This window comes from Prionailurus bengalensis, chromosome C1 (genome assembly GCF_016509475.1).
Source record: "Prionailurus bengalensis isolate Pbe53 chromosome C1, Fcat_Pben_1.1_paternal_pri, whole genome shotgun sequence".
Lineage (NCBI taxonomy): Eukaryota > Metazoa > Chordata > Mammalia > Carnivora > Felidae > Prionailurus > Prionailurus bengalensis.
Window position 1 is genome coordinate 190,551,166 of NC_057345.1, and position 60,948 is coordinate 190,612,113.

General features: G+C 41.1%; 1 protein-coding gene across 1 annotated transcript; it reads left to right on the plus strand.

Moving 5' to 3' along the window:
* The first annotated feature begins 27,211 nt into the window (after window positions 1-27,211).
* On the plus strand, window positions 27,212-58,040 carry CD28 (CD28 molecule). Its single transcript, XM_043577596.1, has 4 exons — window positions 27,212-27,376; window positions 48,145-48,501; window positions 48,731-48,855; window positions 54,209-58,040. Exons 1-4 carry the CDS (start codon window positions 27,220-27,222, stop codon window positions 54,335-54,337), a joined length of 768 nt encoding a protein of 255 aa, XP_043433531.1. The 5' UTR covers window positions 27,212-27,219; the 3' UTR covers window positions 54,338-58,040.
* Window positions 58,041-60,948: the final 2,908 nt, after the last annotated feature.

Genomic DNA, 60,948 nt, shown 5'->3' on the forward strand with positions numbered 1-60,948 from the left:
CACCACTGACAGCACCACAGCTAAAGCAGTCCACTTCCCCAAGCCCATAAGCCCCGTGTTCACCTTGTCAGCCACAGAGAACAGACAATCAAGGATTGTGTAACAGAAGCAGAGAGTAGAATGGGGGTTACCAGGCTGGGGAGGTGGGGGAAGTGGGGAGATGTTGGTCAAAGGGTCAAAAGTTGCAGTTATGTGGGATGACTAAGTCTAGAGATGCAATGTATAACATTACGACTATAGTTAATAATACTGTATTGGATACTGAAATTTTGCTATGAGAATAGATTTCAGGTGCTCTGGAAACACACAAAGAAGGTGGATGATATGTTAATTAGCTTGACAGAAGCGATAATTTCACTATGTGTATGTATGCCAAATCATTATGCTGTACACCTTAAATGTATACAATTTTTATTTAAAAATGTATATATATAGGATGCACTTCATATGTCCTAAATCATGCAGTTTCAACAGTGCGATAACTTTCCCAAGGAGGTGACAACTGGTTCTTGTGTGTGTGTGTGTGTGTGTGTGTAGAATAGTAGTCTTTAGAGGATAAGCATATGCACAGTATATAAAAAGACATAAAGTATATCTATGATACTAATTCTCATAGGGTAGGGAGTAAATAGAAAAAATGTCTAAAAATGTTCCGTAGGGGGAGGATGATAATGAGAATAAATGGTTGAGAAATTGCCCTTAATGTTATCTTCATGATGTGTAGAGGAGACAATTTACTTCTATGTGAAACTACTTAAAGAATTTGATAGTTATGTTAGCACATTAACTAGAAAACGGCCACGATGGGATGAAGCCCGAATGGTAGCATGTTTAATAAATGATGGAAGAGCCTGAGGCAAACTGATAGGCTTCTCAATAGCCTTATTATAAATCTAACAAACCTGGGCTCGAAAATACTCTGTTTTGGAAATAATGAAGTGGTAGGAAGTAAATCCCCTTTTGCTTATTTATAGAATCTTATGGACAGAATCTATAGTTTCCACATGTACTTGTACAGTAGACATTGTCTTATCTGACCTCCACTAAATTTACTTGCCAGATTAACAGAGGTTCTCCATACTCTCTGTAATAATCTCTGGCTGAGGTCCATGGCCCAGGGTAAAAGGCTACTCACTATTATATCCCACACTTCTGTTCTCCCCAGCTGATTATATGCTCACTAAGAGTCAGCTTGGTTCATTCCCAAACCTGCTAATACCACTTGCGTTTATTACTATATTTAGTTTGTATTTAATGAAATAGCAGGTAAGCCTATGAAAGCAAAAAGAAAGAGGATTATTGTTTGCACAAACACCAAGTTGAATACTTTAGAAAGAGCCAATAAAGGGAGTCTCAAATTTAAATTGAGAACAGTCAAAGTGGTTGTGTGCTTGATCCCAGCCATGTTCAAGTACAAGTACAGAAAATGTAGAGCTTTGGATTGGATTAGACTTGGGGTTTTTCCAGAGGAATATAAAGGAGGGAGAGAAGGCAGGTCTAGGGAGTTAGTGAGTTAGTGAGTATAGGAATGGATCTTGTCTTTAAGCTGGATAAGGAGGAAAATGAGAACACAGAGGGAGGAGAAAAGGATGACAGTCCTGGTCGACTGGAGGGGTTTGAGGTAATGGAATCATCCGAAATATTGGAGATTGTAATTGATTGGAGAATATAATGCTTGAAGTTGAGATCACGAGGGATGCAGTCAATGGTAATGACAAGATAGGATTGGTGGATGAAGTGTTGTAGAGGGCAACTCAATAGGAGTGAATAAAAAGGTTATGGGATATCACATTATATTGGAAGGATGTTGAAATCACCAAGAATGACTTCAGGAATAAGGCTGGGGAGAGACAGTGAAATGGCTCAAGCAATAAAGAAGAAACATGCAATTCAGTAAGCGGCAAATCAATAAGTGCCAGAGGTGCTCAGAGAACAGAGAACACTGTGGTCTGCTGTGCTGGGCAAAGTGTTGTGGAGCAATGGGGTTAACCTGGGTGTTGATGGTTGAAAAGTCAGGTTGGGATAGACAGAGAGGACCGGAAGGTCTTTCAGGTGTGGGTCATAGAATGAGCAAAGGACAAATGGCAGGAAAGAGCCTGGTGTATTTTTGAGGTCAGTGAGTTTACCGGGTGTGGTGGCTTCGGATTCAGAAAGTTTGGAATGCCGGAGTAAGGATTTTTGTTTTTGTGCTTTTTGCTTTTTCTGCAGAAAAGTAATTATTGGTTGGCTATTGTCTTCTCTCTGAGTTCTGATCTTGACTGATGCTATCTTGTGAGCCAGAATTCATTCTTGCATTGAAGTTTAAGGTGGTGAGAAATTGCCTACGCTTGTAAACACAGGTGAATAGGCAAACATATTGAAACATAAAAGGGCAAATGGAAATAAGTTAGAGAGTTAGAAAACAAAAATTGAGCCTATGCCCAAGTTTACGTAGAGGCTACATTTGCAGAAGCTTGTGCCTTGTAAACCTCAGATTCTTTATCTTTGAACCCTGATCTTAGAGTTCTTTATCTTACAATGTCACTTCTTCACTTTTGTGATTTTTTTCCATAGAACTAAAAGTAAACTAAGTTAATTCTACCACCCCCACTTCCCTTTGACTTTCCATTCACTATTTTTATGAAGCACAATAACAATCTACTGATTTGAGAGGAGATATTATACCATACAGAGAATGTGTATGTGGAGACCGTCTGACCAGGGTCTTCTCTTCCTTTAGCTAGAACAACATTTAAAGCTAAGTTATCAGAAAGTTTCTAGGTGATATAAAATCAGAATAAGGTAATTTTTTTTAGTGACATCAGGCTATGCAATGCCCAGTGATTTCTGTTACTCTTCATCACTTATTCCAATCGGGGTCCTGGGGGCAAAGAGATCGTGTACTCAAAGGTTTCGTTGAAGAGACTTTAACGAAGGGATTCTTTACAGGGGTGCAGGCAGCGTAAAGGGTACTAACAAAGATGATGAGGCACCCAGGGAACTAGCAATGTTGGGGTTCTGTTACTGTTCCTAGGCCTGAAGGGACACAGAGAGCAAGTGGTATTAGAGAACCCAGCACAAGTGTAGCCACAGGAAGGGTGGCCAACAAGAGCTGTGGCCACAAGCAGAGGATTGCAGCCCCTGCCCAAACGTCACCAGTTGGGGAAAGAGCAGACAGAATAAACACTCTGGTCTCACTTTCCGCACCCTCAGGCTTCTCCAATATCTGGAATCCAAGTGGAATCCAGAAGGCAAGGGAGTTCAGATGATGCAGCCAAAGTGGCTAGCCTCTCAAGGTCCAGCAAAGAAGAGAAAAGTCAAGACTAGATCTGGAGAGGAAAAAAGAAGAACAACCAGCACTCTACTCTTTCAACTCTTCAATTCCCCAGAGTTTCATGTGTTTTCAGTTTCTCCCAAGAGCAACACTTTAAGATTCTGAAAAATTAGGGGCACCTGAGTGGCTTAGTCGGTTGAGCATCGGGCTCTTGACTTCAGCTCAGGTCATGATCTCACAGTTTGTGAATTCGAGCCCCGCATTGGGCTCTGCGCTGACAGTGCAGAGCCTGCTTGGGATTCTCTCTCCCTCTCTTTCTGTCCCGTCCCTGCTTGCATACTTTCTGTAAATAAATAAACTAAAAAAAAAGATTCTGAAAATTAAAAATATGAAAAAATTATTTTTGTCATTAAACTAGGTTTAGGGTTTTAAAGAGGGATCAGTAAATAGAACATATTAGGAAATAGTCCAAGTGAATGGCAGGTGGAAGCCAAAATACCATGTTTGTGATTGCTTAAGTTATGTTGGAGGGAACAGCTTAGTGTGAGGACCCGTGAATCTACCAAGTGAGCCCAAAATTCATTGGTCTTCTCTGGCACCAAACCCTGTGGGGGAAAACCTGTTTCTGGAGGAAAGCAGAGAATGCCAGCTTCCTGTGGGCAATCTGCCTCCCTTTCCCAAAGGAAGAAGAGGAGGAAAGAGTAGGTCTACCCACCAGGGCAGCTGGAGGCTTCAAGTCCAGCATGTGCCTCTTGAGGCCAGCTCCTTCTCAAGAGGAAGATGGATGAGACTAGGCTGCACATGCCTACTTATTGTCCCCAAGTTTACCAGGCAAAGAATTTTCTCCACTGCCTGCCTGGGTGAGTTAAGAATGTTGGAGGGAACTGCCTTTTGTTGACCACATTTTCTCATTAACCAGTTCATTCAACTTACACACAACTTTCAGGAACTGGGCACCCTAGAGATGCTGAGAATGCAAAGATGAATAGGGTGTGATTTATCCCTGGGTGGCAATCAGAAGAGCAGCTAGCAGTTATTGAAGATGTACCTTAAGGCGGGATGTGTTTTTCGTTCATTTGTCGTGAAAGATTCATGGCCATCGTATCAGACTGATACCATTGCTAAATTTATTTTATAGATGAAGAAACGGAGGCATGGCAAGTTTCAGGGACTTGTTCCAAGTCACAGAAATTAGTAGAAGAGCTGGGATTCAAATATAGGCCATTTGGTCCCAGAGCTAGTGTTCTTAACCCCTTTCCATGTCACAGGCCAGTGCTGGAGACAGGCCTGTGCACAACTAGTCACAGTGTCACGAATGAGGTAAGTGCTACTGGAGGGATGTACAATGTGCTAAGAGAGCAGAGGAAGGAGTGACTAAACAGGTCTGAGTGCATGACACCTGTGCAGTTTCCCTTGTCCATTGCCAGAAATTGACATAGTGGAGTCTTTTTAGGGCATGCTTTATTATTACTATCCATGGATTCAGATACAGAGCTCAATTTATGTTGTCCTTCTGCTTCTCCCAAGCACAACAGCACTTAAAATAATTTCTTCCTGACATCTTGGATCCCTTCCAAGGTTCTGTTCCAACTTTTGGACAAGGCAGAAACAGGAAGAGGATGTCCTAATGTTCCCTGACTAGAGATTTGAGTTGGAATTTGGAATAGTTTTGTGATTAAAATCATTGCTAAGACTCTATTGTCCTGCACTATACATGTGTGTGTATGTATACACACACATAGTTTATATATAAACTATATATAGTTTATAAATCACTAAAATCTTCTGTAAGTTTGAATTTCTATACCTTTGTGTGTATCAACTATATTATATACAGTTTATAAATCACTAAAATCTTCTGTAAGATTGAATTTCTATACCTTTATACTTTATAAGTCTTATGTTACATGATGATAATTTTTTTTTTATAAGGTGGGATTTTCTCACCTCAAACACTTTTTTTGGCTATGACTTTATCATAAGTTAGTAGTAACATATCACAAACTCTCCTAACAACACAAAACAAATTCACTTTTCTATATCATCACTCTAGGTAGGAATTATTTCAATTTGGCCCCTTTTAATGAATCATTTCACAGATTACCTTTAAGATATTGAACATCCATATCTTTGGTTTTTTAATCATTTGATACTAGAGTAAATATCATTAAGTTTATATGACCAGACCGCACACTATAAACTGGTGCTGTTGTCTGCCTCTAAGAGACGGACCATTCATGTCAGGATATTAAGTACATCCTGCATTTTGGTGTAAACACCAGGTGGGATTCTAATCCATTCAGCACAGAGCCCCTCACTCTTTCCTTCTTGATGAATGAAAATCTCTGGGAAGTCCCTGCTCAGGAATTCTCTATACCTTTTGAAGTCCATAATCTCACTCCAAAATGACTCAAGAAGAGGGCTGGGTCAATTCCTCCCAAGCCTCCTTTATTCACAGCCTATTTCTTGGGGCAACCTCAGAAACTCACAGAAAAAAGCCCAGGTTAACACGTATCCCTTCTTGTACTAGGTTACTCTTTCAGGGTTGCAAGGTAGGAGAAATCCTCCCTCCTGTCCAAAGTTAAAATCGCCTGGGAGCTTTGTGCCCCTGACTCATTCCTACCTTGTTTTCCTTCTAGGGCCGTCGAGAAGCCATTGTGAGACAAAGTGATCCTCACAACCATGGGATAACCTTTGGGTAAAAGTAGTCTTTGGTTTATAGAATAAATGATGACAATACTCAGAACCAACTAGAGCAGAGGAGTTTCCCAGGTGGGGGTACAGCCCTGCTTTCTGATCTGGCCGGATATCACCACACAAAGCGCACAGGTGCTGGGGCTCTACTCTCATGGCCTTTCCTTCCTTACTACTGGTGTACCATGCTGGCATGGGTGGTCTGACAAATGGGCCAGTTCTGGAGGGGGGGGGCACAGTACAGTAGCTTTGCAGAAAAAGAGGCTGTGTCTTCTGAGGATTTAACCATCACCAAAGGAGTAATATGAAAATTGACAATTGTAGAAAACCACAGGATGCCTGTTGGTATTGATTCTTCCCTTCCCCCCCCCCCCCCCCCATAGTAACAGAATCCCTAACACTGGGATTCTGGGAACAGCCTTGAAAGCTCTGCTGCTCATATGACTAAGTTTTGGCCAATGGGATATAAGTGGAAGTGGTGTTATTTCTGGGTTATGCCCATTATGGGGAGGGGCAGGCCCTCTCTTTCTTCGACCTACTTTTTGGTTGGCTGGGATGTTGGTGTGAAGGTATCCATCCTGGACCACGTGGGTTCAAGGATGCAGAACTACACAATAGAAGGCATCTGGGCCTCTGAGCTTTGAGCTGCCATACCAGTCCTGGACTGCTTACTCCCAGACCATTAGCTGAGAGAGGAAAAACCATCGATTGTGTTTAAACCACTATTATTTTGTGTCTCTGTCAAAGCAGTCAAGACTTGATCCTAAATCAGTGTGACTTTGGATTTCAGTAGAATAGAGTCAGTTTTAGTTGAGAACATTGCTTTGTTATTGCAATTCATCTGTTTCAACAGGTAGTGTGACTCCTCTCAGAGCTCTATAGCTTTCATGTAGGGTGTTGCCTTTTGGGGTGTACATAGAAAAAGAAAGCCCTGTGAAATTGGGCCTCTGCTAAAATAGAGATCTGGAATTTTTATTTAGACTCAGAACTCCTGCCCAGAACTGTCACTTACTCCAAACGCTGCCATATTTCTCTGGCACTCCCCATGATTGATGTCTATAAGAGCAGGAGTACTTTCTCAGACACAACTATAGTGTTTAAATTTGTTGCTAGGACATCCATGGAATTTCCATATTCTATCCCAGGAAAGAAATCTAATTTTTCTTTGATGCTACATTCTTCTTTAGCCAGAAATACAAGGCAACCGCTGTTTGCCGTAGTGTTTTGGCAGAACTCTGAAGCGTGGCCTGGATCTGGGAACCCACGATCCAAGAATAAGGCACCATTTACGTACAAAATTATTGAATTTGGGTAGAAACTAGGCTCAGCTATGCTTGTGAAGCCACTGTCTTGCAGGGTCAAAAAGAGCTTATTTTTCAAGTAAGTGTGTTTCACTGTTTACTGGCGACTACCAAAATAATTATTTCCTGTGTGGGTCACTGGGAGTGAGGTAATTCCAAAGAAAATGTTCCATTGTGCTTACTGGGCTGGGCAGTGCTACAACTCCAGACATTCCCTTAAAGCAGCAGTAACCATGTTGAATGATAAAGTCTTGTTCATATACCCCTAGGAGGGAGATTCATTTTCTAATTAATATTTGCAGGACCTTGAAAGAGATGGCAAGTATAAATGTACACACACACACACACACACACACACAAGAACATATCTCTGGTGCCCTTATGCTGATTCATTTAAGTAGTTTTATAGATGTTTTACAAAGAGAATGTCTATAAGAACCAAGATAATGCTCTCTACTCCTTTCTTTTTTTAAAATTTATTTTTTATTTTTGAGGGAGAGAGCATAAGTAGGGGAGGGGAAGAGAGAGGGACAGAGGATCGATCCCAAGTAGGCTCCACTGATAGCAGAGAGCCTGACACGGGGCTTGAACCTGTGAACCATGAGATCATGACCTGAGCCGAAGTCAGATGCTCAACTGACAGAGCCACCCATGTGGCCCATCTGCTCCTTTCTATGTAAAAGTTGAAACTTACTTTGTAAAGTAGTTAATGGTTTACCTGTCTTGAGGGCATGCTTCATTTGCCTGTGTCTTCCTAGCCCACATTAACAGGCCCATCACTGAGTGCAATGCTCATTAGTCATCTGTGGATGAATGTATGGCTTGTAAAGGAAGTGAATTTCAGGGAGGGGACTACTATTCTAAAACTGATGTCCCTGGAACTATGACACGGAGATAAGAGAGTTTTTCAGAAGGAGTTCCTGGCCAGCTAGAATTGGCGTATTCCTAAGGCACCAAAATCTATGGTTCCAGAGATTAAACAATTCTGTACTTCCTACTACCATATTCCCTGGGTTGAGAGAAGTAAGGCACGGAATTATCCACACCAGTTGTTAGATACTGGCATAGCAGGTACAGTGAACTGTGGCAGCCAGATCAATAGGTGATAGACAATCGAACTAGGCTGGATGGACTACTACTAAATTTTTTGTTGAGTTCCTATTATGTGCTGAGATACAGAGGTGAAGAAGCCAGATGTCGTCCTTGCCCTTAAGAAGTTTAGCTTCTAGGGGCGCCTGGGTGGCGCAGTCGGTTAAGCGTCCGACTTCAGCCAGGTCACGATCTCGCGGTCTGTGAGTTCGAGCCCCGCGTTGGGCTCTGGGCTGATGGCCTGGAGCCTGTTTCCGATTCTGTGTCTCCCTCTCTCTCTGCCCCTCGCCCGTTCATGCTCTGTATCTCTCTGTCCCAAAAATAAATAAACGTTGAAAAAAAAAATTAAAAAAAAAGAAGTTTAGCTTCTAATGGAAGAGATGGACCAAAGTACAAATATATAAAATAACTATAAACTGTGGGCATTTAAAAAAGTAAGCTGGATATTGAGGTAGGGAATAAAAGAAGTACCTAATTTATTTATTAAAAAAATTTTTTTTTCAACGTTTTTATTTATTTTTGGGACAGAGAGAGACAGAGCATGAATGGGGGAGGGGCAGAGAGAGGGGGAGACACAGAATCGGAAACAGGCTCCAGGCTCCGAGCCATCAGCCCAGAGCCTGACGCGGGGCTCGAACTCACGGACCGCGAGATCATGACCTGGCTGAAGTCGGATGCTTAACCGACTGTGCCACCCAGGCGCCCCAAGAAGTACCTAATTTAAATATGGCAGCCAGAAATGACTGTCAGGAGGAGAAGCAAGCCTCCAGAAGAGCCAAGGGGAAGAAGATTCCAGGAGAAAGCTCAAGTGAAGTCCTGCTGCCTAGAAGAAACTGGTGTTTCAGAGGATTAAAAACAACACTCATGGATCTGCAGCAGAGGGAGGGAGGGAGGGAGTGTGCTCTAACTGACAGAAATTCTCCAAGAATTTTTTGATTTACTGTGAAGGACAGACTATCAAAATGGAAGATGTGGAGTGCTTGCAGTGGTCAGGGGGCTTGATGTTATGCAGAGCAGGAGGTCTGAGCCTGAGTGTGGTCCTTTCACTGTATATTGAAAGTCTCAGCACTGTATGTCTCACCCTGTTGAGGGACAGTGAATAGAATGGAATGTTGGAATTCATCTAAAATGCAGGAGAAAAACAAGCATAGGTGGAATGGTCGAGCTTGTGATTCTGGCCCAGTATCAGGCCCACATGAGAAAACCATGGTTGGGAGTGGCCATCTGTGCCTGGTCAGGCATGGAATTGGAGGCTGAAGAGCATACTGATACTGAGCTCTCTAATGTTATTCACACTTTCTGCTCCTTGACCTTTCAGGATATAAGACATCTGGGATGTGTCCTTTATGAATGTCATTAAGATGCTGCCAGATTCCAGCTGAGGCTGAAGAGCGTGTGTGTGTGTGTGTGTGTGTGTGTGTGAACACTGTGTGCACCCCACAGTTGGTGGATGGGCTGCTGATGGCAGCCAGATGCACTGGTTTGTTCTGGGATTGTTAACCAGGAGTCTGATGTAATCTCGGGCAGGAGAGAAATTACATCTTCGTTTTCACTAACCCCTGAAACTTAGCATTGCAACAATATACTTAGGCCACAAATCACAGTAATTTTAGCAGTGCTCATGTCTTTGTCATCAGTAGAAATCACATGATTATGAGAGGGGTTTTTAGGCTTTCGGACCACCAATGGGTCCTTGACACAAAAAAGTTAAGAACTGTCAGATGTCATGGACACAGTCTCGACAGTTGGATGTAATAGGAATGTTGGGGACAGAATGTCCACACGTCCTCTTGCAAATCAAGCCATGTGAAGTAAGTACTGAGGCAAGACTTACTCATCAACCCCATGTTTGTGCAAATGCATACATATTTTTATTCAGCTTGTGGATCAATTCAGAGACTGAGTTTCTGAGAAATAAAAAGAGAGGGATTGATCAAGGGAGACTTAGAGAGAGAGAAAGAGAGAGAGGAGGGAAAGTGCCCACAATCTTGGGTACAAAGACTGCATTTCCATCAACGTTTCTTTAAAAAAATTTTTTTTTCAACGTTTATTTATTTTTGGGACAGAGAGAGACAGAGCATGAACGGGGGAGGGGCAGAGAGAGAGGGAGACACAGAATCGGAAACAGGCTCCAGGCTCTGAGCCATTAGCCCAGAGCCTGATGCGGGGCTCGAACTCCCGGACCGCGAGATCGTGACCTGGCTGAAGTCGGACGCTTAACCGACTGCGCCACCCAGGCGCCCCGCCATCAACGTTTCTTAAGTAGACGGCTGGAAAAAAGCAGACATAATCTTGCGACTCCGACCTCCGGGAGGAAGGCCATTCAGTCAGCCTGAGTCTTCCCCATTTCCTCGGGCTGTAGACCCAGGGTCCTCAGAGGTGACACCGCAAGAGTGCACAATGCAGATTGTTAGCCAGTCTGCCACTTCCCCCGGCTTAGCCACCCAACAGGTGCTATTTTTAGGAAGTCTAATTTCTCAGCAGGGACGTAACACCAAAAGCCCTGAGAAGTCAGCCTGGTTTCCCAAAAGTCTGAGGTGGCACCCAGAGAGAAGAAATCCTTTCATGCCCCTCTGCTGAAATTAAAATATTTCTATTTCTGCACCCTGAGGCGATGGAGACAAAAAGGAAAAGGAGATGTTTGTTCACTTTTTCAGAGATTTCAGAAACCGGATTTAAAGCTTACGAGGCCATTCACTCGCTCCCAGCCTCCGCCCTCCACCCCACAAACTGAATGATGGTTTCTGAACGTGCCTCTTCTGTGGATTCGTGGTCTAGTGGAAGCTCTTTCTAAAGGGATGGTTTAATGAGATGATGGTTTAATTGAGAAGAGCAAGGAATCAGAGAATTCAACTCTCCCAGGATCGGTCTCAGAGCAGCAACAGAGCGGTTCGGTTCTTTTCTGCTACTAGTAGTCTTCTCATCTGTAAAATGAACCAGTAGCTAGGGCTGCTCCCCATGGCTTCTATGAGATAATGTGTGTGAATTGAAAGGTGCCTGGTCAATGGTCATTAATCTGGAACTGCTTTCACTTCCGTTTCCCTAGATGAATGTGCCAATCTCAAAGAAGTGCCCTCCTTTTTAATTAATGCTAGGTATTAGATTATGATCTAGGCCTATTTCCTATCACCTCTTTCCTTTTCGCCCTACAAATTATCCCATCTTACCTCTTCAGTCTTTGTGCAGTATCTTCCTTGCTGGGTCATGAAAACATGCTTACCTCTCTGTATCTTGTACCTTAAACAGACCCTCCTCCTGACCTCACATCTCCCTCTGGCTCCTGCTGCCTCCTGTCCGCATGATTGTGAAACGCCCAGAGTCTAAGAGACCCCCAAAAACGAACCACCAGAGTCCAGAGTCAAAGCTAAGCAGCAAGGGTCATTTATTGCAGGTTCGAACCTGGACCTCTGCGCCCCCGTTGCCGGTGACGCCAAGAGGCCCTGAGAGAGGTTTTTACACCCCTTTTATAGACAGGTACAAACAAGTCATGGGGAAATCAGGAATTTTCCACAGTTACAGAGCTGTGATTGGTTGGTGTTTAAAGTTGGACACTTAACAGTATTCGATTGGTTCCTGCCTTTAGGTCAGACCACAACCGGGGGTACGGGTATCACAATGATTGATCAGGAATACACGGATGTGCCAAGCAACAATGATTGATCAGGAGTACACGGATGTGCCAAGTAACAATGGTTGATCAAGAATATACGGATGTGCCAGGCAATAATGATTGATCAGGAATACATGGGCATGCCGAGCAATTGTACAGAAGCGGAACAAGCTGGTTAAGCTTGGTTAGGTTTCAGTTTCCCATAACTTAAGCTTTTAAGTTTCAATTTTCTCAGGCCTCTCATTCCCCCCTTTCTCAAGTACCTGAGGACCCAATCTTGGGTCCTACAGTGTTACCTAATCAAGCTCGCTTTCCATGTCTAGGAGCTGATACTGTGGTCTAAGGACCATAACCTGAATGGTGTTTAGTCTGTCCCTGATAAAGTTTATTATTTTGTTCGGTGTGCGAGATCCTCTTGGAGCTATTTAATTTTGGTCTGAACTATTCCTGATTTATTGGCATAAAAGCAACATTTTTTTTGTAGGGTTAAGCAGATGCCACCTTGTTCTGCGGTTAGCAGATCTAACCCTCTTCTATTTTGTAACACCACTTCTGCTAGGGAATTTAGCTGATCTTGCAGATCCTGGATCGTCCCTGACAAGGCCTCGACATTGTTAATTAGTTGCCGAGAGAGTTGCAGATAGGAGTGTATGGAGACTCCTAATCCTGCTGTCCCGATAGTTAATGCACCTGTAATTCCTAGGCTTGTCAGGAGGGGGATAACAACCACAGCTCGTTTGGATCTGCCAGTTGCAAAGTTTAAACTAGGGATGGGCATGGGGGTTCCAGCAGACGGCGGCTCCAACTGAGCCACGGCAGCCGGCTTGAAGTTGCATATTATTATCACTAGCTATTGCTGCCCTGTTACTCTGTAGGATAGCTGTAAAGTAGGTAGTGGAGTTGTCTGGCCCTATACATTGCTGATAGGAGTCCTAACAAGAGCTATGCATCGACTCCTGGAAAGTAGAGCAAGGGCATTCTGCTGTGGGGGGCAGGGGCCTAGGTTTGTCAACACATAACCACTGCTGTTTTTGGGGTCCTGTGATGTCATAGGTCTGGGTTAAGTGAGCAATTGTGGTCCCACAGTCTTGGGTTTGAGTGTATCTTCGCTGATAGTGACCACCCCTTCCTATAGAGCCGGCTACTAGTCTGTTACCATGTGGTAGGGTAAGGGTTCTAACTATGCCACCTCTGCAATCACAGGGCCTTCCATACAGAGCTCCGTACAATTCCTGTTTGTCAACGGGGGCATTTAGTCCTCCCTCCAGGAGGTTGAGGTTGAGGGCTAGTAGGACAAGGGTTACTATCCTGAACATGTCTAGGGGAGGCACGGCGCAAGGTTAGTTTGAGGGGGTTTTTCTTACTCCGGTCTACAGTCCAAGTAGTATTTTTATCAGTGTGTCCCACGAGGTCAGACAACGGGTCGACAGGCTTCACGTGGGTGTGGTGGATCCAGGTGGGGAGGTTATCTACCTTGATGGCGGTGGGAGTCGTCAGGATGGTTTGGTAAGGTCCTTTTCACCTGGGTCCAAGGTTCTCCTGCTGGTGTCACTTGACGAGGACCCAGTCTCCTGGATGATACTGATGAGGAGTGGGTGGGAGTTCTGCCTCATACAGTTCTTTTAGTTTAGGCCACACGGCCTCATGAACCTGCTGTAGAGCCCTGAGAGAAGACAAGAGGCTGTTATCTTGGTCTAATTGAATGAGGTTTGACTTAAGATTAGGTGTGGTTCTGCCAAACATGATTTTATAGGGTGTAAGGCCCAACTTGTATAGGGAGTTACAAACCCTGTACAGAGCGTAGGGGAGTAACTCTACCCAATTAGCGCCAGTCTCCATAGTCAATTTAATAAGGGTCTCTTTTAATGTTTTATTTATTTTTACTACTTGTCCTGAGCTTTGGGGCCGGTAGGCACAATGTAATTTCTAATCTGCCCCAAGTACGGAAGCCAATCCCTGACTTACCTTAGAGACAAATGCAGGTCCTTTGTCTGACCCTATCATGACTGGAAAACCATACCTGGGCAGGATTTTTTCTAGGATCTTTTTGGCTACTATCTGCGCCATTTTCTTCTTGGTTGGAAAGGCTTCAGTCCATCCTGAAAAAGTGTCTACGAACACTAGTAAGTATTTATAGCCGTATTTGCCGGGCTTTACCTCGGTGAAGTCTACTTCCCAGTGGGCTCCTGGTATGGTTCCTCTTTTTCGGTGGCCTTGGGCTGTGGCGTGTGGGTGCGCGTTCTGGAGTATTTTTGTCAGGATTGCATGGCCCAGTTTTTCGGGAAGGATCAGGCGGTCTCTGGAGTCCCTCCACCATCCTGTAACTTGGGTCATGGGGAGCTTGCGCATCCAGATAAGATCATCTTCTGAGTATTCAGGCTGTGGGGGTAAATCTCAGGGCCCTGGGTCTGGTAGCTGCGCAGGGAGTACTTGAATGGGGTTTTGTGCTACCTGGCGTGCAGTCTGGTCAGTGAGGTTATTTCCTCGAGAGATTGGATCAGTTATTTTTATTTATTTATTTATTTATTTATTTATTTATTTTGGTGACCCAGGCAATGTACTATAGCCAGTTTTTTAGGGGCCCAAATAGCGGCCAATAGGGCCAGAATTTTATCTTTATTTTTGATGTCTTTGCCTTTAGCAGTGAGTAGTCCCCTCTCACGGTATATTGCCCCATGTATATGGGCCGTGGCAAAGGCATACTGGCTGTCTGTATATACAGTCACTTTGTGGTCCCGCCCCATTCTTAATGCTTGGGTCAATGCAATTAGTTCTGCCCTTTGGGCAGAGCCTCTGCCCATATCACTTCAGTCTCAGATATCACTGCTGCCCCCGCGTACCGCATACCTCTGTCCTTGATGGACGAAGCTGCTTCCGTCAGTGAACCAGGTGACCTCAGCATCAGGTAATGGCCGGTCCTGTAGGTCTTTCCTTGTTCCATGGATCTGCGCTAGGATGTCGGCACCGTCATGGAGCGGGGAGTCCAGGTCAGGGTCGGGTAGCAGCGAGGCCGGGTTTAGAGTTCGGGGAGGGGTGTATGTGGTCCGCAAGGGATTTAACAGGAGTCCCTGATAGTGGACCATCCGAGCATTGCTCATCCACCTATTGGGGGGCTGCTTGAGTACTCCTTTGATGGCGTGGGGTGTGGTGACATGTAACTCTTGACCCAGGGACAGCTTATCGGCGTCTTTAACCATTAGGGCTGTAGCCGCTATTATCCGGAGACAAGGGGGCCATCCTGCGGCTACAGGGTCCAGTTTTTTTTTTCTCTTTGAGAGATAGGCCACTGGTCTGGGCCACGGACCTAGATGCTGGGTTAGCACTGCCTTGGCTATGCCTTTATGTTCATCCACATATAAGTGGAAGGGCTTAGAGATATGGGGCAGTCCTAGAGCTGGGGCCGATAGGAGAGCTCTCTTTATCTGTTGGAATGCCTGCTCAGCTTCCGCAGACCATTTAAATGATGGTTGGTTTTTAGAGACTTCGTGTAAAGGGGTTTGGCCATGGCTCTGACCCCGAGCACAGTTGCTTTTTTTTGGAACAGTCACGAATCCAATGTCCTTTTTCTTTACAGTAGGTGCATTGGTCTTTGTCTAGGGGGCGCCTAGGGGGGCGAGTTTTCTGCTTATCCTCTGGAGCATCCCGATTATTATATACCTGCTGAGCAATGCGGAGTAAATCCTGGATCTGTTTTCCTTCTAAATCCTCTAATTTTTGGAGTTTCTTTTTGATATCAGGGGCAGCCTGGTTTACAAACGACATTACAACAGCAGCCTGATTTTCAGGAGCCTCAGGGTCCATGGGAGTGTACTGCCTAAAGGCTTCCATTAATCTCTCTAAAAAGGTGACAGGGCTCTCTGTCTTACCTTGTACTACCGAGTACACCTTGGCCAAATTGGTGGGCTTGCGTGCTGCAGCCCAGAGACCCGCCATTAGAGTCTGGCATAAATGAGCAGTCGTCCCCTACCTTCTGCCATGTTGTAGTCCCAATCAGGCCGAGTCAGGGGAAACGCTGCATTAATGAGGTCACGGTTAACAGTGGGTCGACCATCTTCCTCGGGGACCAGCTTCCGCGCTTCAAGTTGAATTCTCTCCCTTTCTTCCGTGGTGAACAGGATTCGCAAAAGCTGTTGGCAGTCATCCCAGGTAGGCTGGTGGGTGAACGTTATGCTCTCTAGGAGGGCTATAAGATCTCTAGTGTTATCAGAAAACCGAGCATTTTGGGTTTTTTAATTATATAGGTCACTGGTGGAGAAGGACCAATACTGGAGTCGGGGATTGCCTGTTTCATCGGGGGGTCCTATTTCCCGCAGGGGTAGGGCTACAGTGGAGTGGGGGAGGCGAGAGCTTGGCTCACACTGGGTGCGCCCGCGAGTTTGGCCGGCTGGCCCTTCACGGTTGGTTTCATTTTTAATAGGGCTAGGCACGGCTGCTGCCTGTAGCCTCCCTGGTTCTGGCACAGCTGCCGCTTCCCGCCCCCCCGCCCCCCGTTCCCCTTGAGGGGCAACCAGCGGGCAACAGGTGGGGCGGCCGCTTCGGGCAGGGCCTGGGGTGCAAGGGGAGGGGGAAGATAGGGTGGAGGGTTTTACTGGAGTCGGGGATCTAGGGAACCTGGTCTGGGTGGCCCTGACCTTGGCCGCTATAGGCAAACAAAAAGTGCCCTCAGTAGGCCAGCTCACTCCGAAAGTGGGCCACTCAGGCTGGCAAAAAGTGATGAGTCTCGACCGGCGGATGTCCAGGCTTAGGTTATGGCCTCTCTCCCTTCTTCCAGCCTGGACATCCTTGAAATTAGCTAGAAGAAGGGAGAGAGGTGTACTCTGGTTCTGTCCCATAGCCTGGATAGGAAAAGATAAATGGGCCAAGTTAGTTTCTGTTCTGGAAGCGAGTTGGATATACCTGCAGGGGAGAAGAGACAAGTTAAATCGCAAGCGCGGCGGCAAACAGAAAGTGCCTTGGAGAAGAGACCAGATACAGAACGGGTGTCCGTAACCCGAACAGAGTCCTGATGGGCCAAAATAGTGCCCCAGACGGGAGCCAGAGGACGTCTCCTACTGGTCCCGACTGACTTCCCTATAGCGCGTCCACCAGGGCTAGGTCAGTCACTGATACAGATCCCGCGCGGGAGAGCCAGAAACGAACAGACAACAGACAACAGACACAGACACAGACACAGACAGAGCCGGCTTACTTACCGATCGGTCTCAGAAATGACCCGTTGACTTGGGGTCTGGTGGGTTTGGGGGGGGCCTTCCCGGCCAATGCACCAAATGAAACGCCCAGAGTCTAAGAGACCCCCAAAAACGAACCACCAGAGTCCAGAGTCAAAGCTAAGCAGCAAGGGTCATTTATTGCAGGTTCGAACCTGGACCTCTGCGCCCCCGTTGCCGGTGACGCCAAGAGGCCCCGAGAGAGGTTTTTACACCCCTTTTATAGACAGGTACAAACAAGTCATGGGGAAATCAGGAATTTTCCACAGTTACAGAGCTGTGATTGGTTGGTGTTTAAAGTTGGACACTTAACAGTATTCGATTGGTTCCTGCCTTTAGGTCAGACCACAACCGGGGGTACGGGTATCACAATGATTGATCAGGAATACACGGATGTGCCAAGCAACAATGATTGATCAGGAGTACACGGATGTGCCAAGTAACAATGGTTGATCAAGAATATACGGATGTGCCAGGCAATAATGATTGATCAGGAATACATGGGCATGCCGAGCAATTGTACAGAAGCGGAACAAGCTGGTTAAGCTTGGTTAGGTTTCGTTTCCCATAACTTAAGCTTTTAAGTTTCAATTTTCTCAGGCCTCTCAATTGGGACCCATCTGCCTGCAGAGAACAGTGTTCTGCTCTGGCCCCAGTGGTAGCTTAGTGGTAAGGACTCTGCTCCTGTAGGTGGGGTCTCTGGTTTTCTAGCAATGACCTAACTTGGTGGGGTGGGGGGGTGGGTAAGTCTGCCTAATTCTGGGGAGCCTGTTGTGGCTGCCCATCTTAGCCACATTCTCTGGTAGTACTCTTACCAGTGATATTTGCGTCTTCACCAAAGCCTGACTCCTTTGTCTTTTTCAGTCTTACTTGATTTAAAACCGTATTAGCAAGTAGAAGGGAATAATTTGTTAACCTCCTCCAACCCCAACAATGTAAAAATGCCAAGATTTAAGGGACAGATGGGGGAAGAGTAGCCTGCAATCTGATCTGTGTTCATGGCTTTACTATAATCCCAGTCAGGGAGCCACAGAGAGCCATTCCTATCCTTCCCCTGGCCCTTCCCATGCTCCTACTGAAATCCTGGTCACCACCGTGATTCAGGCAGCTGATATCAGTCAGTTGGAACTGATGTAAGAAATTAAACCTATCTGACAGCTTGGATCTAGCATGCTTGTATTCCTAAACCTGTGTCAGCAGCCCAGACCTGCATGCTGACCCATATTGTTCTCAGTGCAAAGAGCAAACTTCTTACCATGGCATGATTGCCCTGAATGCCTGTCACCTCCCTTGCCTTTCCACAGTGTTCTTTCTGCTCCAGCCACACTGAGCTTCTTATGGTTCCTTAAATAAGCCATGAACTTTCAGGGTTTTTCCTAGAAGGAAGTTCCCATTCTTCCCCATTGCTGATTGGGCCAATTTTGCTTATCCTCCAAACTGTAGCATCCCTGCCCAGAGAAGTTTCTCTAAGCAAGTTAGGGGCTTCTTCAGTGTTTCTTCCAGACTTGAGTCTCGCCTGGACTCTCAGCACATAGAACAAGGCCTTCTCTATTGTGGGCACCAAACATGGGTTTATTGGGTGAACACGTGCCTTTTCAAGGTCACTACAGACTTCCTAGTGTTGTTTGTTCTGTTTTGAAGCCCACTAAATAGTTCCCATTTCTCTACAAAAGTCCTATTTGGCATAGCAAAGCTGGATAAACTTCACACAATGAACAGCAGCATGAGAAATCAGAATTGTTTAGGTTCTTGACATGGATGAGATTTCCCTGTGTTTCCAATATTGATTCTGGCCCCTCAATGAAGAGAATGATGAGTTAGCTTTTAGTCACTTCAAATCTGAGCAGCCTAATATATCTATGTATCTATATCATCTATATCTATATCTAATCACCTATCATATAACAGAAACTAAACAAACCAGTTTAGTCTGAAATTTTCCTCAAGACTGTGTATGAAAGACATACACACTATGGTGTAAATGGATGTTTCTGGATGGATTCTTCCTTTTTTTTTTTAAGTTTATTTACTTATTTGTTTTGAGAGAGAGAAAGTGTGAGTTGGGGAGGGGCAGGGAGAGAGAATCCCAAGCAGGCTCTGCACTGAGTGCAGAGCCCGATGTGGGGCTTGAATTCCTGAACCGTGAGATCATGACCCAAGTTGAAGTCGGATGCTTAACTGACCAAGCCACCCAGGTGACATGGACAGATTCATAAATACTACATTTTTCTGGACCTTGCCTCAGACCATAGCCTTGCTCTCAACAATTCTATATATTACTCAGTACTACCAAGAGAAGTGTAGTCACCATCTGTCACCATATAACATTCTTGATCCCTCACTGTTGGGCTTCTTGTTATAGTCTTTTCTTCTCATGTTTCCTTTTTTCCCTTCCATAATTTCTAGGAGAAAACATAAAATCTTCATTTTTATCATCAGTACATATGGAAGGTTAGTAAATGTGTGTGAGTGTATAAGATGAGGGGGTATAGTGACTTAGAAGGGAAAAATCCTGCTTTTTCTAAAACTTGAAGGAAAAAATAGAACTTAAAAACTTGGAGTTCTTTTAGCTTATTTCTATATCTGGCACATAGGAAGTACTTAATAAACATTTGCTACAATTGTTCTTTTAATTTTAATATTATTAGTATAATAGGATCCAGTACTTGAAAGCAGGTTGTTTTTACACCAAAGCATGTGTAGGGAATATACTCTCCTGGCCCTACACTCTCCATAGGAAGTAGAGATTGTATATATTCTCTGGAGTTCATCCAAGCTACTTTTGGGACAAACAGGATCATGTATTTGGAACAGAGGTCAACAGCTGCTACTCCTCTGTGGCATTCCGGAGATGTGGACAGATGTATTCAGATTGACCTTCCCTATTCTGTGAGTGTGGGAACCAGTGGAAAGAGGTAGGGGGAGGGGAGATACTGTAGCAGGGAGGGTGGGAAGGTTCCCTTGGGGCCCAGTAATATGAGAGACCACTGAAAATAATGTTGAAGTGAATAGCTCTATTTCCTGGAGGTTCTGGGCTAAAAACATGTTAGGGGGATGAAGGCCCTTAAATTTTTTCTAAAATGAGGAAAACCAGGCATGACAGTTTTCCCAAGGCCAGGACAAGAGTGCACTTCCTGAAGAGGTCAGAGGTTTCCTCCTTACCATTCCACTGATTGCACAGTAGGGAATAGAAGAGGGTCAAAACAGGTTTAATACAAGATGTGGAGTGAAATACATTCCTTACTTTGCTCTCCCAACCCCAGTCATATTTAATTAACATTCCTGTTACCAGGAAATATCCAAATATCCCAGTGGCTTCAAAAACTTAAACATTCAGCCTGACTCAAGGTCCTTGGTACCTTTGTGTAATGCCAGAAATAAGGCAGACAGCTGGTCTTCTATAAGACTGAAAGAATGTGGCTCCATGAGGCTGTTAGATTTTCTGAATAATAGGATTTGAGAAAAGCACAGTAGACTTCCCTCCTAATAATACCTTTAGGTCCTAAAACCTGTAAATTTACATGGTCGTAATGGGTTAGCCAGAATCTGGTTGTTGGTAATCTTTCTCAATCTTTCATGATGGTGATCGATATTTTCTGTACTCGCCACTCTTCTTTTTCCCCCAGATTACCAAGTGAATGAACCTGTTTTCATGAAAACACCTTTTCCTAAAGCTGAGATTAGCATTGCCTAAGCTCACCATGTATCTTTGCTGATGGGACACAGATTCCTGGTCTCATCAGGATGGATTCCTTTACTGATGATGTCAAAACTCTACACGTATTATTTCTTCCTCTCGACTGGGTCAGCAGAAAAGTAATGAGAACCACACACTCCTGATTGAAGAAAGACTTTGCAAGTCACAGAGAATTGTCACTGAATCTTTTTTTTTTTAGGTATAATTAACATACAATGTTATATTAGTTTCAGGTGTACAATCTACTGATTCAACAATTTTATGTATTAGTTGCTACCAATATAAGTGTAGTCACCATTGTCACCATATAACATCATTATTGTACTATTGACTATATTCTTTATGCTGTGCTTTTCATCTCTGTGACTTGTTTATTTTATAACTGGAAATTTGTACGTCTTAATCTCCTTTATTCATTCATCTCCATTCACCTCCCTTTGGGCAATTACCAGTTTGTTCCTCCTGTTTAAGAGTCTTTTTGTCTGTTTCTTTGCTTCTTTATGAAGTTGGTGCTAAAGGTCAGATGTGCCTATAAAAAGATACATTTCTCTCTAAAATCCTTGCTCCTAAACACTGCACTATCAATTACATATTCAAGCTGCTGTTGACCAGGGTTATGTCTGCTTCTACGATGATGTACGGATCCAGACCAAATGGAGCTTATCCCTGGTTTGCTACTTACTGTGTGATTGTGGGTAAATTACTTAAATTCTCTAAGTTTCTGCTTCCTTATCTATAAAATGGAGATATTAATAGTACCCACCTACTAGGGTTGTTGTGGAGATTAGATGAGATAATGTATGTGTAATGCTTAGCTACTAGCAGGAAGTCTCCAGGAAATGTTAGCTCCAGCTTTTTAAATTTTTTTTATTTTTTTAAATGTTTATTTATTTTTGAAAGAGAGAGAGAGAGAAAGAGAGAGAGAGAGAGAGGGAGAGAGAGAGAAAGCTGGTGAGGGGCATAGAGAGGGAAACAAGGAATCCAAAGCAGGCTCCAGGCTCTGAGCTGTCAACACAGAGCCCGATGCAGGGCTTCAACTCACGGACCATGAGATCATGACCTGAACTGAAGTCAGATGCTCAACTGACTGAGTCACCCAGGCACCCCTGTTAGCTCCAGCTTTTACCACTTGGAGTGGTAGACCTGCTTCTCTAAGTGCTCAAAAGGTTTTTAGGTAGTTGTTTTTGGCTATTTTTTACCATATTTTTCATGTAATCCTTGATAAAACCTCCTAGATGGTTCTTGCAAAAAGATCTTTTTATAATAGCTGTTTACTCAGTGGGATTAGTCAACAAATATTGCAGTTATTTTTTTGTTTTTCCTTTTTTTAGGCGTAATGTTTTTCAAGATTTGGTCCTGCTGGCTTGTGCTTACATGCATGACTTTCTTAATGTCATTGTTGTCTATTTTTTTTAAGTTTTTCATACCAACAGCTGAGGTGATAGTACACAGATCAGAGAGAAAATCTCAGGCTTCATTATTTTCCCACAATCACCATGTGAGCATTTGAACCTCTGTAAGTCAGAGTTTTGGGGAGAATTAGAAACTAAAATGAAAGGCAAGTTTCTTGCTGGAATTTAGATCAAAGAAGATAATATCCTGGTAGGCTTGCTCTATACGAGTTAGAGAGAGCCACAGGGCTTCTCATCATTGTTTGGGTTGACAACTATAATTCTTTATATTCTTCAGTAATACTTTGTAGTTTATACTGGTGTATGTTACTATTAAAGCATTGTGCATCAAGGAGGAATACTATGCTAATTTCTTTTTTAAACATTATTTTTTTAATGTTTTTTTTATTTTTTTATTTTTGAGAGAGAGAGAGACAATGAGAGAGAGAGAGGGAAGGGGAGACAAAGGATCTGAAGCACTGGCCCTACGCTGAGAGCATAGAGCCTGATGTGGGGCTTGGGCTCATGAACCCTGAGATTATGACCTAATCATGACCAAATTGTGACCTGAGCTGGAGTCGGAGGCTTAACGACTGAACCACCCAGGCGCCCCTATGCTAATTTCTAAAATAAGCGTTCTGGTGGCGCTCACGCTATGAAGTAAAATCAATCCACATAAATATACCGAACATACATTCAATGATCTATTTTGGTTGATCCAACAAACATCTATTCAGCCTATTATAAATGTGGTGAAATGGAGATTCATGAAATCTGATTTCTATCCTGATGGTGGGAAGAGTTACACATTATGTGAGATATAAACAGCTTATTGAGTGAGGCATTTTCATCTCCATTTTACACATGAGGAATTCAGACTGTGAATTTCTAGGATCATGTAGCTACAAAGTGGCCCAACTGAGGTATTTGACCCCTAAACTCACAGGACTTCAAATCTTAGCCATTGGAATTCAATGCGTGATTTTCTCCCTATTCCTACCATTTCTCCAATACCAGCTGGATGTCCTACAGTTCAATTCAGTTCTGACACTGTTTAGTTAGTGTCAGATCCTACAAATTAAGGACTCAGTCCCAGGAGACTTCCTTCACTTCAGATGCCAATTCCAAGTCTCAAGTTGTCCATTTGTACTTCTGTCTGGCTTGCCTATAAACTGGGTTTCTACGACTCCTTACTTAGGGTCAATAATTTGCTAGAACAGCTCACAGAACTCAGGAAAACACTCACTTACCAGTTTATTATGTAATAAAGGATATGACAGAGGATGCAAATGAATAGCCAGATGAAGAGATATATAAGGTGAGGCCTGGATTCTAAGTTCTGGAGATTCTGTCTCTGTGGATTTAGGGTGCATCACCCTCCTTGCTTGTGATATGTTTACCAGCTCCGAAGCTCCTTGAACCCTGAATTTCAGGGATATTTACAAAGGCTTCATCATATATGCATAACCAATGATTAACTCAATCTCTAACTGTTCTTCCCTCCCCAGAGGATAGGGGCTGAGCTTCTAATCATAGCTTGATCTTTCTGGTGAACTGCCCCCATCCTAAAACTATCCAGGAACCTACCAAAAGTTGCCTCCTTAGAATATAAGATGCTCCTATCACCCAGGAAATTCCACAGGATTTAGGAGCTGTGAGTCAGAAACTAGGGTCAACGACCCAAATATTAAAACAGAAGATGCTCCTAGCAACTTCACTGATTAGGAAATCACAAGAGTTTTAGGAGCTATTGCCAGGAGCCAAGGACAAAGACCAAAATATATATTTCAACACAATCTTACATGCTCTGAGATTCTTCTCTTCCCCCCAGGCTCTTACCCCTAGCCTTAGTTCCTATTAGGTTTCAAATAGCCTATAGAATTTGGACACTTGTATTATATTTTTTTCTACAAGCCATGTAGTTGGGACTTCAGTATACTTGTTGATTGAATAAGGTCATTTGTTTCATCATGTTGCATATGTCCTTGCATTTCAAGAGCATGTGCGGATTTAAGGAATCTGGAGTTTCTCCAGAAAAGTACATGTGCTGTTTTATGAAACACAGTTGGATTTATATATCCCCAGTGCCGTCTTGGCCCACTAGCTCCTTTCCTCTCCATACTCCAGTGACACAGGCTCTAATAAGACATCTTCTTAAATATGCCTTGCAATGGAAATGTAACACACATTCCCTATTCTTTGGTCCTGAAGGAATTTACAACACTGGGGAGGGTTGAAAGCGGGGAGTCAGTAAAGTGCTGTGGTTAAGGAATAGCGGTTCAAGTTTGAAAGATCTAGGTTCAAATCCTGGCTGCACTGCTTCCTGCACTTCCTAACCCTCTCTCAGGGTCAGTCTTCTCATCTGTGTAGTGGGGATAATAATAGTCTCTTCCTTATAGTTTGTGTGAGTATTGAATGAGATCAGGCATGTAAGCTGCTTGGTACATTAGTGCTTGCTACTATTATTGGAAATGCACTAGAGTCTCAGTACTGTACCCATGTACTGAAATGGGGTCCCTTATTTGACCTCTATCATTTCTACTTCTTAGTATATGTGAATGCTTTTGAATTTCAGGAGGAAATGTAAAAGGATTCTAATAAAATGAGTTACTTTTTTTGTGTGATACATGTTAAAAAAAAGAAGTCAAAGTTTGTGTTTCTTTTTATTCTAAAGAATGAAAACCAAATAAAGTTGGTCAAGTAATAAAATCAAGTACATTTAATTACTTGATTAAGTCATCTATCCTCTCTGGGCTTTAGTCTCCTTTTCAAAATAAAGGCATTAGACCAGATAACTGCACTATTTCTTTCCACTTAATTTGATTCTATTAAACACTACCGTAGATACAATATTAACTAGAAGCTATACCGTCATCCTTGGTATACTTGAAGATAGTTATTAACTCACATCTTAGCCTTTGTTATCAGTCATTGGAAAGTTTGGGTGGTCTTCGTTTCTACTATACATATTTTTAACCCTGGTAATGAGTTTCAGAGCCCCCAATTCCAGATCTGTGTAGTCTGGTGGCTCCAGAATAGGGGTTATCCTTTAGAGAAGGGTACCTTGCCTTCTATCACTGCTCCTGGAAAGATATCAGGCCCTAGGTAAGATCTAGAGGGTCAGAGCCAGGAATACTGGGTCAAATTCTAGAAGTGAATTTTCTCCAGGACTGGGGACACGGCTTCATCATTTACTTTTAGTTCAGAAGTGTAAGTGAACCACTGCCAAATTGCTCCAAAGTGCAGAGAAATATGTCAGTACAAAAGGGTCACCAAGATCTGTTTGTGAGAAAATTGAAATGAGGACAAAGAGGGTCTGTCTGGAGACAAAATACTTTTGATCTGTCATTTACCAGATGAGGAGGAAGAGACATGAAGACTTTTTCCACTTGTAGCTAGATCATCAAAGATGTTCACAGTAGCATTTCAAAATAGCAAAAACTTGGTAAGAACATTAAGGGATTTTTTTTTAATGTTCATTTATTTTTGAGAGACTGAGAGAGACAGAGCCTGAGCAGGGGAGGGGCAGAGAAAGAAGGAGACACAGAATCTGAAGCAGGCTCCAGGCCCTGAGCTGTCAGCACAGAGCCCGATGCAGGGCTTGAACCCACGAACGGTGAGATCATGACCTGAGCAGAAGTTGGACACTTAACCGATGGAGCCACCCAGGCATCCCGAACGTTAAGGGATTTTTAAATAATTTATGATATAATTATAGGACGGGATATTATATATCAATTAAAAATGATGTTTATAAAGAATACTTACATGTCATGGGAAAATGATTATGGTATAACCGATAATAATATATATCTGTTGAAAATATTATTAAAACATAATATTAAATACATGAAACTCTTAATAGAAAAACCTATGGAAGGCAGTGGACCAGAATATTAACAGTGTTTATATCAGGGTGGTAAGATTATGGATGAGTTTTGTTTTAATAATTATTTTTAATAATTAAAAAGGTAAAATGAATCTTTTAATAAATTTTATATATTAAATATGTCCTTTCACAGTCAGAATAAAAAGCAGGACAGGTTATCTTAAAAAAATACATAACACCCCAAATTAGGGTAGTCATATAAAGCTTAGATTATCAGGAAAGGAGGAGAAAAATTACGAGAAAGGTCTTGAGAAAGCCAGTGAGTGCAAAATCTTGGCCTGGATGGCCAGATGAGGAGAGCAGTGTTGGCTCCACCAGTGGGCTGGCCGTATATGCAGAAGGCCTGGCCAGCAGCAGAGGGTTGTGGAAGCATGGTGACTCGTCTTGGGGAGCCTTCTAGAGAGCCTGTGTTCATGCCTCTTACTTAACCTTGAATGGTTCCTTGAGGAACCTAGGGAGATACAAAGGGGCTTTTGGTTACACTAGTGTCATATGTGAAACTTTTTGAGTCTCCCGCTGCTCAGGGAACCCTATCCCAGATATTCACTGGGCTGCCACCTGCGTGTGGGTTGTGTTCCTCAAAGTTCCTGGAAGGGGGTTGGGGGAGGCTTGGTATAAACTAAGGCTTGTGTGCTGAATGCTCCACAGAGCTACCTATGTCTAACACAAAAGTTCAATTCCTAATATTTATAACTCCTCCCAACACCGATAGGGATGTTTCCCAAACCCTGTAATTCTTGTTGTTGTCTTTTGGACACAATCTCTCCTCACGCTATAAAAAAATCTCTCTGCTGCGGTTGGTTCTCTTCCTCTTTTGAGAATACTTTGTTTGTCTTCCCTTCAATTCTTGGTGGGTTTCAAGCACCTATTCCACAAGCTCTGATACTTGTGTACAGAAAATAATTCTCATCAGCCCATCATAGAGTAACTGACATTCTTTTTCAATGACAAGAAAAGCTTGTCTTTAAAAGAAGAGGAAAAGTCTAAAGTCATCAAAACAATGTAATATCCTGTGTGAAATGTTGCAGTCATGATGCCTTGTGGTTTAAGTCCCTTGATCATGTGCCCTGAGTTGGTGGTGGCTGTGGATGACGGAGACACTCAGACTCTGGCAGGTGCATCTTCAGCTGCCCTCACACTTTGGGCTCCTCGGGGAGGAGGGGCTGGAGCCCTGGCCCACCGTTAGCACAATGATCCTCAGGCTGCTTCTGGCTCTCAACTTCTTCCCCTCAATTCAAGTAACAGGTAAAGAATTTTGATTTCTTTCCTCCTCTCAGTTTGTCTTTTGAAGTTTTTGATTGGCTTGGCTCATCTTAAATTTCAGACAACTTATGAAATGTAGTTTTTCAACTATTTGAAATGTAGTTTTGCTCTAATATGGCAACCTGTTATTTAGGAACTCATTGATTCTCAGTCTACAGTATAATATTTTAAGAAACATTGTTTGGAATTAAGTAAGATTTATTTAGCTAGTAGTTGACAATGTTTCAGGGAGCTCTAAAAATTATGCTTTGAAAAAAAATTAAGACAATTACTATAAGAGGGTTGGTTCTGAAAGCTCTGGATTTAGACCACTAGGGTTCATATCACAGATCCATTTCTTACTAGCTGAGCTTAGGCTAGTATGTAAACTGTATGAGTCTCAGTCTTCATGTCTATAAAATGGGGATACTAGCAACTTCATCTCAAGGTCACTGTGGGGATAAAATGAAAAAAATCTGTGTGAAATGCTTAGCACAGTCAGTGCTTGGCTTGCAAGATGAATGTTAGTCGTAGTTCCTATGTCTACTCAAATTGAATTCAGTGTGTCAGAATGAATTCTGGCGTCATTGCAGAAGGTGGCACAATCCAAAATCCAAATGCTAATGGAGAATTAGTTTCTTTTACAATTGGCTGAAATCTGTTACCTTAGATTCAAATCCTTTAAATTCCCAATGATGATGATGAAGATGATACACTTAGTGCTATTATAATGGAACTCCTTTTCAGATGAAGAGATCAAGGGGTAGGGATGTTAATTTGTCTGAGTATATACAGATATGAGTTGTTGGTTCAGGGTCTGAACCACCTTAATCTGACTCTTCAGCTCTTGACGATTATACTATTCTGCCTGATGTGATGTGGTTTACGATTTCATAGCTCCAGATATATCCAGGGTTAAATTATCTTTGAAAATCACAATTCCAAACAGAAAGAGCTTGTTGCTTTGGTGGGCTGGGGACGGGTATTCGAATCGTTCTCAGAATTTGAAAAATGTCCCGCTTGGCTCAGGATTTGTACTGATTAGTGAGCACATCTAAATAGGATAATTATTTTTCCTTTAAGGTATGTTGACTAGCCAGTATCTTCAATGTTCTTTCTCATTTATTTTGGTGGTGTGGAGACTGCATTATTTGATGTTGTTCTTAACATCATGTGCATGAACTCCAAAGGGTATAATTTCCCAACCTGCACAAGTGAAATAGTTACATATATACCCATCTATTCCATTGCCTTTTGTGCCAGTGAGCACATTTACAAACTGTGTGTATTTATAAAACGTGCCGATACAACGAAAGACATAAGCTGGTGATGAGCTAGGTTATGCCCCAGTACCTGGTGCCAAGCATTTAAAACTACCAAATATATTTTAAAAGAATTTTAAAAATTTCTTTTAGAAAAAGGTCTTTAAACTATTTTTAAGGGATCTTTAAAATTTATTTTTAAAGATATTTAAAATTTCTCAATTTGTTACACAGTCAAGGATAGACAGAAAGGAAAGACAAGCCTCATTCTCACCGAAACTATTCAAGTATTTGTACACAAAATACTCTCCTGATGTGCTTTGTGGACAACCATCTGTCATCAACTCACTGAATCTCTTTTGAAGATATTTTTTGTAAGATGCGAAGCTTTATATTTTTCCTTTAGAACATTTATTGAAAGAGGAGTAGCTAAAACTGTCATTAAGGATATACACTTGTGGGACCTCTGTTTTCTACTTGGAGATATATCTGCATTTCAAATGCCAACTCACCCCCATAATAACTTTTAAGATTTGATACTGAGTGGCCGTCTAATGAAGTAGGGGTAGAAATGCTTTGAAATGCTTCTTCCAGTAAGAAAACTTATGAGAAAAAATAACTACAACATAAAAAGATGCATGATCCATTCTATCAATGATGCAAAACCTGCCATCTGCTTTTTGCCTCTCTGTATTTGCCTTCCATAAAGAAATTATAGATAAAATAATTCTCTTGTCACACTGTAATTGTCCTCCCTAGGATTGAGAGAGATTACTGGTATGTCTGTGTTGAAGCATGTGTGTGTGTGTGTGTGTGTGTGTGTGTGTGTGAAGAACTGTTCTTTTCCACTATTTAAAAAATTTGAACTCACTGGCTCACAGCATAGCTTAAAATGTTTATTCTATGAAGGTTAAACCTAACCTGATTCTTCATGATTTTAATGACACTGTAGAAAGATCTTTACAGCTAACTTAAAAAAATATAATTTAGGAAGCATGAGGAAACCTTAACTTAGACAAATCCTTTAAGAAAGTTACATGTTTCCTACCAGATTTGGGCAACTGTGCAGTTGAGATCTACAAATTGAGAGGATTTTGTTGGACTTTCAAATAGAGTCCAACTTAGAATTGCAGTCCTTGAAAGGGAACCAAGTTGTGATTGATGGTAGAAGGAATGTGCATATCGTAGATGGCATTGATCATAGATTTTTCAGCCAGTATTGGTTATTTTTCACTAAGGCTAATCATCCAGCATGAAGATAAAAATCAGGAAAACACCACTTATTTTTGTATGTGAGGATTTCTTTTCATTTTTCCCCAAACCTCCACAAATAAACTGTCCAAATGTCCAGTTTGAACACAGAGGATTTCTCCAATGCTTTTGCATTTCCTTTGGCACTTCTTTTTATGAGAGAGGCATAGAAGGCAGGAGGAAGATGATTTTTTTTTTAAATCATCAGTGAAGCAAGGTAATTAAAGACTTCATTTTTAGTTCAGCAAATGACCCCTCTGAGGTCGTTGTCCACAACAAGAAGTAATTGACCTCTCACAGGAAAGTGTTGCTGTGAGGCTGGGCTTAGGAGAGATAAGATAGAAAGATGAGCATTGAAAATGCTATATAATCGGCAGATTGCTGTATCTCATGACATCCACTATACTGTAGCCCGTTTTTCTGACTGTTAAAGAATCTACTGGGTGTTTTGTCATCTCAAGTAAATTTGATGGACATTTCAAATGTACAGACATTGCTTAAGAATTTATTTTACTCTACTCACACACATATGATAGGATTATTACTTTTTATTTTTTTAAAGACAACCATCCAGACAGGACTTTTATAGCAAGGACCATAAAACCAATATCAATATATCAATACCAAGGAATAGAATGAGTCATTTTCACAGACTGATTAGAAAGAGAAATCAGTCTGTGATTGTAACTCTGAAGCTCTCACATTAAGACACTTTTTATGGATGGGAGGTGGGGATCTTGCTGTCTCTTCTTTAGACTTAGACTGTCTTCCCTTTTAATGTCTTCATTTTATTTTCCTGAGTGGAGAAATGCCACACAATTACCATTCAGCTTTTACAACATGTGGTTATTTTCCTCCAAGTAGTTCCTGTATGCAGTGTGCTGACGTTTACAAAATGAAAATTTTTATGCCACCAATATCCTAGAAGACAATTCCATTGTGGTTTATCATCTCTAAAACAATAGCTCTTTATTAACTAGTACGGGCATTGATAAGGATACACGATTGCAAACTTTCTTATCTACAAATTGGAGGGCAGGCAATCTTTCGAAGCAGCTATTTTACAGCAGGTCACTTAAAAGGATAAAATCTTTCATTTTGCCCTTTAATCTCGGTTAAAGTTTTGCTTGCCTTTTTCTTCGAGAAATTTGTTACTTATGTAACTTCATAGAGGCTGGTACTTTACTCCTTAGTAGATGGTTTAGCTGAACTCTTGGAAAAAATGACATCTGGGTGGTTTTGTGACTAACTGAAGGGGTCTCTGGTTTTTGAAGACGTGTTAAGGAATCTATGTCTCTTTTATGGTCATTTCTTGACTCTTTTGGTCTTAACATGGTGTTGTCATAAAAAAAAAAAAAAGGTACCCAGAGCTTTCAGTCTGAGAATCGTTGCATAAGAATTGGTCCGTGAAGCCGGAGAGAAGGCAACCCAGGCCCCAGGGAGAAGTGATTGCAAAGTAGGGGTCAAACTTCTTGCTTGCCACTCTCATTTTGATGATTATGAACATTAGAAGAGAGGAACACTGGATGGAGTCAAGGGCTCCTTGGTCACTTGTTAGAGGATGTGAAAAAGAGAGTTTAGACTTCTTTGGCCTAGTGTTTCAATACTCACATCATAGGCATCTTGATTTAGTCTGTGTGTCACCATACATGTTACATGTGTTTATATTTTCATTGCTGGATGGAAACCTGCACTGTGGTGGAGAATTTCTTAACTATGAGCTGCAACTTTATCTGTGCATCGCCATTACCGTCATCTTGTTCATTTGTCATCATCTTCATTATCTGTGGGACTTCAGCTGTCAAGGTAACTGGGTTAGTGGTTCCTGATGGTGTCATAAATGTCACCCACTCATAATTCACTCTGACCTCTGATCTAATCAGGACCCCTTTTCTGCAGTATCTAAGTCAACTTTGTGGCTCATGATTCACCATGTAATGTATTGATTATAGCAGGAACTCCTATTCACCCACTCATTCACACAAGAATCTGAATTATTGACATATCTTGCATGTTAACAGTGACATAGATTCCCTTGTTAGGAACTGAGGTGGGTGGGTCTTTTCTTTTTTCTTTTTTGTTGTTTTTACTTGCTGAGATGGTAGAGGTTGTAGTCTTCATTGTTTAATTAAGAACACTTGTCAGATGCTGAAGTGGCAGAATATCACTGTCGCTAGATCTGCAGCTTTCATGTGATGTGATGACTTTCTTTGATATTGAGCACTACTAAAAAAGAGGGTACATAATTTAAGACCAGCTTTAGGAACATCGGGTCCAGGAGGGTTCTGTTTCTGATCCACAGACTCTGTCCCATAGAAACTGGGAGAGAATGGGCACGTATAAGAAGACTGTTTCCTTTCATGTTGGAGCTCCTGGGAGGACTAAAACCAGGCTGTTACTAGGTTTCTGTTCTGTAAAGTGCCTGCTTTTTCTTGTGCTTTAGCAAGACAGGTCTTCATTCATGTACTCATTCTATAGGTATTTATTAATATCTTCTATGTGCTATTCTAGGTTCTGTGACTGATATAAAAATCCAGTTTGAGTTTCAATGAAGTACAAATGAGAATTGTGAAATCTTTCTAGAATTTTTTTCTTTCAATTTAGTATCATTGAGAATAATTTTCTGTTCACAGTAATTTATTTTATGCCAAACAGTTACAAACAGAATTCTCCATGCAAGTGGTGGATTCAACCACAGATACTTAGAGATGGGCAAGAACTTAGACATCTCTCCAGCTATAGAAAAGCAAGTTGTGTTGATGGTTCCTAGACGATGCTCATAGAAAGGTGACTTTGCAACGTGTCCTGGAATTTTTGGATGATCTTAGACTGGATCCATCTCACTTATCCAATCTATTTTCTTTCATTCCCTAATATAGGATCCTAAAACCCAATATTGCAGCTTTCTTCATAGTCGCACCTACCTGAACTCTGTGTTTATGCCCTTTCTGATGCTGCATCCCTCCTGGAACTCTCTCTCTCTCTTTCCATCCATCCAAATCCTACTCATCTTTCACTTTAGGATACAGTGCAAGATTCACCTCCTTTGAGGAAGTTCTCCTTGGGCATCCAGCCTGTGTTATGGGCTTGTAAGAAGAGTCCCAATGGGAACTTAACTCAATCTAACAAATATTTAGTAAACCTCTGTTATTTTTTTAATCTCTGTTGGGGTCTGAAGGAATATAAAAAGAGGAAAAGCATTATAAAGACTTACTTAGCACACAAGAGCTGCTTGTGTACTTAACCAAGTTCTCTCTGACTTTATGATCCAGTTGAGAAGACTATACATGACAGGATATGGCAGCTGGAAACAGATAACTAACTCGGGGCAATTTCCTCATGCTGTTTGGTGCCTTAATGACTTTGCATATATTATTCTTGTAATCTGAAGTGTCCCTTACACCTCTCACCTGAAGAAGCCTTCTCTGAGACCCTAAATGGCAAAGTGAGGGACTTCTTTCCTTCTCAGGTTTCCCAAAACTGTTATTATGCATTTATACATCTTTTTATCTGTTTTTTTCCCCTAGACTGTGAGCTCTTTGCAGGAAGAATCATGTCTTATTCATCCTGATAACTTAACAACACACTGAAGTTATAACTTATTTCAGCACAGTTCTGGAAGCATTATAGGTGTTCAACAAATACCTGAAGAAGGAAATGAATGAGTTACTACTAAAATGAAGAAGCATAACATAAATATGCTAGTAAGATTAATGCAGAATATAAGCATTTATGGAGAGGTGGGAATTGAAGTGGATATTAAAAAATAGGATTTGAATGGATGATGTTATTAATAAAATTGCTAGCTAATACTTATTTAGCACTTATAATGTGCCAGACACTGCTCTACCCGGTTTTCCTATGTTAAATCACTTATTCTTCCCTGAAATCCTTTGAAACAGTTACTATGATTATCTTATCTATAAGATGGGGACACTGAAGCATGGAGCAAATAGAGTGACTTGCCTGTGCTCACACAGCTAATAAGTGAGTAAATCCAGACACTCTTGCTCCAGGCTTCATATTCTTACCAATTCCATGTTACTTCAGGAGGGAGAAGCAATACAAATAAATAAATTAAACAAGGCATACTGTTCCGTGTTCTTGGAACAAAGGGCCAGTCTGAATGTGTGGAGGCTTGGAAAGTCAGGGTAGAATCAGGTCAAACCAAGGATTGAATACTGATAACCCAAGTTCAGACTTCATTTTCAAGGCCTTGTGAAGCAGCTGGAAAGTTTTTGGAAGCAGGATGGTCTAGAATGCCTAGAGATTAATGGTAAGGAGATCATGTTGTAACACTCTGCACTTTGCCAGGAGAAGGGGTAGATTAGAATTTGGGTAGCAAAGGTGGGAGCAGAAAGAAACAACTATTCTGTGAAATGATTGAAAAGTAGAAATTCCAGGATTTAGTGCCTGAAAGAGAGGGAGGGATTAAGAGTGATGTCAAGGTTTTTGGCTTAACAGAGGAATGGTGGTATCACCACCTGAGATGAAGGTGTTGTTGTGCAGCTGAGTTTGGGAGCCAAATAGTGTTTAGTTTTAGACACACTGAGTTTGAAATAAGGGCCTGAGATGGCAGAAAAGTGTCCAGTACAAACCTGAAGCTATGGGAGTTGGGTAAGAAGAAAACATCTAGGAATCCTCATCTTTGGAGTAAAGCTGATGTCATGAGAATGGATGGCCACTAGAAAGGAGAGAGTATAACTATAGAAAAGCAGAGTTGAATCTTACCTGGAAAACAGCTCTGGTTAGGAGTTGGCTAACAAAGATGACGAGCCAGTGAAGGAGACATAGAATGTGTTTGGAGAAATAAGAAAAGAATAAGGCTCGATAGAACACCACTAAAGCCAAAGGAGGAAAGAATTTCAAAAAGAGATAGTGCTTAATAGCATTAATTGTATAAGGGGAAAAGTGAATAGTGACTTGGGGAGATATTGGTTTTGGCTCAAAGGAGGCCAGTTGGAATTTTGGAGCTTAGAATGGTGGGGAAGCAAGGTAACACTTCAAAAGGTCAAGAAAAAGTGGAGGGGAACAAAATAGAGATAGTGGAAAGAGAGGAAATTGCTAGATTAGAGACAATTGGGAGCTTATATCACCTATAATGTGTACCATTTTTTTCATATATGGTAGGTATGTAATAAATGTTTGCAAACTGAATGACTTCATTACATTTGACATGTGGAAGAAGCCAAATGCTGTTCTTGAGGGAGGGAGTGAATAAGTGAATGTGCAGTGTTGAAGGGGTGGAGGGGAAAGAAGACCATTGGGAAATACAAGAGGAAGAGGGAGAAAAATAAAGGAGAATGGCAGCAGTTTTCTCCAGATGGGGAGGGAGATTTGGGGCACAGAGGATGGGAGTATTAGAGAAAGGAGGATACATGTCTAAGAGGAATGAGGAAGAAAAGAAGAGATTTATAGGGGCAGAGATATGTATGTTAGTATGGAGCTAGGGTAGATGAATGATTCCATGCTGGCATACCTGACATTAAAAACTTTTATTAAATGTGTGTGTGTGTGTGTGTGTGTGTGTATATATATATAATTCTTTCAGAACAGACCTTGGTGTTAAACCTGTATCAACAAGAGCTACTGGATAATACATACCTTGACTTTGAAGGCTTAGCCCATTTGTATTTTAAATTTGCTTGAGCCTTCAAAAATGAACAATATGGCTAGACTTGGCCTCAGCTCATGCCTGAGATAAGAGGGTCACAAGGTTCAGAACAACCTTGCCCAACATCATGGGCAGGGCTCCAATTTCCAGTCAGGGAAGTTAATCTCAGAATCTCCATGTGTTTTTCAGAACAAGGATGTAGCTGCTTGCCCTTGGCTTTGTGGAGGACATGTCTGTTATTCTACAACTCCCCTCCCCCCTTATTTTCCCCAAACTTAAAAGCTAAAGTCACTGATTTCTCAAGGAAAGGGGATGTGATTAGGAGTTTTAGTCTGTTGAATTGTGACAAACCTTTTCTAGGCCCTCATTTCCTTGTCTGATATGTGAGGAGGTTGGATTTGAAGACATCTCAGGTCTATTTCTGGTTTAAAAATGCTTCTTACATGGAATAAGAAATGCTGGCTTTTATCTGCTCTCATGAGGCAACTCAGCCACCCGCCCCTTTGTGGATGCTCTTATGATCTGAGAAAGAAAATACAAAGAATTGCAGAGCAGACATCTCTGAAATTGCCTGGAGAGACTGCAAGCCAGGACATTAAGTACTAAGATGCTTAGAAATTATGGCAGGACTTGGTCTTTGCTCCCTCTCTTCCACCTTCCTGTGTAATGTTAAGGTTCAACATAGTAATTACTTTCAAACTTCCAGGTCATGACATTTGCCTAGAAGATTGTGTATGTGCCAAGGTGGCCTCGAGGAGGCTCTTTGGAGATGTAAGATTGAGTTATCATCATACTGTTTATGTAGAAAGCTGTGAAGTACTGGTTACCTACCATTTGGACTACAGGTAACTACTGTAGTAGTAGTAGGTAATTACTACTAGGGTAATAAAACTGGATATTTGGGAGTGGTCTGGCAGCTTTTGTATAAGTTAAGGTGCTCTTCCTGGTTGGCCTCTTAGATTTTCCTTCTAGCATTTGGAGCTGAGAGGACAATTGAGGACTTCTGAATTGTAGGGCTGGGTCACATCACACTCATTTATGTCACTTTGTGCTTAGGAAGCTTCAGTCCTGGAGCGCTCACACTCTGCACTCCTGGGCAGCCTCCGAATGGGGATGGATGATGGGGATGGCTACGACAGTGCAGGCAGTGGCTTTCGGCGGCCTTAACATTAACTGTTATCTTCATACAGAGGACATCCTGATGTGTGTGTTTATCTCCGACTTTCTTGAGCTCTGGTCCGGCACATCTAATTCCTGGACCTTTCCTTCAGGATGCCTTACCCACCTCTCAAACCCAGTGTATCTAAAACTGAACCCTATGGCTTTTTTTTCCAAACAAATTTCCGCTCTCCACTTACCAAATTTTGTTAACAATGCCTCCACTGCCACCCGCCCCCTCCCCACAAACTCTGTGTCCTTTCTGATTCTTGTTCACCATCAGTGAGCACAACCAAGCGCCAACTCCACGTCCTCCTTTCCATCCAGCCCCCTCCGCAGCTCTGGCCCCATGAGCTCACATCAGAGCTACTGCAACAGCCTCCTGATTGGTCTCTGCCTCCCCTCCACCCTCCTCCAGCTAGTGCACCCCGCACGGCAGCACTTACCACACCGTTCTCAACTCAGCTGTCTTCAATACCTCCTGTTGCCTTTCTAGTAAAATCCAGATGCCTTTTCTTGGCATTGAAACCTCTCTATGATTGCTATCAGCCATCTTTACCTATTTCCCCTTTATGTAAAAGGAATGTTCTGCTGGTCACCAATGAACCTTTATGCTAAAAGTCACTCCCTTGATCTTAGCCTGTCTAAATTTGCTCCAGACTTCATGGCCCGGCTAAAGGTCAGTCTGTCTGCACAGAAGCCTCCAGAATCATCTCATCTGGAAATAAGGCCTTTTTCATGCGACTGTCCATGACAGGGCTCCTGCACCGCATGCGCTTTGGAGTATAGCTAATTGTGCATTTGCCTTAGGATTTCACCTAGAAGAAAGAGGCTGAGTCTTTTACATCTCCCAGGAACCTAGGACATTTTGTTCTATTACTTATTTGCTGAATAAATGCATGACTTTGTCATGGCAGAAGTCAGAATACCAAAGAACAATTTTCTGACACACTGAAATTTCTTTTCAGAAAGTACTCATTGATCGTTTTGATAATTTTTCTCTCTTCAGAATTAATGACTAGGTGCTCAGATGGGACTTTTTGCTACTGAACTACTTGACCTCTGAGTTACTTTCCGACAATTGCATGGAGCACAATAGTTTTTCAAAAGGACAAGAACAAATGTCCTCTATGCTAGTGTCCAGCCTGTGTATAAAAAGATGAGGGTGAAACATGGAGCTTAGATTGGTGCTGGTTAACAGCAGCTTGTTGAGTAAATTTATTAATTAGGTTTCTATTTCTATTTTTATTGCTACCTATAATCATTGTACTTGTTTGAATTAAGGAATCTGGATTTTGTATACAAATCATCCTTTTGATACGAGTAAATATGCTTGACAGAACTGATGGTTGTACACACACAGTCTTGGGCAGGGCTGGTCCCATGGCCGGTTTCTCTGAAGAAAGTCATTGCATCTGTCATGGTGGCCTCCTCTTCATGATTCTCTTTCCTTCTGGTTCTGGTAGGCTTACCCTGCCCATGCCCTTTTAGACCTAAGGGTGGTCATAATTGCTGCCGTGAGCCAGTTTCTAGCATTTGCCTTGTGGTTCCACACTTTTGACAACAGTCCTTTTATAAATAAGCCTTCCTCCTATTGCCCAATTTTGGTCGTGCCATTTGTTTTCCGCAGGGATCCTGAATGAGGCGCTCTCTCTCTCTCTATATATATATATATACACATACATACATATGGCTGGCTTTGAAAATACAACATGCTTTTTCAAAGCTCTTTTTTTGGAGGAGCTTTCCTTAAATCTTTATTCCTTGTGAAAATGGGGAAATTTTCAAGACAACAGTCATTAGAAAACTAGATGGAACAACCACAACGTGATTTTGAAAATGTAATGTGTATTTTTTTTTTTCATTTTAACATGAATTTCAGAGAGTCTGGAGCCATTCAAGGTATGCTAGGTCATTCCTAGCTTTGTTTTTAGCTCAAAGAAGATGGGAAAATTCTGATAAGTGTTTTGTAGTCCTCTTTCTCACATTTGTATGAGGCAAAGCCACCAGCTAGAGTTATCAGAGTCACAGACAGAGGCAAGAGCCACTTTCCTCCCAGAAAGCACAGTTTGTGTTACAGTTCCCTGAGCAAACACTGGATTGGCCTGTGAGCAAGCCTGCCCTTAATGGAGCCTAAAATGGAGCAAGTGGTCAGATGGCCATGTGTTAAAGAGTATCCTAGGCCTGAAGAGGAAATATACTCAGAAGAAAGTTACAGTAACTTCACTGGCTCTGTGGTCAGGAGGGAGGTGCCGTACCCCAAGGAAATCAGCGTCACCTTCATACTGCGTTCGCAAACACCACAGAGCAAGATAGTTGAAAATAGAAAGCTTTCATTTTCTTGGGTTCCTGCCTGACACGTTAAATTCTGTTCAGTCAGAATTTTAAAAAAGGAAACAACGTGATTAGGATCTTACGATCTGATTTTTAAGCTGAAAAAAAAAAAAACAACCTCTGATTGTGATGTGCAGAGATGGAACCCAATAAAGTTCTTGAGAGGTTCTGAAAGAAAATCACATTGCCAATTAAAGATGTATTATATTTCTACTTACTGCTTCCTTAACGTCTCAATGCAAATACCAGTCTTGAGTGCTGTCTACTCTACTCTCTAGTTCACTAGCCCTAGGTGCTATTCTGTTTCTCTGTGGTGCTATAAGGAAAAGGAAAGATGGCATATCATAAATTAAACATGATACATATATGTAATTCACAGGTGTCCTGAAGAATTTGCCCAGTAAGGTTTGAACTGAAAAGTGACTATGTTTCAACTAATGTTCATGTTCAAAGTGTTTTGTGCAAGTGCATTACAGGTAAAGAAAGTTTGAAAACACACTTTTTCTAGGGGTGCCTGGGTGGCTCAGTCGGTTAAGTGCCTGGCTTCAGCTCAGGTCATGATCTCACAGTCTGTGAGTCTGAGCTTCCAATAGGGCTCTGTGTTGACAGGTAAGCCTGGAGCCTGCTTTGGATTCTGTGTTTCCCTTTCTTTTTGTCCCTTCTCCACTCATGCTTTGTCTCTTTCTGTCTCTGAAAAAAGAATAAACCTTAAAAAAACCCCAAAAAACCAAACACACTTTTTCTAAATATGACCATGAATCACCAGAAATCACGTGAATCTGCTGAATGCACAAAGTTGGTTTTCTATTCATTCATGATTTAAAGCATTATTTCTAGAAACATAAATAAATAATCTTAGCTGTTCCACTATTTGTGTGACCTTGTTTAAAAAGTCACTTACTTTTTTCATTTTCAGTTATCTCTTCTATAAAATAAAGGGTTGGCTTGGATTATTTCCAACATTCCTTCCAGCTGAGCACTTTTTGCATGCTGGTACTCCAGCAAAATGGTGGAGAAAATTGAATTTAATTTGGTTTTATCTTGATCTCACTCCATTTATTCCCCTACTCAATTGTGTTTTCCTCCCTAATTCTCACTTCTAGTACCATCCAACTATCCAGTCCTGCTTTCAGATGATCTAGGATCACTCACCGAAATTGTGTTGAAAGTTTTACACAACGCAACCCAGAGGGAAAAGAACAATACGTTACAAGTAATGAAGCATGAGCCACGTCCTTAAGGTCACTTGTCCTAAAACTTGGGCAACTTATTTGGCCTCTTTAACCTCAGTTTCCCTATCTATAAAATGGGCATAAAAATGGCTGTCCTATATGTTTACTTCAGAGGTTTATATGGAGTTCATATGAGATAAAATAGGAAAAAGCATTTTGTAGTCCTATGACTGTAGGCCACAATTACTAATTGAAGTCAGTATGTTCCCTACATGGCATTTTAGGATTCATCTTCTTTTGAAATCCAAGCATTAACTGAGCTGGTGAGAAGGGTCCTTCCAGGGTCAGGGTTCGTTCTCTGGTGCTTGGAACCACACCTTAGAGATGGTTATCCGGTTCACCTGTGCAGAGAGTTGACAGCTATTGATGTAGTAATTGACCCATTTACAATAGGGAAAAAGGGAAAGGTTTTTGTTTTTGCTTTTGTTTTGTTTTTTTGTAACCAGTTCTCATGGAAGCACATGTAACTTCCAATTTTCCAAAAGTCAACTGTATCACAAGATTCACAGATTATCTATGGGAAATCTTTTAGTTCTCACTGCCTTGCTTATAAGGAACAGATAAGTACATTTTCGCCTCCAATCTTATTCTTCATGTTGCCTGTTGTTAAGGAGGAGTTGTGAGGGAAAGAGGTTTGAGGTTATAGCTTCCTGTCCCCACACCTTTAGCTGATTTGGCTGCTAGGAAAGGCTTTGAAAGCAAAGCACTAAATTCATCATCAAAACAACTTGTCAATTCAGTTAGAGAAATGTCAGTCAAGCGGATCTTTTGAAACCAGAAGCAAATACAATTGTTGAATTTACAGTATTTTTCTTTTAATGTAGTAGGTTTGACCTAGGTGGACCTTGCCTAAGCACTCGCAAGAAGGAAACCAAATATCCACAGGGAAAGGCTTGGTCTGCTAAGACCAAATTAGCCTGACAAGGATGCTTTTCACTCCTAGCATGAACTAAAGAGCAAAAAGGAATCAAATAAATGTTAGTATGGGGAAGCTAGATATTTCTCTAGTTTTTTTGTGAGTCCAGGTATGTTCTTAAATTTTACAATGTGTTCTTAAATTATTTGAAGTACTGTGTGGATTCCCTGAAACTCAGAGAACCAAAATACGTATCAAAGTCCAATGTCATTTGTTGTTTCCGTTATTGGTTGATATGACTTATCCATGTTATTGCCCCACTCCCCTAGAGTAAGGGGTGTGCATTTTTACAGTGTTCCATTTTAAGAAAAAATAAGAGGAATCAGAATTAATGTGTCTACTGTAAGTTGTAATGATCACATATATTCAATATCACTTAGAGGAATTGGTTATCTTTTTCTACCACCAAAAGTGAATTTCCTTCATTTAGTGTCTCTTTAAAGCAGGTGTAGATTTTGAAGTCCTATGAGATGGTTTCACACTTAGGCTTCTCTGAATGATTGACATGAACCAAGGTGGAACCAAGGGCTATCAGGATATAAATGGTGAAAACAAGAAGTTCTATCAGCCAATCCTTAACTTGGGTTGAACCCTAAGCTAGAAACCATAGCCACATGCTCACACATATTTGGCAAACCACTTGAAGCATAGCACCTAATTTTAAAATTATGTGTTGACATGGAAGACAGAGAAAAGTAAATATTGACAAATACATTGGATGTCTCTTTCATCAAATGGCCACGTAATCAATATTTTTCAAGCTTTTTCCTGACACAGTATTAGTACAGGGAGTCACACACAAAGGATTATTCCTTCCCTCTTGCAGTTGTTGGATGTGCCATCAACCGAGAGAATACCGAATATGTAACAGCCAGCCAAGACACTGGGATCTTGGATTGCTTTTCCCTGAGAAATTTCTCAATTTGTAGTGCTGAGGTAGAATATGTTCAGGAGATATCCCAGCAGTCTTAAACATGCTGAGGTTTGACTTTGGAGGCTCCACGATAAACAGAAGGAAAATATTATCACTATATTATGCTTTGTGAAGGAAAATCAGTTTCAGGAGAGGAAGACTACCACTTCTCCTTTGTGAAAACAGAAAACGCTGAACAAAGTTCCAGGCAGTCAACTGTGTTCCCAGGAACCTTGGAGGTAACTCACATTTTCTTTGCAGTGATCTCTTAGGCTGGAAGAACGTCTTTTCATAGCCCAGATGTATAAACTTTACCTCAGTTTCTGGGCATAATGAGTGAAGAAGAGATGTAGGCAAAACAGTATTACTTACTTGGTTGGTCTGTGGGCCTGAGGACAATCATTTTTAACTCCTCCTTCTCCCTCACTTACCACATCTAAGCCAATGCTGAGTTCTGCCAATTTTTTTTTTAACTGTTCCATCTTTATTAGAAAAGAAACCAGAAAAAGGGAGTGGGGCGAGCCCAACCCTAAATGACCCCTCCACTATGACGCAGGCAAAGCCCGGCTCATCCAGGCATCAAGGTGTGGACACGGCCACCTAGACTGGGCGTGGACACAGTTATACAAAGTCAACGTCTCATAGAAAAGGTTGAGTTCTGCCAATTTTAACCTGTAAATATTTCTTGAGTTCATCCACTTCTTTGTAATTGTAGTTCAGGCCCTTATCACCTCTTGCCTAGACTACTATGATTGTATCCTAATGGTCTCCATGTTTTCTTACTTGTGCCCTTCAAATTTACCTTCCATATTTATTTATTTATTTATTTTTGAGACAGAGACAGAGCATGAACGGGGGAGGGTCAGAGAGAGAGGGAGACACAGTATTCGAAACAGGCTCCAGGCTCTGAGCGGTCAGCACAGAGCCTGACGCGGGGCTCGAACTCACGGACCGCGAGATCGTGACCTGAGCCGAAGTCGGCCGCTTAACTGACTGAGCCACCCAGGCGCCCCTCCATATTTTTTATAAAATGAAATCACCTTTCTGCTTACGATGCTTCAATAGGTCCTCATCACCTGCAAGAGAGAGCCCAAGCTATGAACTCTGCTTGTTTGCCAATCTTGTCTTTTACAAGTCATGGTCCAGCAAAATTGAGGTAGCTATAATTCTCTACCTCTGCCATACTCTTTCTCACCTCCTTATCTCCTCTGCCTAGACTCTTTTTTTTCTCTCTTTGTCTTATATTCCCTGCAGTCCACTACTTCATGCCCCATGTCCTACCACACAGTCTCCTACTTCACCCCACCCCTGACACAAAGGCTCATCTTAGCTAGGCTTTTACTTAATAAACTTGTTGAATAAGTGTATGCATACGTCAACACTTAGGTCAGCACTCACTTTCAGAAATCCTGAGCTGGTTCTCCAGTCACATCTAGAAACACTGTGCAGATCACTGTGCCAGTATTTTAAAAGTAGCCGTTTGTTTACGTACCTTTCTTTCCCATCAGGCTGTAAACTGCCCGAGGATAGAAACTGCGCCCTGTTCATCTTTGGGAAATGAAATTTTCTCTTCTGTGTGCATCTTGGGAAGGTGTCATATTCTGAGTTACACAAGAATATTAAGCAAACTACTGGAGTATAAATGCTAGAGCTTCTCTTCCTTCTTCCGTCTCCCTTCCTCTCTCTACCTCACTGTGGGTGCTGGGAGAAGGAAGCCAAAGTGGCTAACCTTCCAGGGTTTCTCTCTAGATTTTCTTGGTTTATCTGCCTATTCTCCCTTTTATTACCTTGGCAAAGAAGTCCTGTTGTCATCTTTTTCCTTATAGCAGCTCTTGAAGGCAGAGCAGGAAGAATTTGACTGTCTCTTAAAACAGAATCCAAATAATTAGTAAGAGAAACAACCCTTGGAGGGCTCAGTAAGCGGAAATACCAATAGCTAACCTGTACTCCTTGAAAAGGAGGGGAGATGCTGGCATTTCTTGCTGGGTTTGGTTCTTCTAGGCAGAAATGGTTCAATGATTCTTTCTAGGTAAGCAAAGTATAAAACCAAACAAAATAAAACAAAACAAAACACAAGTTGCATTTCCCTATCATAACAGGTTGAACTTTTTGATTCCTTACATGTGCTTTTCAGTGCTTTTAGGGAGTGTTTGAATGAATCATAAATGAAGCTCAGTTGTTGAGACACACATTTTGAATAAGGATTTAGTGAGCTGGTAATCAGACCTAGCTGCTGATAACAATGATACAGTCAGATTACCATCTTTCACTTATTGATTATTTAATGAGATCCTATTATTCACATGGTACCATACAAAGAAACATAAAAGGTTGTCCTTGCTCAAAGAAGACATGGAAACTAGAAGTCTAGAGGAAATACACACAAGTCAAAAGCTTAAAGCATATGAAACAGGAGGTGCTCAAAATGTAGAACCTGACCAAATGATACAGATAGTAATCGTTTTGAGACCTGAGAAGGGAGATATTCTAGGCCATGAAATTAGTTAACAAAGTATAGAGAGAGCAATGCTCACACAGTACGTTGCTGAGATGTTGACTTAAATAGTCTGGCTAATGGAGGCTTGGGTTTGAGGAAATGAGGTTGGAAAAGCCCGTGGAGGCCTATGAGTTGAGGATAAGAAATGAGTTTTCAACTGTAAGGTTCTGTAACCACTGAAAATTAGAATCTCCTGAGAAACTGAAAGTACTGATGTTTGGATCCTGTACACAGAGATTCTGATTGAACAGGCCTGGGAATCAAGGGTTTTTAAAATTTCAGGTGATTCTAATATGCTGTCAGCTTAAGAAATCTGTTACACGATAGTGATTTTCAACCCTAACTAAATATTAGAATCAAAGGGGGGGAATTTTTATGGCAATACTAAAGATGATCCATAGAATGGGAAAAATATTTGCAAATCACATATCTGATAAGGAACTTGCATCAAAAATATGTAAAGAACTCTGATGATTCAACAATAAAAAAGCAACCCAGTTAAGTAGGCAAATAATCTGAATAAACATTTCTCTAAAAAGGATATACAAATGCTAATAAGCACATAAAAATGCTCAACATCATAGTCATTTGAGAAATGCATATCAAACCACAATAAGATACGGTTTCATATCCACTAGAATGGCTATAATAAAAAAGATGAACAATAACAAATGTTGGCAAGAATGTGGAGAAATCAGAGCCCTCATACACTGCTGGTAGATGTGTAAAATACTGCAGTTGCTTTGGAAAATATTTTGTCAGTTCCTCATAAAGTTAAACAGAGTTAAACCATATGACCTAGCAATTCCCCTCCTGGTATACACCCAAGAGAACTGAAAACGTGTCCACACAAAAATGTGCACACGAACACTCATAGCAGCATTATTCATAATAACGAAGAAGTGAAAGCAAATGATGAATAGAAAAAAAATTGGTATATCCATACAGCAGGATATTATTTGGCCATGAAAAGGAATAAAGTTCTGATACATTTTACAACATAGATGAACCTTGAAAAGATTATGCTAAATGAAAGAAACCAGACAAAAAAGGCCACATATTGTATGATCCCATATATGTGAAATGCTCAGAATAAGCACATCCATGGAGATCGAAAACAGTTTAGTGATTGCCAGGGGCTAGAGGGAAGGAAGAATGGAGAGTCATTGCTAATGAGCATGGGATTTCTTTTTTGGGGTAAGAAAATACAATATTCTGGAATCAGATTGTGGCAATCCATTCATAATTTGTGAGTATAGTAAAAAAACCACTGCCAAAGGGAAAGGAGGTGGGGGTGGTGGGCAAAATGGGTGAAAGGGACTGGGAGATATGGCTTCCAACTGTAGAATGAGTAAGTCATGGGAATAAATGGTACAGCACAGGGAATACAGTCAATGATATTATAATATGGTTGTATGGTGACAAGATAATAGCTACACTTGTAGTGAGCATAGCATAAAGTATAAACTCGTTGAATCGCTATGTTGCACAACTGAAACTAATGTAACGTTGTGTGTCAACTATAAACAAAGAAAACAAAATGAAACACAACCACTGAATTGTATACATTATATACTTTATTATAAAGTATATTATAATATACTTTATACGTATAATTGTATACTTTTTTTTATAAAAAAAAGAGTGGTTTTATGGTACATGACTTGTATCCCAATAAGTTGTTTTAAAAAATGAAAATAGATGATACAAATCCCTTCTCCCATCCAGCATAGACAAATTTCATCAGAATTTCTGGAAATGGGACCTGGATAGGTTTTTGTTTTTGTTTTTTAAGTTCTTGGTGTACAACTAGTGTTTAGAACTATATAGGTGATGAAAAGCTTTTAGTGATTTAGTTCTGTGCATCTTCCTTCTTCCCAAAGCAAAAACAAAACACCTGAGCACTTGAACTCAAATCCAGGCTAAATTGTAGGTTTTATTTTAATAGATTTTTATTCTATTTGGCTCTTCAGTATGGGTGTGTGGGATGTTGCTTCAAATAACCTTAAAAAATATTTTTTAATGTTTGTTTATTTTTTATTTTTTTTTTAAATTTTTTTTTCAATGTTTATTTATTTTTGGGACAGAGAGAGACAGAGCATGAACGGGGGAGGGGCAGAGAGAGGGAGACACAGAATCGGAATCAGGCTCCAGGCTCCGAGCCATCAGCCCAGAGCCCGACGCGGGGCTCGAACTCACAGACCGCGAGATCGTGACCCGGCTGAAGTCGGACGCTTAACCGACTGCGCCACCCAGGCGCCCCAATGTTTGTTTATTTTTGAGAGAGAGAACGAGCATGAGCAGCAGAGGGGCAGAGAGAGAGAGAGGGAAACACAGAATCCAAAGCAGGTTTCAGGTTCTGGGCTATCAGCACAGACCCTGATGTCAGCCTTGAACTCATGGATTATGAGATCATGACCTGAGCCAAAGTCGGACGCTTAACCAACTGAGCCACCCAGGCACCCCTAACATTTTTTTTTAAAGAAAATGAAAATAGGTAGACAATTATTAGCATACCCCAAAATAATGGCAAAAATGTTTGGTTCTTATTAAAGTTTGAGTCAGAGACACAAAGCAATTCATTGTTTTAGAATAATGGAAAATTTAGAGAACTTTGCAAAGTTGATTCTTAATGCTTAAGTGGTCTATTTCTCAGGTTATTGTAGTTTACTTGGGTTTTTTAGTCTTAGCTTTGCTCATCATCTCTTTAGTGATTTAGACAAATCATCTATTATTTCTAGGCCTTAAACAGTCATTATATATATATATATTGTTGTGTTCCAGGCAATGGTGATATAGTGGGAAGTAAGATGGGATGGATATGGTCTCTTCTACATGTAGGTTATAACACCTAGCTTCAGGTTCTTTGTTTTAAAAGTGAAAAGATTGAACTAGATGGTCTCCAGATTCTTTGATCATTTACTGGAATAGCATAATGGTAGAAAAATGGCAAAGAGGGGGAACTCTTGTATATCTCTTCTATCTTCTGTGATTTAAGGGAACAAATATGTGAAGTTCTTGAGAAGGCTTCTCTCAGAATATGCTATGGAAGGTAAGTTAAACTCCTTGGGTTATGTTTTCTCTTACTCTTTATCCTACTTCATCCTTCTTACTCTTCATCCCAATAAAGTCAAATGGCTCAAAACATTTTAATTCCTTCACAAAAACCTGCATCACAACTTAAAGACAAATCTATTTGTGTATCTATGTCAGGTGTTACAAGCCATTTCTAAGTATCCCACTCAATCAGGAAAATAACAAAATTAAACATGATTAACATCTTTGGAATCTTAGTCAAGATTCAAAAATTCCAAATGCATAGCTGTGGTGCTCAATGCCAAAAGGAGGCCACCTTCTGCCCTCCAAGTGAAAGCATTCTTCATTGTCCCATTCTAAGAAGGATGGAAATAATATAAAAATGTAAACTTTTAAACTCTCAGTGTATTGTCTTCCGAAGAGTTCCTGCATCTTCTTCTGCCAAGAGAAAGCCTTTGCTGGAGATCTGTTTATTTTGTTCATTACTATATCTTGATTTCAGGGGGATAAAAAAGTCCTCATGACCTTGTTCTAAGCAAATGATTTTTCCTCCTTCAGAAAACAAGATTTTGGTGAAGCAGTTGCCCAGGCTTGTGGTGTACAACAATGAGGTCAACCTTAGCTGCAAGTACACTCACAACCTCTTCTCAAAGGAGTTCCGGGCATCCCTTTATAAGGGAGTAGATAGTGCTGTGGAAGTCTGCGTTGTGAATGGAAATTACTCCCATCAGCCTCAGTTCTACTCAAGTACAGGATTCGACTGTGATGGGAAATTGGGCAATGAAACAGTGACATTCTACCTCCGAAATTTGTTTGTTAACCAAACGGATATTTACTTCTGCAAAATTGAAGTCATGTATCCACCTCCTTACATAGACAATGAGAAGAGCAATGGGACCATTATCCACGTGAAAGGTAACACGCAACTCTACCAGTGCACCACTCTAAAGTAATGGTTTTCAATGGCAGTCTTGAAAACTAGGTCATGATCAGTGACTTCCCAAAGAGGAAGTCTGCACATTCTAAGCTAGTGATATTTTGCATATTTTGATTCATCTCCCGTTCTTCCATAATGTTCAGAAGGAAGGAAATGTACTCAAGTGCCATTCCCATGTCATTTAACCCACTCTATTCTATTTTTCAGAGAAACATCTTTGTCCAGCTCATCTGTCTCCTGAATCTTCCAAGCCATTTTGGGCACTGGTGGTGGTTGGTGGAATCCTAGGTTTCTATAGCTTGCTAGCAACAGTGGCTCTTGGTGCTTGCTGGGTAAGAGAAGCAACACTGCTTTTGTGTACCTTTTCCACTACACATGTAATCTGAACATGTTCAAGAACTGTGCCTGTGTGGTTTATTTTCTGTTTAGCATGTGATTGTTACTATTATTGCTACTTTTTCCCTGCTAGGTTTGAGTAGGCTCTCTTTTAGCTTTCAACTGTATTGGAGATGAAAACCTAATGTGAATTCTAGTTTTTAGAAGGCATTAATTAGGTGGCCAGGCAGAATAAGAAGCTAAATGGGTACATTGCGGGTGATGGTTGGGAGTCTTAGGGCCAGGTACTTTTCTTCTCCCCATTTTGCAATATCATTATGACACGTAAAATAGCTTTAATATACATATATGTAAAAGAATCTAAGCAACTTGGGAATCTAGGCAATGAAACCAATGAACAATTTTGGTTCAGGGTCAAAAATTGTGAGAAATTTGGCTACTGAAATTATGCATTCTGCATTCAAACCTAGCAAAGAAACTAGGTCTGTTTATCTGAGTCATATTTTTATCTCCTCTGAAGCAGTTGAATTTTGTGAGGCCAAGTATGGTTGCTGTCATTATGAAACTATAATGGGAGTTAGACTTTTCTGAGCTCTCAGCACTGAATTAAGAGTTTACCAACTTGTGCAAATGTTCAAGTAACAAACTTGGCATATTTTTCTTTACCTTCTTCAAAATTGAAGTTTTGAACATATCTTGATGACTGTATTTACTGGTAAATTGGGACTCCCTTACCAAAGGTTCTTTCCCCTTACTCAGAAACCTCCCATTCTCATGTACATGGTGTGGGACAGAGTATCTCCTGCTTTGATTCCATGTTGTCTTTGAATTTTTTTCTATAAGTCAGACGCATGTATGAGTCATGTCTTCAATAAGAAATGTTACTCCTCAAGGACAAAGGACTCTTTCTCTTGATATTCACCATCCATCTGGTATTAAGCATATTTAATGCTTAATGAGTGCTTGTCAGATTGTTGAATTGATAACCCCCATAAAGGTCTTTAAGGCATATTCCACACATTTAACTAATCTACACATGGGTCAGTGAAAACCATGACAAGTGGAATCATCCTATTTACTATAGCATTGTTATAGTGCTGGGTGGTGGTGGTAGGTGGAGGTGAGGAGGGCATCCCCGAGTTCATGGTCATGTCAATGATAGATGCAGCCCGAGATCCTTTTAAACTTCGTTGGCCTATTACCAAAGTTTGCCTCTCCATCCTTCCCATTCCCCACATGCATTGTGAGAGATTCTAAGGGCAGATGGACATTTGCTAAGCTGCCTGTTGCCTAATCTGTACCTTCTACAGGGTAAGGAACAAAGTGGCTACTTTTTCCTGGAAATCCTTTATACTAGATATCAAGTTGATATTTACCTGTCTTGCCTTCTCTAAGTTGCCCAACCCTGAGAGCTTTTTATGTAGAGAAAATTGCCTAAATTCTTCCTCTGATGTCAGTTGAGTCCTTTATCTTTCTGGATCTTGGTGTTTTCATTCAAGGTACCTTCCCACTTTTGAACCTCTGTGGTACTTGCCAATGATTTAGAATGTAGAACCTTAGTCCTTATTTTTATCCCTTAGGAATTTCAATGTCTTAATCTAAAATATAGGTGCAGCGGCTTTTTGGGTACATCTCCAAGATAGGTGCTCCCCTATAATATGCTGACTTAGGTCAATGTAATTGACCAGCTTCCCAGGAGGTAGTTTTGAGAATTACTTTAACTTTCAGTGGTCAGAAGGGTGCTGCTCATCATTTAAAACTTATCGTAAATACGCATTAGAATATCAGTTACTATTATCAGGCACTAATTCCAGGCTCAGTGACTGGGACTGCCCAGAGGAACAAAGCCTGCTTCTCCTTTTCAGTGAATTTAAACAGTTTACTTTCAAATTGGAAACATCATAGATGCTATGGGCTTTTCTTTAGTAGCACTACTTGCTTTGTCTTGATAAAACTTATTTTAGTCTTATTCTAGTTCATAGGTTCCCCGTGAATTAGGAAGAGCCAGTTGTTGGCATAATCTTATATCCTGTGGTCTCTTGTAGTCAGGTTGTCCAATAAGAACTCTTTATTTGCATCTCAACCTAGATCTTTATACTCTCTGACCAAAAGGGTGTGAAATAAATATATATGTATATTATGTTGAATAATACAGCATTTTTACCTGTGGCTCATCTTTCTTGCTACTGTTACTATCTAAGCAACCACCAACTTGCTAAGCTAGACAGGGCATTAGGGATCCCTAGAGTTCAGCCATTTCCTGTGTCCTATTCTGGGATCCTATTTTTGACTGGTCTACATTGTGCCTTGGTGTAGCTGCTGTTTTCCCGGAACTTCCTGAGTGCTTGTGATGTGCTACGGTAGGCAGTTGTAGGTTGAGTGGGTTTCTGGGAGCAGCTGCACATTCTATCTCTGTTCTTGACCTGTTGCTGACATTTGAATAAATAAAGAGCTATCCTCTGCCAGGCTGCTGCAGAACAGCACCTGTTACTGTCACTCAATCCACCATTCACTCAGCTGAATGGTAAAACCTATTCTCTTTCTTAAAGGAGCCTTTTAAAAAACATGGTCTTCTCCACTATCAATCACAATGTAGGGAACGTAGATAGTATGTGGATAGGTAGTATCTGCCTTTAAATTCAGTGTGTTCTTGAAGACTGTGTCTTTAAGCGAACTGTCTTTTGTCTTGCTGTTGTTTTGAGGAAATAAGGAGGTAAGAGTGGGAGTGGAGGAAGGGCAAGGGAAGATAGATTGTGAAGTCACACATCTTTAGCAGACACAGCGGATTGGTGAAGGGGCAGAATAGATGACCCAGTCACACAGACACATAAGGCAAATACTCCCCACACATATAGGCATGTGCTAGATGCAGCTGGACACTATGGGTTCTGTATGGTGTTCCCAGCCATGCACGTGTCAATTCCATCCCACTTTTATGTTTATGGCTAAGTGGACTAAGTCCACTATATGATAACAGCATGAGGGTAAGCATGGGAGCCAATTGAGCAGATCTTTCATAGTCTTTGTGCAACCTGGAGAGCCTCAGACTCAAGACATCTTCATTATTGGGGCCAGCTATAGTTTTATTTGGGTGTCTGAAGGCAAAGGCTGCCATTGGGAGTCTGTCAAGGGAAGTCCTCAGAGCTGCAGTAAGAGCTAAGATTCTTGCCAGGGTATCATTAGCAGCCTTCCACATTTATTTGGGGGCAGACGTTTCCTTGCCCTTACTCCTGCCGTGTCATAACCTTGTGCCCAAGAGAACTCTAGTCTTTCATTTATAGAAAGGATGTAGAGCCAAGATGTTTGAAGAGCAACTTCCCTCACCCACTTGGTTTCCATGGCTACTTCTCTTGAATGAATCTCCCAATTATGTCTGTTTAATGTTGTGGTCTTCTTAGTTTCAGCTGGATCATTCATCCATCATTCAAATCCCAAATCACCAAAGCTGAATTTGTAACCTTCTCTTACAAATCTACTTCTCCTACTGTCTTGTCTTATATCTATGGATGGAGCAGCATCCTTCCAGGCTCCCAGGCTCAAATCATCAGTCATCTCTGGGTATGAGCAAAAAGGAAGGGACAAGCAATCCAATAATATTCATTCTAAATTTGGTCACATATTTTGTATCCATTACTTCCCTTTCACTCCATTCATTTTCATGATCAGACTCCTTCGATCATGATTTATCAGTCTTGGCACTATTGACATTTTGGGCTGGATAATTCTTTGTTGTAGGGGCTGCCCTGTGCATCAGAGGGTATTCAGCAGCATCTCTGGCCTCTACCCACTAGGTGCCATAGCATTCTTCCTAGATGTGACAACCCAAAATATCTTCAGACATTGTCAAATGTCCCCTGGAACAGGGGATAGGGAGCTGGTTGTGTCAAGAATGAGGCTTAGGTCGTCTGGTTTGGGCAACCGTATATATGGTAATATCACCCGCTGAGATCAGAAACAATGAGAGAGGACCAGACTTTAGGGGAGGCTCTTGAGTTTCCTTTTGGACATGTTGAGTTTTAAGTGCCTTTGAGGTCTAGGTCAGAGATATAAATTTGGGTGAATAGTTGCAAATGGGGATGAGATTGCCTAGAGAGAGAGAGGAAGGAGTGAGTAGAAGTCTATGGGGAACTCACATTGAATGACTACTTAAAGAAGGATGAGCTTGCAAGGGAGGCAGGCAAGGAGTAGCCAGACAGGTAGGATGAAAACCAGGATGGTACCATCTCACAGAAGGCAAATGGAAGAGTGTTTCAAAAAGGAGAGAATAATCATTAGTGTAGAATGTGGCTGAGAATTCAAATGATGAGAACTGAAAACATGTTAGCTGTATTTGGTAAAGTGGGAGTCAGTATTTTTCCAACCTTCAACACTTGCTCCTGCCCATTTGACAACGAAGGTATGAATGGTTCATGGAGGAGTGCATGGAAATAGGCCAGGGCAGAAGTCACTTGCTTACATATTTATTCAAGTGTTCATTCCATTCACATGCAATATATCTACTTATGCACCAGGCCTAGGTGCCAGGAAATAGACATTTTGTTTTTTCATAATAGAGAATTCTGCATTCAGAAATCTGGGTAGCTTTCTATTTCTAGAATTTTTATGGGACTTTTATCAAATATGTAAATTTTACCATCACGTTGGTTCAGAAAAGATGCTCCTAATGCCCAATCAAAACTTTGCTAAGATTTATGGCAAGTATGCTCTTGCTCTGGGTTTAGGATTGCCCCTACTTTCTTCCCTTACCCCTGATAGAAAGGGGAAGAAGGAGCAGAGTCTGAGGAACAGAGATGAAGGACACTATTGTCTTTACAGAAATGTATGTGCATATAAAAGAATAGGAATGTAAGTAGTTGTCTAGAACCATAACTCTCCACTAATTTGGACTCCACTGCTATGAATTTTATGATCATTTCAGAATCTAAGGTCCTCTTGGATTACTTAAGGAAAAACAGCTTGTTAACCAAATGACTAACGTAAGAAGATTGCAGTGGAGAAGCTCAACCTTTTCATAGGAGGAAGGGCCTTAAAGAGTATTTACATATCAACAAAGGATACGTTAATTAGATATGCTTTTGGAATTCAGATCAAATGATTGTATTAAGAGTAACATGGGTACACTTATCTAAAATACGTTGTTTGATTCCGATTTCGCAATTTGGAAGAGTCCAAAGTAATTAGGTTTGATTAGTCACTATCCAGGTCCAAGGCGCTCAACGAAGTCAGGTGTATTCAGCTTCATTTGACAGTCTATGTTCTGAATAGTTGCTCCCAAGTCTTAGAGCTCCTCCCATGACGTCTCTTTCTGTGCCCCCACCCCCTTCACAGTGATGTTTCTCTTTTCTGCAGATGAAGACCAAGAGGAGTAGGATCCTTCAGAGTGACTATATGAACATGACCCCCCGGAGGCCAGGGCCCACCCGAAGGCACTACCAACCCTACGCCCCAGCACGCGACTTTGCGGCATACCGTTCCTGACATGGACGCCTATCCAGATGCAAGCCGGCTGGCAGCGCTTCACCTGCTCAACACAACTGCTCTGGATAGGAAAAAACTGCCTCGTCTTCAGCCAGCCACCAGCTCCCATTAGGGGCTCCTATTAGGCCAACGATGCCAATGTTTCTTGAATGACTAGACCAAATAACAGTATTTTGAGGCTCTGAAATGAAGTTAAAGAATATTGCTGTGGCAGGCTCTATCTTGTAGTGCCATGACCCAAATTTCAACTTACCATGTATTTATTGACTTGATCAAGAGGTTACAGTAGAGAACAAAAAGCCAGTGGATTCTGTTAGCCTTGAAATCTGTTTTCCATTTCACTTCTTTTTCATCTCACTCACCTGAACACTGTGGCCAAGTGGAGTGTCATATGGAAGGACTTTTTAGATGGAGAAGAAAGGTTACAAAACCATTCCTTTTGGTTAAAGAGGCGTTTAGGGTGGGGGTAGGTAAGGGTGGGGGAGGGGGGAGACTTCATATTTTTAAAATCATTAAAACACTGTCTCTCATTCGTGAAATGAGCCACTAGTTCCTATTTAATACTTTTGGTTAAGAAAGATATAGACATTGTGTTTTTTGTTTTTTTGTTTTTTTGAATTCTGGTCATATTTAGTCCTTTGGACCAGTGGAATACCTTCAAAGCAATTTGAAGCAGTCTTGCTCTTCTTACTCCCTGCAATGGGAATTCAATGTAGTATTGACAATATGATTTGAAAAGAATAAAGCAGTCCCCCCAAACCACAGAAGAATGTGTCAGGAAATGAAACCACCCGATGTCAAAATTATTTGAATACTATGAAGTGTTATTTCTTTAGCAGATCATTCCAGTCACATCATAGAGGGGGCTTTTCTGTTCCACATATTTCAGATTTGCTGGGTTGGTCTCTTTGTTATCTGTGCAGAAATCTAAAGTGGGATGCTGAAAGCGTATCCAGAGCAGCAATGATACTGTGAGAAAGGGGTGTTAGTACTCATTAGGGTATATGGAGGATGAGTCCCAAGATGCTTCTTCTAAAGGAGGAGAATAGAAGGGAATGATGGGACTCTTGCCAGTGTGCTCAGGGAGTAGCTGGCATCTGGTGGAAGATTTCCAGAAGACAACAGGCAAAAGGAAATGTGGCAAGAACTCCTTTACAGAGACTTTATGTGCTTTAGGGCTCAGCGCTCCAGAACTCTGTGGGTTCAGCTGTGTGTTTACCCTGGAGGTCCAATGACATGGAAAAGTATTTTGGAGTATGTCTTTTGAGTCCACATCAAAGTTCTCAAGATACTCAACAAAGCCTGACCCTGTAAAGCCTGACCTTGTAATGAGCACAGATATTTTTCTGCCTCCGGTTTGGGTCAAATGGAGTATGCCTGGGGACCTTGAAGAAGAGCTTTACTGCTGCCTTTACAATTTGTTCAGTGCCTCGATTTATTCAGACGTTAGAGGAGTCTAGGTTGTAGAAGCAGATGAAATAGATCTTGTCCAAGTCCCATTACTAGTTGGCCTCAGGCAAGTTGCTGACTTTCTAAGACTCTGGCTTTTCAACTATAAAATGGAGGTAATGATCATAATGTACTGGACCAGTGATGTACTGCTCTGTCCCTATACTATAATCTCCATCAGGGCATGGCCCAAATTTGTCCTTTTTTCATGCTTGTCCCTGATGCTTACTACCATACCTGACAAATAATGTTAGCTATTATTATTATTGCCATATAAATTATGTATAAAGATTAAACTGGGAAATGCCCCGAGAAGGGGAAGAATATTGTAACACAAATTTAAACCCACTACCCAGGGATAAGGTGCTATAAAATTTGAGAATCTCTTAACTTCTGCCATTTTCCTGTTTTGGAATATTTTAGCTTGTAATGAAATGTACAGCATTCTGCCCCCCACTTTTATGTATAGAAAGAAGTCTTCTTTAATTTTTTTTTTGTGTGTGTGATGTGGGGAGGGATAGGAATCCTATGATTCCAGACAGAAAATATTGTACTTCAGTTGACTTTGGAATGGGCTTCCATTCCATGAATATAATTAACCCAAAGAAGGTCAAACTCGCTAGTACTTGGGTGACAAAAACTCCTGAATTTCTACTGGCACGTGTGCTGCATTGCCAGCCTCTTGGCACACAGAGTTCTTTAATCCAAGTGACTGGATTGGATTTGAAAATGATAGAGCTAGAGAATTTTTAGAAAGGGCAATGTCGAAACATAAATTTCAAAAATGGAAAGATTTGATCTTTGGTAAAAAAAATGGTTTTATTTTCTGATGGGAAAAATAGGTCTACTAAAGATGAATCACACTTTAGATTTCTCTTACTCACTCTGAACAGAGCCAAAGTAGAAATGTTAACAGGGAAGTCCATTTTCATTATTAGTATGAGCCAAGAAATGGTTTAAAAACAGTGGTTGGAGCAATGCTTTTACAGTTTCACATAAGGTAATTATGAAGAAAATAATGTCATTTGCTGCTATTATTGTAAGAGTCTCATAGTTAACAGTATTTCTATAATTTTTGATTGTGAACTCACTTATGTTGGACTAAGCATGCCAGTTTAAAGAGACCAAGTGTACATTATGTTCTGTGTACTCAGTGGTAAAATTACTGAACTGTCACGTACCTGTTTTTAAATTTATGCTTTAGTATTTGTCTTTCAAAGCAGGTATGCTTCAGTTTTGGCCATGAATCTGGAGAAAACTTGCTATTTAAAAATGGTGTGGGATAAATCTTTTAAAGTAAATCTCCAGTTTAGCTTTTTAAAAAAAACCCAAACTTTCAGATAGTAGTTTTATTTCAAGCAAGGTACACTCCTGGTTTGTTTACTTGGCTTTAGTCACAATTTCTCATCAGACCAATGGTTTAGATCTTTGAGATGTCAGACTGTGCATTTTGTGTGATGTGAATGTTCTACGAGAGACATCAAACTTTAGTCTTGACCCCATCAGTCCCTTGGGTTAACTAACGGATCCACTAGTTATCATGGCTAATTTAATGGAGATGTTGATGGTTAAATGGATGTTAGATCCCTCATTTCAGCTTTTTTCTCTGCTGGATAAGAGCCACAGCCCACCTGGGGACTGACCCCAAAATGTTAAATTCAAATACATTCTGGAGGTTAGAGATGGTGGCAGTGATGGACCCAGAACTAGGGTCATCACTGCTGTAGACCTGTAATTGACCCAAGTCAAGGACAGTGGCAAGGATTTTCTCAAGTCCTGGGCTGAGTGATTTCTCACTCTCAGCACATTTGAGGCTCAGGAAATCTCTCCTAGAGGTATATGCATACTTTCCAACATATTTCTCCTCAAACATCACAGGCATGTTTCCATCTCGGGGCTTTTACACATACTGTTTCCTTTGTCTGGAATGTTCTCTTCTGGGTATCTATCTGGCTTGCTCCCTCATTTCCTTCAGGCCTCTGCTCAAATGTTACTTTCTGCCCTAGTTAATACCCCCACTTGCCCCACCAACCCTATATACTTTCCTTGCTTGCCTTGTTACCATAGCATTTCACCATCTCTTATGCAAGATTTTTAAAAACTTATTTATTTGTTTATTGTTTGTTTCCCCAAAGTAGAATGTAAGCTTCATGAGGGTTGGAACTTTGTCTGCTTTGTTTATTGCCACATCCCCAGTGCCTAGAATAGTACCTGGCATGAAATGTATATTTATTGATTAAATGAATGAACTGCATACAACTTATGTATTAATGGTCAGCTTAAATGTACTAATCATACTCTGAGAAGGAGAGAGTCAGCTATGTTTTCTACTTTTCTATTAATAAGTTCAAAAATCCATTTTATCAGTGAAACAGGAGGTAAAACATATATAATACACAGCCGAACTTGATGAAAGAAAACCTGATAGATAGAAGTTCATTCACATTTTAGAAATTTTTGTGCAGTGATGAAAACCAATACTGTTAGAATCATCTTAAAAGGTCATGCTAAATAAGCCACAGACAAGAGTAAGTTGCTTTTCCATTGAAGTTCCCAAATTTACTCTTAACAGAGTATCGACCATGTTTTAAACATGACTTTAGACTGAGACTTCTAACACTGTTGCCTTGGTAGTTAAAATCCCATCTCACTATGAACTGCTACTCATTTCTCTTTTTTTTTTTTTTTGACCCCAGCAAATTCTATAAATGCCTTGCCTGGCTATGATTCAAAAAGAGCTCACAGATGAAATGCTGGGGATAGATAATTTCAGCTTCTTTATCTGTCATGCTCATAACTGAACACTCTAATGGCTTGTAACAGTTTAAAAATAAAAGACCAACAACAAACAAAATTGTGGCACTTTTAGTAAATTGAAAATTCAAATCAGATATGTTAATCACCACACACACACACGCACACACACACACATGGCTATCATCTTGCAGGTAGGGGAAGGCCCTTGAAAAAGAGACACAGAGCTTGTCTGATAATTTACATAGCGGCTCCTATTTATTTCATTGCAAACTCTTCTTTGAAGGTGGCCTGAAGTCAGATAGGTGTACCATGAGTTCTTCTCCAAAGTGACTCTTCTTTGTTGAAATGGAGCTCATTAAATTTAATAAAGGTAAACTTGAAAAAGATGAGTTTATATGCATCCTCCTACTCCAAAAAACCCTGAACTTAGCTAATCACTCATGAATTCAATTGGACAAACCAATTCAATAAGAAAGGGACAAGACTGGTAAAAATCAGCCATTAAATGAATCTGCTCAATAAGTGCTCCTTTATTGGGCTAATAAAAATAGTGTAACCTAGTTATGTAAAAAGGTTCTAGCACCTTGAAACCCAAGTTCAAAGTGAAATCAAATGCAAACTTAATAACTTTACCTAACAGATCTCCCACCATGTTCTAACTACATAACTATTGAATGATATAATTGCTCACAGCCTTGAATTACCTTTTTTTCTCTAGTCTGATAAAAAATATGGATTTTTTTTAAGCAGTACCCTTTCTCCTCTCTCATCTTGCCTGTAACAGAGATAATGGATGAGTGAGAAAAATCAAAGAAACTTCTAGATCCATCATAATGGAGGCCAAACCACCACACCAGCAGCAGCAACTGGAATGGTCTGAGAGTCATTACCAGACCCTTGTTTGGTAACTTATTTGTGTCTCCTAAGTTGAGGCACTGCCTCACTCTTGACTTTTCGTTAGTGGTACTCAGAAGTTTGGTTCTTAAGGAACAAATCTGCATGGGTGGATCTCTCCACTTTCTCTGATGGCATCCCAAATGAATGGATGCTTTCCCTTCGAAGATTCACAGGCTCTCACAACTTAGAAACCCAGACCACTGTCCTTAGCAGAATGTAGTACACTTTCGCGGTATTTCTTTTGTTCTTTTCAGGGTGTGTGGACACTTGGGCTCCATACTTGAAAAATGCTTGGGATGAAATACAGGTGATCCAAGAATATTTTGTCTTTTCTAAGCTGACCTCATTATTGAGGCTACTCAAAAGGCCAGAATGTATGCTTTCGAAAGACCAGCTTCGTATCCTGTTTGCTTGATTAAATTTTGAAAGGTGTTGGAGTGCCAGGAATTCAAGGGGACGAAAAGTCACAGAAGGGTGAATTTTTCCTAGAGTAGGGGTGGACTAGATTCTCCTTACATTGCATCTTGATAGTGCTGTCTTGATGATAGATTTAAACACTCCTCTGGCTCCAAAGAACAAGTTGTGAGAGCTGGGTGGAAATGTCAGTTGAAACAGAAGAGCAGCAAACAGCTTTGTTTTCCTATAGTTGTGGTTTTACTTGGTGATGATGACACATGAAGATGAAAATGTGCAGCATGAACTCCAGTTGTTATCTGAGTGAGCATCTCTGCCAACACTGAAGGATATGTGTGGGTGTCACCTGCAAGCAAAGAGAGAGAGAAAGAAAAAGAGGCCCTGTTTCGGAAAGAAGAGCCAGTTAATCAAAGATCAACAAGTGGTGATGTTTATTTCACGAGCTTTATCTTTGATTTCCTTCCCCTCGTTAATCTTCAAGTCTCAATTTTGTCTCTGGACTAAATATATAAGTGTCTGGTGATTGAGGAAGGGGTGGAAAGGTGGGCTTGAATGGGGATCATGGCCATTACTATAGTCATTTGGTCATTTTTTCGTCTCCTGGGCACAGATTAACAATTGATATGTTAGTTTCTAAATGGTATGTTAGCTTCTAACTTTTGAGAACCTGTGGCATATTATGCAAGGATAGACAAACTTGAGATTGCTGTTGGGGACCCTTTTTCACTCCCAACCCTGTGCAGCTCTTGTTTCACTTGTTTTATGCTTCTTCCTCCTTCCTTCCTATTCATTCGTTCAATAACTATTCAACGAGCACCTGCTCAGCTCTAAGAAATGAGGTAGATACTGGGTATGTGGCAGTGAGGAACACGGACATTATTATCTCCACACTTACTAAATGTAAAAGGTAGACTTTATATAGCCCTTTTCCTTCTTCTTTAAATACGCTCCTCCTCTTGGTAACCATTTAGTCTTAATTATGGGCTCAGACCTTCATGTGGCTGTTTGATAACCTCTGTTCTGTTGGTTTGCCTGAAATCTATCTCTTTGAGATGTTCTTATTTAACATCTCTAGCACCTTTAATGTCTTAGAT

Coding starts and splice junctions, on each gene's coding strand:
- CD28 (XM_043577596.1), top strand. CDS start 27,220: ATGACGGAGACACTCAGACTCTGGCAGGTGCATCTTCAGCTGCCCTCA. Junction 27,377..48,144: donor CCCCTCAATTCAAGTAACAG/GTAAAGAATTTT, acceptor TTCCTCCTTCAG/AAAACAAGATTTTGGTGAAG. Junction 48,856..54,208: donor TGGCTCTTGGTGCTTGCTGG/GTAAGAGAAGCA, acceptor TCTTTTCTGCAG/ATGAAGACCAAGAGGAGTAG.